Source organism: Balaenoptera musculus, chromosome 10 (genome assembly GCF_009873245.2).
Source record: "Balaenoptera musculus isolate JJ_BM4_2016_0621 chromosome 10, mBalMus1.pri.v3, whole genome shotgun sequence".
NCBI lineage: Eukaryota > Metazoa > Chordata > Mammalia > Artiodactyla > Balaenopteridae > Balaenoptera > Balaenoptera musculus.
In genome coordinates this window covers 6,759,340-6,810,985 of record NC_045794.1, presented here as the reverse complement: position 1 = coordinate 6,810,985, position 51,646 = coordinate 6,759,340, and the positions used below count along the sequence as shown (strand labels likewise).

The 51,646-nt window shown below is 42.7% G+C and overlaps 1 protein-coding gene across 7 annotated transcripts; it reads right to left on the bottom strand.

Annotated features, from left to right (window-relative positions):
* Positions 1 to 19,950: 19,950 nt before the first annotated feature.
* On the bottom strand, positions 19,951 to 38,638 carry PEX5 (peroxisomal biogenesis factor 5). 7 transcript variants are annotated; one of them, XM_036864865.1, is made up of 16 exons: positions 38,623 to 38,638; positions 36,956 to 37,118; positions 36,604 to 36,639; positions 36,200 to 36,332; positions 35,848 to 35,979; positions 29,875 to 29,980; positions 29,271 to 29,361; positions 28,759 to 28,869; positions 28,404 to 28,496; positions 27,915 to 28,034; positions 23,403 to 23,546; positions 23,128 to 23,198; positions 22,514 to 22,726; positions 22,104 to 22,269; positions 21,608 to 21,765; positions 19,951 to 21,411 (listed from the first exon to the last, which is right to left on the bottom strand). In XM_036864865.1, exons 2-16 carry the CDS (start codon positions 37,100 to 37,102, stop codon positions 21,210 to 21,212), a joined length of 1,923 nt encoding a protein of 640 aa, XP_036720760.1. In that variant the 5' UTR covers positions 37,103 to 37,118; positions 38,623 to 38,638; the 3' UTR covers positions 19,951 to 21,209. The 7 variants fall into 7 exon arrangements, with proteins under 7 accessions (XP_036720760.1, XP_036720758.1, XP_036720762.1 ...); XM_036864863.1 differs by lacking the exon at positions 38,623 to 38,638 and adding an exon at positions 37,734 to 37,886; XM_036864867.1 differs by lacking the exon at positions 38,623 to 38,638 and adding an exon at positions 37,734 to 37,886 and having other exon boundaries at positions 27,915 to 28,010.
* Between the last annotated feature and the right edge of the window lie 13,008 nt (positions 38,639 to 51,646).

Genomic DNA, 51,646 nt, shown 5'->3' with positions numbered 1-51,646 from the left:
TTTTAAGATCTACTCTCTTAGCAACTTTCCAAATACACAATACACAATACAGTATCATTAACTATAGTCACCATCCAAATCCATGGGGTCCTCAGCCCTCCTGAGCAGCCTGACTTAGCCCTGCGAAGCCTCAATACCCAGGCTCTCCATACCCAGAAGCTTCTGCCCCTCCCAATATAACATTTCCCCATCCTAAAACAAAACAGGAACTCTTTTTTTCCAGCTTTTTAGACATATAATTGACATATTTGTAAGTTTAAGGTATAAAATATGATAACTTGATACGTGTAAATATTGCAAAACGATTAGTACAATAACTACCATTTTTCATTTTGTGGTTATAACTTTCAAGATCTACTCTATTAGAGCAGCTTTCAAGTGTATAATACAGTATTGTTACTATAGTCACCATACTGTCCATTAGATTCCCAGAACTTATTCATCTTATAAATGGAAGTTTCTATCCTTTTACCAACATCTCCACATTTCCCCCAACCCCAGCTCCTGTCAGCTAATATTCTACTCTGTTTCTACAAGTTTGGCTTTTTTAGATTCCACATATAAGTGAGATCATACAGTATTTGTCTTTCTCTGACTTATTGCATTAGCATAATGCCCTCAAAGTCCCACCATGTTGTCTCAAATAACAGGATTTCCTTTTTCATGGCTGAGTAATATTCCACTCTGTGTGTGTATACACATATACATATACATATATATACACATATATGTATATATAGTCCTTACAGTTCTGCCAATGATGGACATTCAGGTTGTTTCCATGTCTTGGCTATTATGAATTATGCTGCAATGAACATGGAGTTGCAGATGTTGCTGCAAAATAATAATTTCGTTTCCTTTGAACGTATACCCAGAAGTGAGATTGCTGGATATGATAATTCTATTTTTATTTTTTTGAGGAACCCCCATACTGTTTTCCACAGTGACTGCAACAGATTACTTTCCCACCAAAAGTGGTCAAGGGTTCCCTTGTCTCCAAATCCTCACCAATACTTATCTTTTATCTTTTTTTTTCTGTCTTTTTGATGATAGCTAGTCTAACAATGTGAGATGATATCTCATTGTGATTTAATTTACATTTCCCTGATGATTAGTGATGTTGAGCATCTTTTCATGTACCTGTTGGTTATTTGTACGTCTTTTTCTGGAAAAATGTCTATTCAGGTCCTCTGACTCAGTTTTGTTTTTTGTTTTTTGTTTTTTGTTTTTTTTTTTTGGCTATGTTGGGTCTTCATTGCTGCGCACAGGCTTTCTCTAGTTGTGGTGAACGGGAGCTACTCTTCGTTGCGGTGCACGGGCTTCCCATTGTGGTGGCTTCTCTTGTTGTGGAGCACAGGCTCTAGGTGCACAGGGTTCAGTAGTTGTGGCTCGCGGGTTCTAGAGTGCAGGCTCAGTAGTTGCAGTGCACGGGCTTAGTTGCTCCATGGCATGTGGGATCTTCCAGGACCAGGGCTCGAACCCGTGTCCCCTGCATTGGCAGGCGGATTCCCAACCACTGTGCCACTAGGGAAGCCCTTTGCCTGGTTTTTAATCAGGTTATTTGTTTTTGTTTTTGCCATTCAGTTGTATTAGCTCCTTATATATTTTGGATATTAACCTGTTGTCAGATATATGGTCTGAAAATATACTCCTCCATCCCAGAAGTTGCCTTTTCATTTTGTTAATAGCTGTTCTGTTGTGCAGAAGCTTTTTAGTTGGATGCAGTCCCACTTGATTTATGCTTTTGTGCTTCTGCTTTTGTATCATTTCCAGAAAATCATTGCCAAGACCAATGTTATGGAGTTTTCCCCTATGTTTACTTTTAGGATTTTACAGTTCCAGGTCTTACATTTAAGTCTTTAATACATTTCAAGCCAATGTGTGTGGACTGAGTAAGATAGGGGTGCAATTTCATTCTTTTACATGTGATTATCCAGTTTTCCCAACGACATTTGTTGAAGAGACTATCCTTTCCCCATTGACTATTCTTGGCCTCCTGATTATAGTGTAATCTATTTCTCCCTTTAGAGATGCGAGTACTTGCTTTTATATTTAGGTGCTCTGATGTTGGTTGCATATATATTGATTATTGTTACATCCTCTTGATAAACTGAACCCTTTATCATTATATAATGACCATCTCTGTCTCTTTTTACAGCTTTTGAATTAAAGCCTATTTTGTCTGATATAAATATAAGACCCCTGCTCTCTTTTGGTTTCTATTTCCACGAATATCATTTTCCATCTATTTAATGAGCCTATATGTATCCTTAAAGCTGAAGTGAATCTCTTGTAGCCAACATATAGCTGGGTTTTATTTTTTTTATTCATTCAGCCACTCTGCTTTTTTTGTTGAAGAATTGAATCCATTCACATTTAAAATAATTATTGATAGGTAAGGAATTACTAATGCCATCCTATTGGTTTCTTGCCTTTTTCTTTTTTTCTAGTTCCCTTGTTTCTTTCTTCCTCTCTTGTGATCTTCCTCTGTGAATTGGTGATTTTGGATAATGGTGTGCTTTGATTTCCTTCTCATTACCTTTTGTGTATCTACTGTAGGTTGTTACTTTTTGGTTATCATGAGGCTTACAAAAGACATCTTATAACTAACAGTCAATTTTATTCTGATAACAACTTAATTTCAATCCTATACAAAAGCTTAACCTTTTGCTCTCCCTCCTAAATATTATGCTTTTGATGTCACAGCAGTACTTCTTTTTATATTATGTATTCACTAACAAATAACACTTTGAAAGATTATTATGTACAAGAAACTATGGCCTGTGATTACATGTAAGAATTCATGTAATCTTCACAACAATCCTGTGAGATAGAGTTTTTATTAACATCCTTATTCTACAAAGAGGAAAACCAAGTTCAAAACTCATTAAGGGTCACCCAGCGAGCAAATGCAGTATTGTGAAGACAGGCAGTCTGACTCTGGAGTCTGTGCTCTTAACCTCCACTCCTTAGCAACCCTGGGTGAATGGTGCGGGACGCAGAAGGCAATCTTGGAGCTGGTAGCAGAGCTGTTACTAAGGTTCTTTGGCGCCATCTGCTGTTGATCCAGGGTTGGCAGTAGCAAATGGTCTGGATTCTCTCTAGCTGTTTTTTATTCCTCTTACTGGATCATCTGCATATGATGTTTTCTTCTTCTGTTGGATCATTTATTCAAACAAAGAGACTGAGATTATTTGGTTCTCACGTAAACTATCATCCTTTGAACTGGTTGATTAAACTGGGAAGAATTAAAAGGCAGAGGATGATGACTCCAAAGTGAGTTCACCTTTCTTTGAGGTTTGGAGCTGGTCTGACTTGTGCTTACCTTTAACCTGATCCAAAAAACTTGAAATTACTTTGGCTTTGAGAACCATCAGCAAATCAGAGAACTTCAAATATATAACAGTGCTGGTAGTCACAGTTTTTTCTGCACAGTGGCGGTTCCCAGATGTTGTCAGTGGCATCAGCACATAAATTTTTTGAACCGATGAAGACTGGGTAGTCAAATTTAGAGGAAAAGTGATCTAAGCTCTGTCGTCTTCAAATTTTTCAAAATTATTTGAAAATTTTATCAAGTTAGATACACATTAATTCAACGTGAAACAAACAGTTTCTTTCTTTGTGACATCTGAGATTAAGCCAGCCAGCAGGCATCAGGCGTAGGTGTTCCCAAACTGCTAGGAAACTTTTACTAGAATAGAACTTAGAGGAGAACAAAAGATACAGCCCTAGGTGGCAGCCTTTCCTCAAGACAAGGGGCCCACTGCCTTAAAGTGTAGGATAAATGTGTGATTTGCTAGAAATCCTAGGACAAGCTGTTTAAGTGTTTTATCCTGAGATTGCGGGTGGGGATTTTTCCCCTGATGGAACTATTTCTTTTCTTTTCTTTGAAACACAAGGCTGCCTGTAATGGCTAATGTGACCAAACTTTAATTATTTTCATCTATTGTTTGAACAACTGGAATTTTGTTTCCCTATATGAGGGCCCAAGAACATTGAAAGACAGTGAGTAGAGAATCTATGATTTCAGGACCCCAAGGGAACTCCAGCCTTTGGATTCAGAAGCAGCATCTGCAGCGACTATATATTTCTGGAGAAAAGAAATGGGTAAATTGAAAATAGAAACTGAATCACAGGTATCAAAAACAAGATAAGGGTACCAGAGTAAGAGATAAAACTACTAGGTATAAAATAGATAAGCAACAAGGATATATTGTACACCACAGGGAAATATAGCTATTATTTTGTAATAACTTTAAATGGAGTAAAATTTATAAAAATATTGAATCACTATGTTGTACACCTGAAACTAATATAATATTGTAAAGCAACTACACTTCAATTTAAATTTTGTTTCTAATTTTAAAAAAAGAAATGATAAATTGAACAAAACCCATTTGTGCATTTACCACTAGAGGAAACTTTGATCTAGATTAGTTTGCCTGTCTCTAGAATATTCTTAAATTTAAAGGCCAGAAAGTGTCTCAATTGCTATGGATTCCTATTTAAGTTGATGTAAGAAAGACCATTAAGCAGTCTACATAAATCCTGGAAGAAATCTCAAAGGCTACTGTGGTAGATCACTGTAATACTGTCCTCAAAGAAATCATACTTCCTATATCCACATCTCTGTAATGTGTCACTTCTTCTCTTCTCATCAAGAGACAAAGTCTATTTCTTCACACGCTTGAATCTGCATTTCACTTATAAGTTTGTAAAATAAATGATTTGCCTTGACCAATAAAATGTGGCAGAAGTGAGATTGTGTGAGCCCCAGAGACTTGGTCATAAAAGGTCCTATAACTCCTGTTGGTTCTCTTTTGACACCCTGACACCACCAAGCTGTGAAGAAGCCCAGTCTAGTCTACTGGAGAACACGAGACCACCTGGAGGAGAATTGAGGACGTGTAGCCAACAGCCAGACATGTTATGGAGACATCTGGGACACCGCAGTCCTAGATGGACCATCAGATGACAGCTGGCAGTCCCATGAGGGGGCCCAGGTAAGTACAGCAGAATCACTCAGACTGCCAACTCACAGAATCATGAGGAATAATCAAGCATTGTTGTTGGGCTTCCCTGATGGCGCAGTGGTTTAGAATCTGCCTGGTAATGCAGGGGACACGGGTTCGAGCCCTGGTCTGGGAAGATCCCACATGCCGCGGAGCAACTAGGCCCGTGAGCCACAACTACTGAGCCTGCGCGTCTGGAGCCTGTGCTCCGCAACAAGAGAGGCCGCGATAGTGAAGAGGCCCGCGCACCGCGATGAAGAGTGGCCCCCGCTCGCCGCAACTAGAGGAAGCCCTCGCACAGAAACGAAGACCCAACACAACCAAAAATAAATATAATAAATAAATAAATAAAAGATTACTATTAAAAAAAAAAATACTGTGCAGCCATTAAAGTTATTTAAAAAAAAAAAAAAAAAAGCATTGTTGTTGTTTTAAGCCACTGAGTTTTGGGGTGTTTTTTTTGCAGCAAGAGAAAATTAATATATCTCCCAAGAAAATCCAAATATCCGACCAAACTCTGAATGCTTTAAGTACACTAGCTCTTTAAGAAAATCTTTCCTATTTGGAAAATGAAAGTATAATCTTCATTGTCACCACTCTAATTTGCCCAAATATATTAAATATATTAATATCTCCTATGAACTAACAGTTCATAGGACTAAATCTTAAAATGATTAGATTTTCTACTTGGAAAAGGATTTTTCAAATGAAACATTGAATTGCTTTGAATTACAAATCCCTTGGTTAAAAGTAAATGCCGGGGGCTTCCCTGGCGGCGCAGTGGTTGAAAGTCTACCTGCCAATGCAGGGGACACGGGTTCGAGCCCTGGTCTGGGAAGATCCCACATGCCCCGAAGCAGCTGGGCCCGTGAGCCACAACTGCTGAGCCTGCGCGTCTGGAGCCTGTGCTCCGCAACAAGAGAGGCCGCGATAGTGAGAGGCCCACGCGCTGCGATGAAGAGTGGCCCCCACTTGCCGCAACTGGAGAAAGCCCTCGCACAGAAACGAAGACCCAACACAGCCAAAAATAAATAAATTAATTAATTAATTAAAAAATAAAAAATAAATGGAAACTTGGTATAAAAAAAAAAAAAGTAAATGCCACACGTAGACATATATACACTACTAAATGTAAAATAGATAGCTAGTGGGAAGCAGTCGCAAGTCGCATAGCACAGGGAGATCAGCTCCGTGCTTTGTGACCACCTAGAGGGGTGGGATAGGGAGGGTGGGAGGGAGGGAGACGCAAGAGGGAAGAGATATGGGAACATATGTATATGTATAATTGATTCACTTTGTTATAAAGCAGAAACTAACGCACCATTGTAAAGCAATTATACTCCAATAAAGATGTTAAAAAAAAAAAAAAAAAGTAAATGCCACACGGACAAAAAGGAAAAAAAAATTAAATACATATGGATGAGTGTGTATAAAATAATAAATTCTTAATAAAAAATTAAACATTCTTATTCTCTAAAAAAAATTTATCTACTTTAAAGTGTTTTTGGATGAGAATAAAAGAAATATTACTTTGGTTTAATAACCTCAGGGTCCCTGCACTGTTATCAGAAAAACTACAAAAGAAATACAAATGGGCAATGAGCTAATGATTAGGGATCATGAAAAGGTTGAAGAGAAACTAAAAAATAAATACAAAAGATTCCAGGTCTAAATTCCTTTCAAATATATTGTTGCAAATTGAAAGATATTTTAAAACCTTCTGTCTTAAAATTTTAAAACCAAAAAAATAGAAGTTATGATGGTAAAAATAAATATGAGAATTAAATTTTAATCCAAGTTCACTCTAATCAAAGTAAATTGATATGTGAATTTTAGACATACAGGATTTCTATATATTTTCTTTCTGATTTTTCCCACGTTGTAAAATAAAAATGCAAATGTGGCATTATAGCCTATGCAAGACTTTGGACTTTTCTTTCTAAAAGCCTAGATTAGGGACTTCCCTGGCAGTCCAGTGGTTAAGACTCCATGCTTCCAAATCAGGGGGTACAGGTGTGATCCCTGGTCGGGGAACTAAGATCGCACATGTGGCGCAGCATGACCAAAAATAATAATAATAATAAAATAAAATAAACGCCTAGGGACTTGCACTCGTGGTCCAATGCAGGGGGCCCAGGTTCCATCCCTGGTCAGTGAACTAGATCCCGCATGCCGCAACTAAAGATCGCGCGTGCTGCAACTAAGACCCGGTGCAGCCAGATAAATAAATAAATAATATTTTTTAAACATTTTTTTAAAAGCCTAGATTAAATGAAACCTCCTAAATTACTTATAGTTGCCTTAGAGATAAAATAAGTTATTACCTTTGCTATTATTAAGAGCATATAAATGTATGTAGGTGTGCACATGGGTGTTTAAAATTTTTTATGTAATTAATATTTAAATTTAATAATTTAAATAATTAATGTCTTTATAAAATGGTTTTCTTAATCTTAGTCATCAGTACAAATTACGTAGACTACAAAGTTAGCCCATTTACACAGTCCGAGTAAAACCTTAAGATGTCACGTTTCTCTGATAAGTTTGGAAAATCAACAGTAATTGCATGGACTTCCCTGGTCACGTAGTGGTTGGGAATCTGCCTGCCAGTGCAGGGGATATGGGTTCAATCCCTGGTCCGGGAAGATCCCACATGCCGTAGAGCAACTAAGCCTGTGAGCCACAACTACTGAGCCTATGCTCTAGAGCCCACAAGCCGCAACTACTCAGCCCGCGTGCCACAACTACTGAAGCACTTGCGCCTAGAGCCTGTGCTCCGCAACAAGAGAAGACACCGCAGTGAGAAGCACGCCCACTGCAACAAAGAGTAGCCCCCACTCGCCACAACTAGAGAAAGCCTGCGCACAGCAACAAAGACACAATGCAGCCAAAAATAAATAAATAAAAAATAAATAAATTTAGGGGCTTCCCTGGTGGCACAGCGGTTAAGAATCTGTCTGCCAATGCAGGGGACACAGGTTCGAGCCCTGCTCCAGGAAGATCCCACATGCCGCGGAGCAACTAAGCCTGAGCGCCACAACTACTGAGCCTGTGCTCTAGAGCCCACGAGCCACAACCACTGAAGCCCACGTGCCTAGAGCCCATGTTCCGCAACAAGAGAAGCCACCGCAATGAGAAACCCGCGCACCACAATAAGGAGTAGCCCCCGCTCACCGCCACTAGAGAAAGCCCGCGTGCAGCAACAAAGACCCAAGGCAGCAAAAAATAAATAAATAAATAAATTTATTTTTTTAAAAAAAACAGTAATTGTATTGTTCATTAATGTTAGCTTCAATATAATTTCTAAATTTTCAAAATGACTTTAGAGAGACTTCCCTGGTGGTCCAGTGGTTAAGAATCCGCCTTTTAATGCAGGTGACACAGGTTCAATCCCTGGTTGGGGAACTAAGATCCCACATGCAGTGGGGCAACTAAGCCCGCATGCCACAACTACTGAGCCCATGCACTACCAGAGAGCCTGCACGTTGCAACGAAAGATCCCGTGTGTGGCAACTAAAACCCGACGCAGCCAAATATATAAATAAATAAATAAATATTCTTTTTAAAAATGACTTTAGAACTTTTGAATAATACAATATTATAATAATTAGTTACTAGTTTGTATTTATCTGAAGATTTCTAAAGAAATTAAATTAAACACATACTCATGTTTTTAACGTAATATTCACAATTTTCTGAAAAGAAAACTCTTAACAAATAGGAAAAACAAAAGCCTTTGTAAAGTGATAAATTGCTTTTTTCAAAAAATTAGAGTAAGACATTCTAATTGGTGAAAAGTTAGAAGTATTGTATGTACAAGCAAGAACAAACTCTTTTATTCAATATAGGTTCTAGATAGTACAGTATAATAAGAAAAAGATACAATAAAAGTTATAAGTACTGGAGAGAAAGAAATAAAAAGATAATTGATTTTGTATGGTATAATTAACTATGATTGTAGAAAATCTGAAAGAATCTATTTCCAGGTTAACTAAACCTACTGAATTTGTGAGAGAAATTGGCAGTTGGATATAAAATCATTATACAAAAAAAAAATCGGCGTTTTCATATATAAGAAATAAAATGTTAACATATAATTTAATAAATACATATATTATAATAGCAAGTAAGCACCTAGAAGTGAATCTAACAATTATACAACTTTACATTAAAACAATAACAAAGATCGAAATAAATTGAAAGATACTTATACAAGTTTCAATGAAGACAATAATCATTGTAAAGGTGTTACCTCTCTCCAAATTGATCTACAGATTAAATGCAACCCCAATTAATATCTCAATAGGCTTTCTCATGGAATTTTTTTTAACATCTTTATTGGAGTATAACTGCTTTACAATGGTGAGTTAGTTTCTGTTTTATAACAAAGTGAATCAGCTATACATATACATAAATCCCCATATCTCTTCCCTCTTGTGTCTCCCTCCCTCCCACCCTCCCTATCCCACCCCTCTAGGTGGTCACAAAGCACCGAGCTGATCTCCCTGTGCTATGCGGCTGCTTCCCACTAGCTATCTATTTTACAGTTGGTAGTGTATATATGTCCATGCCACTCTCTGACTTTGTCCCAGCTTACCCTTCCCCCTCCCCGTGTCCTCAAGTCCATTCTCTAGTAGGTCTGCGTGGTTATTCCTGTCCTGCCCCTAGGTTCTTCATGCCTTTTTTTTTTTTTTTTTTAGATTCCATATATATGTGTTACCATACATTATTTGTTTTTCTCATTCTGACTTACTTCACTCTGTATGACAGACTCTAGGTCCATCCACCTCACTACAAATAACTCAATTTCGTTTCTTTTTATGGCTGAGTAATATTCCATGGTAAGGGGTGAGATGTGACAGGGTGAGAGAGTGTCATGGACATATATACACTACCAAATGTAAAATAGATAGCTAGTGGGAAGCAGCCGCATAGCACAGGGAGATCAGCTCGGTGCTTTGTGACCACCTAGAGGGGTGGGATGGGGAGGGTGGGAGGGAGGGAGATGCAAGAGGGAAGAGATATGGGAACATATGTATATGTACAACTGATTCACTTTGTTATAAAGCAGAAACTAACACACCATTGTAAAGCAATTATACTTCAATAAAGATGTTTAAGAAAAAAATACCATTGTATATATATGCCACATCTTCTTTATGCATTCATCTGTCGATGGACACTTAGGTTGCCTGAACTTAGGTTTCTCGTGGGAGAAATTGTTTGTAATACATATAGATTAGCCTCAGAATATATAAAGATCTTCTGAAAAATCAGTAATAAAAAGACAACCCAATGGAAAAATATGAAGTAGACATAAATTAGGCAATTCACAGGAGGGGAAATATGAATGGGAATAAGCATGGAAGGATGCTCAGTCTCTTTATTAAGGAAATGCAAATGAAAATCACAAAGAAGGAATTCCCTGGAGGTCCAGTGGTTAGGACTCGGCACTTTCACTGTGGCCGGGGTTCAGTCCCTGGTCGGGGAACTAGGATCCCACAAGCCGCGTGGCATGGCCAATAAATAAATAAATAAATAAAATCACAGTGAGATACCATTTTAAAGTCACTGGAATGTAAAAATCAGTAAGTCGAACAATACCAAGTTAGAGAACAGGTTGGAATCCAACAATACTGAGTATGGGAGTGATACAGATCAGTGGGGAATTCTTATACACTGCTGGTGGTAATGGAAATTGGCACACTCAATTTTGAAACAATTAAGCATTATCTTATAAATTAAACATTCACAATTCTACTCCTTGTTATATACCCAACCAATGGGTATATATCCTACACCCAGCAATTCTACTCCTTGGTATATACCCAAAAATCTCTTGCTCATGTGCACCAGGAGACGGCAACAAGAATATTTATGGTAATGATTCATTCATTATAGCCCAAAGTGGAAACAACCTAAATATTAATCAACAGAAGAATGAACAAATAACTTGTGTAATATTTGTGAACTGCAGCTGTGCACTGAAACATGAATGTTTTCAAAATATAATGTTAAATGAATACAAGCAAATCTCAGAAAACTACAACAGAACAATACCATTTTTAGAAAATTTGAAAATAAACACGCTATTGTTTAGAGAAGCATAAATGTGTGATAAAAGTATTTTGTAAAAAGCAGGATAATGGTTACTTCTGAGGAAAAGACAGGGAGATAAAACAGAGGGAAGCACAGAGTTTCAATGTCATTGATGACATTCTTGTGAAGTTGAAAGGAATTTCATGATTGTGCTTCATAAATTACGTGTTAAGTTAAATGGAGTCTTTGTAGCAAGTGTTACATAATTAATCATTTTAAACAATGAATAAGAAAGGCTCAGTTACAATTTAGCAACTGATGGTATGTGAAAGTGAGGGAGAGTTGGGAAGGAAGGTTTCCAGTCTGAGAAACTAAAGGGGATGATGGTTTTAGTAATGATAATGAATTGCATTAGTCAGGAAAAGCTAAATGATAAAAGAGACATCACGTTAGGCCCACTTTGAGAAGGACTTGGGCCAGGACTCCATATACTCCTGGCTTCCATTCACTCCCCAGTATATCAAGCAAGGTCATGATGGCATTTTAGGTCCCTTAAAAATCTGGGTATTCTCGTTTCCCTTAGTATACGAGTACTCTGATATATAGCCATACGTCTCTTTAGAGAAGATTTGGAGAATATTCATTGAATATATTTGTGGTAGCATTGCAGGATTCCTTTTCAAGAGGACCTAGCCTCCCTTTCAATCAATAACTGACAAAGACCTTGAACCTGGGCACGGGATCATGATTTTCCTCCGTAGCAACTAACATCAGCCTGTTACATTACTTTCATTGGCTACCTACCAATGGCTCTTAGGAACACCATGGTCTATTAGCCTTCACCCTAATTTCCTATGGGTCCCCTGGTTTCCACTCCAATCTTACCATCTATTACAGTAATTATGGCCACCTTGCTCCTGTGGCTAAGTGTTTCCACACAGCCTCTGCTCTTCCAGAATCCTGTCATCCCAATTGACACTAGGGACAACAGTTTTTTAATTAATCTTATATGGGGCTCAGTATATCTTTTTAATTGAGCCTTGAGCCCCAGGACAATTTCCATTATTCGTTTAATTTACTTATTCATTTGTTCTTCTTTTGTAATTTCTAAGTTTGATACGTTAGGTTTCCTAGATCTGTCCCCCTAAGTCCTTTGGCTTTCCCCTCATTATTATGACTATGCTCTTATAACTTTCTATTGTTTTTGCTTGCTTTTCAGAGCATCAATTTGGTTCTCAGCAGTGATCATCCTTCTTTTGTTTCTCGATTGCATTTTTACTTAGAAAATCATGTTTATTAATCTTACAGTTACCAGGGGGAAAGGGAGGGAGGGATAAATTGGGAGATTGGGATTGACATATACACACTACTTTATATAAAATATATAACCAATAAGGACCTACTGTATAGCACAGGGAACTCTACTCAATACTCTGTAATGATCTATATGCGAAAAGAATCTAATAAAGAGTGGATATATGTATATGTATAACTGATTCACTTTGCTGTACAGCAGAAACTAACACAACATTGTAAATTAACTACACCCCAATAAAAATTAAAAAAAAAAAAAAGAAAATCATGTTTATTAGTCCAAAGAAGTCCTTTTGTGCTCTATTGGCATTTTCTTGAGAATCCATATGTGTGTGTGTGTGTGTGTGTGTGTGTGTTTTGCGGAGTTCTCTTCTGATTCTCTTATCAATTGGCCATGGTTGAGTTCTGCTCCAATACTCTCCTCCTTCCTCCTGCCCGTGTAAATGAAAGCAGGACCAACAAAGGTGCAGCCCCCCAGGCACCAGAAAGCAGTTCGTCAGCTGTCAGTCGCCTCTGCAGTGTCACTGGTGGTCAAGGCAATCACTGCTCCATCATACTCAGTGTGGTCCCCTGCCACTGTTGCTGTCTCTGTCACGCTGCTCTCTGATTCCTGGCACCGGGGTCCCTCACAAATCACTCATAAGCTCTGTAGCCAAGCTGCAGTCCCCAAAGCCACAGCCTCAGAGAGCTCCTTCCCACACCACATGACCGCTGACACGTGAGCCCTGGGCCCCCAGGAGCCTCTGTGCAGGACGGCTGCCCCACCCCCGCAGAGCTCCCTCTCCAGGAGCTGTGTTCTCCCTTCCGTGGTACCAAAAGTAGTTAAAGAAGGTCTTTGGCTCGTCCCATGGCTTTGTTCTGAAGGAGAGTGTACCCTGTGTGTCTGTCCTTTAGCAGACCCTTCCAGAAAAGTACCCATCCTATAGTTTTGTCTCAGAGCACTTTCTTTTGGAGAGGAAGGCACAGTGACAAAGGATTTCAGTCCATCTTTTCCAAATAGGGAAGGATCAAAACATTATCTCCACATGCGAATCAGCTCTTTGGGCATTTCTGGATTCTCTGCCCACATTTCTAGTACATACATTAAGTCCCCTACATATGAACTTTCAAGATGCGAACTTTCAAAGATGCGAACTGCGTTCACGTGTCCAATCACGTAAGTTAGTTCACATGCCTGGTGTACATTGTCACATGCACACATCCTCCACAAGTAGTTGTGCTTTTGTGTACTTTACCGTACAGTACTGTATAGAGTACAGTAGTACGGTATATTTATTTCAAGCCCAGGATGTCCAGAAGCAAGAGGTTAGCTAGAATTGAATCCAGCAAGGAACCAGAACCTGTGCCATCAACGTCAGGCGTGAGTAAAACTGCAGCTTGCCCTCCGTCTCCTACTGCTGACGATCCTTCAGCTCTACCACCTCCCACCTCCTCTCCCTCCTCCAGTCGGTAACTCTTCTTGCCTGTTCACTCAACGCCAGCCCCTGGATGCCAGCTGTTGTGCTGTACTACTGTACTTTTCAAGGTATTGTACTGTAAGATTAAAAATGCTTATTTTTTGTGTTTGTTTTTTATGTATTATTTGTGTGAAAACTATTAAAACCTATTACAGTACAGTACTATATAGCCGACTGTGTTAGCTGGGTACCTAGGCTAACTTTGTTGGACTTAACCAACAAATTGGACTTACGAACACGCTCTCAGAATGGAACTCGTTCATATGTAGGGGACTTACTGTATTTGGTTCATTCAACAGGCATTGATTGAACTTTCATCTGTTGTGCAAGCTGTGAGAAGTCAGAGGGAAGAGACAGCATGTCATGTCTAAGGAAGCATATCAGTTTCATGATGAAGAGTTGGGGGTAAATGAAATGAGAAAAAAACAGGAAGCTATCACAGTAATTCACGAGAGAGGATGAACCCCTAAACAGAATAGCAAAAGTACAAAAAACAGAAGACACTTGTGGGCTTTACTGAGGGGGTAGACCCTGAAGAACTGGGTGACTAAGGAGTGTTACAGGAAAATAAGGAGGAGGAACCCAGACCCACTCACAGTTCCCTCCTAACAAGTCTCCAGGAGTGTACAAAATGAGGAGCCATGTTGGGGATGAAATTCCTGTTTTGAATTTGTTGAATTTAGGGTAGCAGGGAAACATCCAAGCAGAGGAGAAAGAAGATAAGTGTGCGATGTATCCAAAGCTGGGGCAGAGATCTAGGCTGGTCTGTTATCACCATTTAAATGGCAGTTACAGCCACAGGTGTGGATCAGGTCGTCAAAGAACCCTGCAAAGCAAGGAAAGGCCGAGAACAGAGCCCTGGGGAACATCAGCACTTAAGGAGCAGGTAAACAAAGAGACACTTAAAGGAGACTGAGAAGAAGCAGCTTAGGAGAGAAAAAATAACAGAAGCAGGGGAGAGGATTTAAAGAAGAGAGTGGGGGACTTCCCTGGTGACGCAGTGGTTAAGAATCCGCCTGCCAATGCAGGGGACATGGGTTCGAGCCCTGCTCCGGGAAGATCCCACATGCCGTGGAGCAACTAAGCCCGTGAGCCACAACTACTGAGCCTGCGCTCTAGAGCCCGCGAGCCACAACTACTGAGCCTGCGCTCTAGAGCCCATGAGCCACAACTACTGAACCCACATGCCGCAACCACTGAAGCCCATGTGCCTAGAGCCCGTGCTCTGCAACAGGAGAACCCACTGCACCACAATGAAGAGAAGCCTCCGCTGACCACAACTAGAGAAAGCCCGCGTGCAGCCAAAATAAATACAGCAAAATTTATTTTAAAAAATAAATTAATTAATTACAATAAAGGAGAGACTGGTCATCAGTGCAAGGCCGCTGAGCGCAGCCACACAGTTGTGATGCGCAACACTGGGGAGCATCATTCACCTGGACCGTGTTAATGGTGCCCCCCCCCGCCAGAATTGTGCAGTGCACCATCTGCACAACCAGGTGTGGCAGACCTGCCTCAGGATCAAACACCACATTTATGGAAGGGAAGATCAGAAATAAGTGTGCCCACCAGCTTTGGCAATATATGGAAGTCAGTGGTGACCTCAGCAAAGCAGATTCAGTGTTTGGTGAGGGCAGGAAACAGCACAGTGGGTGCTGTGGACAGAATGGACTTGAGTGGAGGCAGCAAGCATGGCCCACTTCCCTGAAGGAGCTTGGCTTCCTGAGACAGGGGCCAGGCTGGGGGTGGGGCATTCACAGCTGAGGAACAGTTATTTCGTTTGGTTGACTGATGAGGGGACCAGTTCGATTTTTGTTTGGTTTGCATGGGAAATAGTTGAGCATGCTTATTTAATGAAGGGAAAGAGCCAGTCAGGAGGGAGAAATTAAAGATGAAGTCTAGTTAAGTGAAGTCCTGGGAAGACAGAAAGTTGAGAAGCAGAATACAGGGATTATCCTTGCAGAGGAGGAATACTTGTTCCTCTGAGACACAGGGAAGGAAGAAAAAGGCAATAGATGCATGTAGAGGTAAATTTATAGGGGGCAGTTCTTTCCTGATGACCCTGATTCTCAGCAAGTTCAGATGCAGGACCATCTGCTGAGACAAAGAGAGGGAGTTGCCAAGTAGAGACAAGCCAAGTAGGGCCTCTAAGTACAAAGAGGAACTTAATAGCTCCTGGGAAAAAAACATAACCTAAAACCAGGTTTAATGTTTTAAAGAAAGTGTCTAAAGAAAGGATATGAGCATTAAGAAGGGACTTGGTCATCAAGAAAGCATAGAGCAGACCTCACCAAAGAAGATGCACAGATGGCAAATAAGCATATGAAGACATACTCCACATCTCATGCCATCAGGGAAATGCATAGTAAAAGGAGATACCACCACACAGCTATTCAAGAGGCCAAATTCCAAAACTCTGACAACACCAAATGCTGACGAGGATGTAGAGCAATAGGAACTCTCATTCACTGCTGTAGGGAATGCAAAATGGTACAACCACTTTGGAAGACAGTCTGGAAGTTCCTTACAAAACTAATAAACATACTCTTACCATCCGATCCAGCAACCACAGTCCTTGGAATTTACTCAAAGGAGATGAAAACTTATGTCCACACAAAAACTTCCATGAGCATGTTTATAGTAGTTTTATTCATAATTGCCAAAACTTGGAAGCAACCAAGATGTTCTTCAGTAGGTAAATAAACTGTGACATCCGGACAATGGGATATTATTCAGCGTTAAAAAGAAATGAGCTATCAAGCCATGAAAAGACATGGAGGAACCTTAAATGCATATTACTAAGTGAAACAGGCACTCTGAAAAGGCTACATACTGTATGATTCCAACTATATGACGTCCTGCAAAAGGCAAAACTATGGAGAGAGTAAAAAGATCACTGACTGGTTCAGGGAAGGGGGAATAGACAAAGCAGAGGATTTTTAAAGCAATTAAAATATAATAATGGATACATATCATTATACATTTGTCCAAACCCACAGAATGTGTAACACCAAATGTGAACCCTAAAGTAAAGTACGGACTTCGGGGGACTATGACGTGTCAATGTAGGTTCATCCTTGGTAAACGATGTACCACTTTGGTAAGTGATGTTGATAATGGGGGAGGCATGCATGTCTGCAGACAGAAGGTAAATATATAGGAAATCTCTGTACCTCCCTCTCAATTTTGTTGTAAACCTAAAACTGCTCTAAAATTTTTTCAATTTAAAATTTTTTAAATATTTTTTTAAAAAGAAAATAAGTATAGAGGAGCCTCAAGGAGACAATGCCCAGGAAGCACTACTTGGAGAAGAAGATGCCCCGGGATGCCTACGTGCTGGTCGGCTTGACAGCATCGTGGAGATGGCCCATCAGCAACCAGAGTTTGCGGGCATTAGGATGTCCTTATCAAGCTAATTGCCCTCATTCACAAAGCAGCCTTTTAATTATTTCACCTCTTATCAGTTTACCTAGAAAAGGAGAATGCTCTGGCCATACTCAAGTAAGCACAGACCATCTGCCAGTTACATTTCTTCCTATAAACAGAAAAACCTGACTTAAAAGTTGCTTGTTTCTTTTTTGTCAGAAGACCTACAACTCAGAAAAAAAAAAGTCGTTCTTTATAGATTCGTATCTTTCAGGAACAAACAACTGCCTCAATAGATCCTGTATGCCTGGTAATCAGTGTGTTTTACAGCCTTACACCCTCTTCATTTCCATTGTCTCTTTAGGCAAACATATCCAGTCTTGTGGCTTTAAACACCATCTATATAAACAAGACTCTCAAGTTTATATACCAAGCCCTGACTCCTCCCCCGAGACTTATATATCCAATTCATCTACTTGATATCTATACTTGGAGAGATCTCTACCTCTGATCTAATGTGTTCGGTATAGAACTTTGTATTTTCCTTCCCAAACCTGCTCCGTCCAGTTTCCGCTTTCTCGGTTGAGGGCAACACCATTCTTGCAGTTGTTCAGGCCAAAAGCCTAGGAGTCAGCCTTCATTTCCTTCCCTCACCCTCTACATCCAATCCAGCAGCAAGTTCTAACAGTTGTACCTACAAACTCTGTCCGGCTTCCTCCATCTCTGTGCTACCATCCCCGTCCTCACTCCATCTCCAACTTAGACCAACCAAGCACTACCGTCTCTCTCCTGGCTTGCTTACTTGCTAACTGGTCCACCCGCTTCAGCTCCAATCACTCCCGCTCCCCACTCCCCATTCTTTACACTGCAGCCAGAGTGATCTTTGAAAACTAAATCACACCATGTCACTTTCCTACTTAAAACTCTCTAGTGATTTCCTGTGGAACTTAGAATAGAATGGAAACTCTCCACCATAATCAAAATGAGTCCAGTGGTAAAGAATCCGCTTTCCAATGCAGTGGACGTGGGTTCGATCCCTGGTTGGGGAACTAAGATCCCACATGTTGCCGGGCAACTAAGCCCGCGCGCCACAACTACCGAGAGAGCCCACATGCCGCAAACTACAGAGCCCATGCGTTCCGGAGCCCACGTACCACAACTAGAGAGAGAAAACCCGCATGCCACAACGAAAGATCCCACATGCCTCAACGAAGACTCCGCGTGCTGCAACTAAGACCCAACGCAGCCAAAAAAATAAAGAAAATTTTTAAAAAACAGAGCCCAGCTGCCACGCTCCTGACCACCTCCACCCTGTCTCCTGTTGCTCCTTCTCTCCCTGCGCTCCGGGCCCCTTCCCGTTGGACTGCACAGGGCTCTTCTAAGCTTGGATCAGAGCGTTTGCTTTCCCCGCTGGGACCCAGACCAGGCTCCCACCAGAACAGCCCACCCCCATGCCCCGCTGGCTCCTCCCACCCAGACCAGCTCACGACAAAGGCCTTTCCTGACCACACTAACTGAAGTTTCTTATTTACTTATTTATTCCGTTGCTCCTTCAACTAGTACATCAGCCGTGAGAGCAGGGACCTTGTCTGCCTTGTGAACTGCATCCCTGGTACCCGACAGCACCTGGCACGTGAGAGGGGCTCGATAAATATTGGCTGAATTTGATTTGGATTCAAGGGGCGCTCGGACCTGACCATGCAAGGAAAGCATCCTCTTGGACACCTTCACGCCACCAAACACAGACAAAGCAGATCAACCTGGAGATTTTGCTTAAACCAGAAGTTAGCTCAACTCCTAAGCCATTTACCCAGCCAGACTTTTTTCCTTCTTGTATCTCCACTCCAGAAACCGCTGCATCAGCCTGCCCAGCCCACTCCCAGGCCCGTGGGCCCTGCACCACTGGCCTTCAGAGCCCCAGGTGGCGGCAACAGATGCCCTCCTCCCCGTGATGTTTTCTTTTCTTTTCTATGAAAGTATTACACACAAAGAAAATTTGTAAATTACAGAGAAGTATGACAAAGAAGAGGGAAAATCGCTCATAATCCTGATACATTTAACATACTGGGAATTTCCTTACTCTCTTTTCAAGGCACTTTCTTCTTGAGATAAAAACTGTAAAAAGTTTGCTAAACTTTTCTTCTCATTATATTGTTAGCATTTATTGTCACTGGAAATTGTTCCATAAATATAATTAAATAACTTAATAACATTTCACTGTCTGGATAATTACTGAACCAGCTCTCCTTTAGACATTTTAAATTCTAACATGGCCATGGACATTTATCTCCAAACATAAATATTCATATTTTTAAAATTTTCCCCAGGGTAGAGACCCATCTTGATACGTCTCTTGAGAGCTCCTGATAAAACCAGGTAGAGCCAGCATTGAAATGCTGGCATCTCAATGCCCTAAGCATTGAAGAAACTACAAAAGTCCTCCCATGTAATAATTCATAATAAAAAATACCAATTACATCACACCCCATATTTTCCTGTATAGAAGTAACACAAATGTAAAAAATGTATGACTGTCAAACATCCGTCTCCTGCTAACCCATCAGCCCCATGAACACAGGGACCTTGACCACCTTATTCATGTACCTCGCATAGAGTAGGTGCTGAGTAATTCCTTGGTAGACAGATGGGTAATCAATGTATCAATGAGAATTTGAAAGATAAATCGAGAAAAACTGTTGAACACCAACCTCCAAACAGCAACTCCCCTCCCACCATCCCAACTGCACACCCAGTAGCAGGACTCAAAGCCATGTCTGTTCCATTTATTCCTCATACAAATATTTTACAGTTTTATTTTTTAAATCATTTACACATATTCATACAAAGAAAAATAAATTTTAGGATGGAACCTCGGGACCACGGTAGTTTTAAAAAAAATCTCTCTGACCATTAGCTACTGAAGACAAGGCAAGAGGCTTCGCGGCCACTTCAGTCATTTCTGGGCTTGGTGCATCTCCCCAGCAGAATGCAAGCTGCGCACTCACTTTCCCTCAGCCTTCACCTTGTGGAGGTGATATGGGGGAAGGGGATTTTTCGACCCTCCCCCCCAGAAACATCTCAAGGACAGCAAAGGCTCAGGGTAACACTGAACCCTCTCTTTGTCAGGAATTTGGCAAGACTGCAATTTCTGAACCAACTTTTCCAGAAGAGCTAGCTCAATTCCTACTCGCAGGTCTTTCTAAGAGGAGGGGGATGGCTGCACTCGGGACACTCCTCGTCCCACCTGCTCTGTCCTCCCTCCGCAGGCCCCCAAGCCAGAGCCCTTGCCCTGAGCCCATGCGGTCCCTTCAAGGCTCATTCCACAACGAGGCTTCCTCTCCCCACACCCAAACGCTCGGCAGCAACGTAACCCCGGCAGCCCCTGAGGACCGCTACGGTGACGATGCCAATTACTGCGTGCGGCGCTATCCAGGGACGCTGAGCTACAGCCAGGAGAGGTCCCAGGATGACAGAACTACGAACACCCCTAAAAGCTCAGCTCTGCTGAGCCACATCAACACTTAAATCAAACAGGCCAACTCCTAACACACCCCACCCTAGACACAGTCATCACAGAGGTGCTTGCTAGAACCTGCCACACACCACTGCCCGAGGAGGCTGTACTATTATCAAGGCCCAGTGAAAGGAGAAAGGGGCGGGGGGGAGGAGGACAGGCGCTACAAATGTGGTAGGCCCGATCAGAAATGGCAGCAGATGACAACCTGTATCTTTGGGTCCTACCCAAAAAGCAGCACCAAGAAAGGGCGTGATGAGCAGAGACCTGGAGCTGGATGGACAGCCCTTGAATTACCAAGCGACTCCGACAACACAGCTCACTTTCCTACAACTATGCAGGAACTAGAACCCAGACTGCCCACCCCTACACTGAGGCAGCTCCTGAGAGGCAGTACCGCGTGTGGTCATCAGCCCGCCCCCTGGGTAGGCCCATTTGGGGAGAGGGGATCACATCCAGAGCAGGCACCCCTCCAGGCAAACACTCGCAGGGCAGCCCATCCCACTGTCACTGGGGCAGGCCGAACAGCGCTAGGAGGGTGGACAGATCCCGGGCATCAGCCGCCCCATAGGCGTCGCTCTGGCCTAACATAGACAAGGCTAAACGGAGGGTGCTCCAGATGTTCTCCGACATGGCACCCCCTTCGCCCCGAGGACCCCGGCTTTTCCTCTGCATGTTCAGGGCCTCCAAAAAGTGTTCCACAGCCTCACTGCAAGGAAGCAGAATGAGAGCTGGTGAGCAGAACACCAGTGGAAGGAGGTAGGTCAGCTGGCATGGGGAAAAAGAAAGCTGGAGCTCGTAGTCAAACAACAGGATCGGAGACTGAGGAGCCAGGGCCAAAGGCAGGGAGAAGGAGTTCATTCATTCATTCATTCATTCATTCATTCCTCAATAGATACTCTCACCGGTGGGCCCCAAGGTTGATGCAGCTGATGCCCAGGTTGTAGCGGGACCGTATATAGCCAGGCTGGAGCTCGAGGGCCCGACGGTATGCAGCTACTGCTTCTTCACTCTGGTTTCCATTGGCCAGGGTGGCCCCTAGCTTATTCCACAGCAAATAGTCCTAAGATAGGGAGGGACAAGGGTTAGAAACATGAGCCAGGCTCCGATCAAATTCTGCCCACTCTCCCCCTGGCTCCCCACTCTGATTCTCTAACGTATGTTACGATTCCATTCCTGTCTCCACGGGTCACTGTATGGCCACGACGTAAGCACTCACCCCCCGCAGACTCCCCTAAGTCCAGATGACCCTAGACTCCCGCTCTTCTTTTCCCAATTCTCCCAAGGCAACCAGTACATGGAACACTGGAATGAAATATCCCATGACTCCGAAGGTCCCAACAAACGATTCCTCCATAAGGTACAGAGTCCCGTCCTCTCCCTTCCTCCCCTGAGGCTCACATTGGGACGAACGCTGAGGGCGGCTGTGAAGCAGTCGACCGCCTTGTCATACTCCCCACTCAGGTTGAAGAGGACCCCCAAGCCACACTGCACATCGGGGTCAATGGATGTCGGGTCCAGGCGCACAGCCGCCAGGAAGAGCTCTTTCACTTCGAGAAACAGAGAGCTGGACAAGGAAGAAAAAAAATGCAAAAAAGCAGGTGGATGGATACGTCTATATTCCTACCCCTCCCAAATAATCCTTTCACTAACCAATCATACCCCCAAGATGCGTCCATCTCTCCTCCTTCCAATCCTGAGTCTTCCATCCCACTCTTAGACCCTGAGCCTCAATCTATCCAACACTGCACGAGCCAGGTCCCCCTTCTACTCGGGTTGCCACTCGCCATCCCGGGAGCTCCCCCACTCACTCGGACAACAGAGAGCCCAGGGTGCGCTTGCTGGGGCCCAGTCCCGCCCCGCTGGCCCCCTCTCCCCCGGCTGCCACCAGGTGGGCATAGGCCGGTGTGCAGCGCAGCCAGTCTCGCAGGGTCTCACAGGCCTGCCGCTGCAGGGACTCGTTGGTGAAGCTTACAGCCAGCGCCATCAGTGCCGTCCGGTTGTCTGGCTTTAGCTCTAGGCACCTGTTCGGACAGAGATGGACAGAGCTGGGCTCTGCAGTGGACACTGCGCCTATCAGCACCCCGGGAGCAGAGCCAAGCTTCAGAACGCAGAGTCACCTGCCAACTCCCTCAGTTAGGGTGTAGAGGGATCCTCTACGGGTGGGTTATTAATAAAGTTACAGACCTGAGAAAGGGAACATTTCAGCAGCCAAGGAACCAGCCAGGGAGGGTCCCACAAATAAAACCAAAAGCTGAGGAACGAATGGAGCCAGTTATCTCCAGACTCACCCCAAACCTTAGAGTTTCATCATGAGAAAACACTCGTGTTAGTAGCCAGAAAGAAGAGAAGGATCTGTCATTCTAAAGGTTATTTGTAGAGCCCTGGGACCACCTCGCCCCCCCTACCCTTTCAGTGTACTCACTTCCGCAGCGCGCTGATGGCTAAGAGTTCTTGCTCATTCTCTGCCTGGGTGGTCCCCAGATACTGCCAAGCCTAGAGAGAAGTTGCCAGATTTCATCACCCCGGTATTCACCTTCCCACCATTGCTTCCTCTGCCCCCCCCACTCACCATCGCACTCTCAGAACCCGACCCCAGGCTGTCACCCAGGCCCTAATCCATCTGCACTACCCTTAGGGGCCCCCCTCAAAACTGGAGGGAGAGTCTCTAATCTGAAGTCAGAAGAACGAGCTGCTCACTTCCATGTGCTTGGGGTCTTGCTGCACAGCCGCCTCGAAGAGCAGGACGGCGTTCGGCAGGTCCCCCTCCTCAAGTCGCCGCAGCCCTTCCTCAAAAGGCTGGGGGTGGTCACGCAGGGGGTTCTCCTCCTCAAAGTGGTACCCCTACAAGGAAGGGAAGCCAAGTGAGACCCCATCTCAGAGGGAACCATCACAGAGCAGCAGGAATGGGAGCTGACAACCAAGACTGAGGCGGAGAAGAAGCTGAAGGCCTCCAAAAAGGTATCCGGATAAATGCCGGCAAATTCTCCGTATCATAAAGGAGATCACCTAGGACCACAGTGAAGAAATTCCGTGTCATGCCCACAGCAACTGGAAAGCCAGGCAAACTCGGATCCACGCTGGGATTAAGCTTATTTTAGGAAGTTTTTATCAGCCAGTGTTTCCACATCCTTGATTTCTCATTACTGGACAGAGCACATTTCTTAACAGGATCTGCTTACAGTAATAAGTTCTCTTTAGCTATTCAAAGGGCATTTCTTGTTATCCTGCAAGAGTGTGATAATGTATAAAGGAAATGCAATTTGGAGTCAGAGGTCCTGCTATTCAAATGCAACTCTTACCCAGCTCACGGAGTCCTGTGCACACTGACTGGATAGCATGTGTTCAAGCACTTTGAAAATTTTAATTTATTCCCCAATTTCATTCTTAAAAGTTATTAATATTAATCTGTACCTGATAGTAAATGAAAGCTAGATTCCAAAATCCTGAGGGCAGAAAACGCTTCAGAAAGACAAGTCCTCTTCTAGCTGAGGCTTTCTCGTTTGAGGGAAGTTATGATGCTCTGTGCAGAGTTCTGTCCCCAGGTCTTCCACGTAGGCAGAGAGGTGTTAAGATAAAATGGGTCCCTAGTAAGCGTGTGACTTGGGACAAGGGAATAAAATGCTCCTTTTTGGATAGTAGTGGTTACCATCACAAAACAATACCCCAGAATGAAAACAAGATGCAAAATACAGGGCAGGGCCCTTTCTAAATGTAGTTAAGGACAAATCAGAATGAAACTGTACGAAATAAAGACATGAGTGAGGTCCTTCTTCACTATCATTGTGAAACTGCTCAAGAACCAGAAATGCTTAAATCTTGCCAGCAAAGTTCGAAACCATTATTAAGTAATCTGCAAATTATTTGTGACAAATAAAAATTAAATAATTACAATGGGGATTTAAGAAGCGAGACATACAGGAGACGGATTTGGGATAAATGTATAAAAAGTATATTCACGTTGAGAATAGGTAATGTTCCTGGGACACCTCTGTGCAACAGGAAAACTCAGAAGATAGAAAAGGACCCTAGAACAAGGATCAGCAAGGGGCAGAGGATAAATATTTTGTCACAACTACTCATCTCCACCAGAGCAGTGAGAACGTAGCCACAGATGATATGTAAACAAGCATGGCTGTGTTCCAATAAAACTCTATTTATGGACACTGAAGTTTGAATTTTATCAATATATAATTTTCACATTTCACAAATTATTACTTTTCATTTTTTTTAAACCATTTAAAAATGTTAAAACCATTCTCAGCTCACGGGCCATTAAAAAAAAAAAAAGGTGGAAGGATAGATTTCCCGTGGGCCATAGTTTGCCAGCCCCACCTAGACTATTAGAGTCCCACGAGATAAAGCCTTCTGCATTCACCCTCGACTATTGCCCATCCTCAATCCATGTTTTAAGCCACCCCGTAGGAAACAGATCATTGTCACCTATAACACAATTTCCTAATGAAAGTAATTCCTGCCTCTCAGAGCTACTGAGAGCATCAAATGAGAATATCTGCCACAGCCTTAACAAAAAGCTTAAAATACTATGCGTTAATAGGTATTATCCTCAGCAGACAATGCAACAAATCAATTCCATCATGTTGCAACCACAGGGTTCTCTAAGTATGCTCTTGTCCGTGTTATCTATCCTCCTTGAGGTTTTATCAATTGCTGATCAGAGAGGAATTTTTCAAAAGTAGAATATTTGTATAGATGAAAAAAAAAGAGTCCTCTGGAGGAACCTTTAACAACCCACAGGATGCAGGATAAGCTTGGGATCACTGTTGCATCTTAAAAAGTCTAATCCAAGCCAATCATTAGTCTAATCCAAGCCAATCATGATCCTATGATTTCATAGTATCATACTGCAAAAACAGGATCACTACTAAGTAGAGTGTGTCCCATCACAGAAATTTCTCCTTCACGCTAACAGTATACAGTATCATATCTGCTCCAGCTGTAGGTGTAGCCTTGAAAATTTAAGGATCATGAATAAAAAATACGACATTCAGATACCCATGAATTTACCTGATAGAGTCAGATCCACATTTGAAAAAAAAAACAAGTACTATTGACATATAATTTATTAACAGTTTAACAAAAGGCAGACAAAATCTGGGACATTAATGCAAATGTTTCTAATCCTAATTTTGCAATATCCCAAGGTATCAATGATATCAAAATAGGGTTCAAAGATCTAAAAACATAATTATGTTTTTAAGTTTTGAATTAAAGAATTTATTCCAACTATCATGTCATTGATACAGAAGTAAAAAATGCTAAGAGGGGCTTCCCTGGTGGCGCAGTGGTTGAGAATCCGCCCGCCAATGCAGGGGACACGGGTTCGAGCCCTGCTCTGGGAAGATCCCACGTGTCGCGGAGCAACTAGGCCCGTGAGCCACAACTACCGAGCCTGCGCGTCTGGAGCCTGTGCTCCGCAACAAGAGAGGCTGCGACAGTGAAAGGCCTGCGCACCGCGATGAAGAGTGGCCCCCGCTTGCCGCAACTAGAGAAAGCCCTCGCACAGAAACGAAGACCCAATACAGCAAAAATAAACAAATAAACTTGAAAAAAGGCCACAAGCAAAATTAAAAAAAAAAAAAAAAAATTTAAAAAAAAAAAAAAAATGCTAAGAGGAGAGCTATGTCTATATTTATCAAAAACCAGGAAATTTGTTTAAAAATTTATTTTATTTTTATTTATTTTTTGGCTGTGTTGCATCTTCATTGCTGTGCACGGGCCTTCTCTATTTGTAGCGAGCGGGGCTACTGCTCATTGCAATGCACGGGCTTCTCATTGCGATGGCTTCTCTTTTCGCGGAGCACGGGCTCCAGGTGCATGGGCTTCAGTAGTTGTGGCACGTGGGCCCTAGAGCACGCAGGCTTCAGTAGTTGTGGCACATAGGTCAGTAGTTATGGCTCACAGGCTCAGTAGTTGTGGTGCACGGGCATAGTTGCTCCGTGGCATGTGGGATCTTCCCGGACCAGGGATCGAACCCGTGGCCCCTGCATTGGCAGGCAGAGTCTTAACCACTGTGCCACCAGGCAAGTCCCAGGAAATTTTTATCTAAACTTTATACCTTGCCATTTATAAGTCGACAGGGCCTGTGCAACTTATCAAGTGTCTATTAGAAATTAATAAAAGTACTATCTCCAGGTATTTCCTTCAGTTCTTCCTCATCACAAGTCTATAGAAGAAACTCTTACTATGGAAAAAACAGAGGACGGGGTCCCAAAAGGTAAGCTCCCTTTTCTATTATATCACAGAACAATTCTCAGAAAGTCAGGCTGGGATAATAAACAAAATCATCCTTTTCCTAGTACTAAGATTTTCATTGGCTTTTAAATCCTAGCCTTTTCTAACTTATCTTGAACTCTGTTCTTCTCTATCTTTGCAAGATCTACCTCCAGAATCCTGGCCCTCTAGTTCTAGCCCCAACCAGGTCTGAGCTGAGAAAAAGACACCACTGATCACCTCCCCAGTTCCTGTTTTGCCATTTTCAAAACCAAGCAATTCTCTCCCTCCCCAATCATGCTTCAACTCACAGCTCAATTATTACCCACATGTCCAAATACCCCACAACCCACAAGCAGATTTTTTTCACAGTGATACCCCGATATAACATATGCTTCTAAGGCAACAGTTCATACTACATGCAAAATTCAATCATTCTTCACCACCAGCTTCTGGGAAATTTTCCTAGCATTTGAATTATTTAATATAATTCTTTGAAAATACCCTAAATTGGGGGCAAGTGGTTAGTACCTACAGGAAGAGATCAGAATTTAAAATAAACTTGTGAGTTAAAAAGTTAATAGATACTAAGGTGGAGGGCAGAGAGATGGCCTACCACCTACCACTCTCTACCAAAGGAGCTATCAGTCTTCTTAAAATGTTTTCAACCAACCTCCAAAGCAGAGCTCCTTCCTCCGTGCTCTTATTGCATCGTGTGCAAACCTCTACTCTAGGTATTCTGTCGCTTATTGTTGTTATTTGACAAGGGTGGTCTATTATCATTAACTTTTATATCCCAAGAATAAAGCATACTCTCAATAACTGGAGGAGAGCAGGGGCAAGGGAATAATTCAGGCTGCCTTTCACGGAAAGGGGCTCAAGAAAATAATTACTTAAAAGTGGGTACCCTTCAGATTCAGGATTAAAGGAGAGACAATAAAACAAGGAAATCCTGCAGTCTGAAAAACTAGTTCTCACCTTATCATAGGAAGCAGACGTGAGGTCGTCATAGTCAGAAAGCCAGGGGTGGGCCTCAGCATCCCGTTTTGCCATCTCCTCCAACTCCGCCTGCAACTTGTCCCAGAAATCGACATCAGACTGTAAGGAAGGGAAGGCAGGTAGAAAAAGAAGATTCATCGTGACCACCCCGCCCCACCCTTAGTTCCACTAAGATGGAGTCCCTGTGGCAGTAGTTCTTTAACTTCAATGTGTTTAAGATCATCTGAAGAGCTTTTTTTTTTTCACGCAGGTTCCTAGGTCCTACCCCCAGATTCTGACTCAGTAGTCTGTGATGCCCAGGAATTTGCATTTTTGATAGGCAACCACCCCATCCCAAGCAATTCTGCCAAAGATAACCCAAGAACATTATGAAATACAATGTTCACCCATCTTTGATGTTAAGACACCCACTCTCTCCAAAGAAGTGTTTTCTCTTGGACTGGTTATACCTGTACTAGCTGCTCTCACCTCTATAGCTGACTTGGCTCGTTCAAACTCCGTATCAAGAGTAGATGTGTTTACTGGTCGTGTGAACTGGTCAACCCAGGCCTCTGAAGTACCCTGTGACAAAGAAGGATGGTCATAGCACCACCACCAACTTTCTACCCACTAAATATCAACTAAATACCCATTAGACACCACCAACCTGGGCACTTCTGAGAAGAACATTCTCAGAATCTCTTTCCCACCCACTCAGGACCTGGATGCTACCAAACGAGCTGGCAATAAGATCCCTTCCCCATCTGGGACCACTGAATACTGAACCCACGGCCGGGGGCACCAGCTGGCTCTGAGGTAGGACTGGGAGGTGACAGTGTCCTACCTGCTGCTGAATAAACTCTGCTGCCCACTGCTCTGCCTGAGCTCGGCCCAACCCTGCGCCGGACTCCAGGGACACCTGCCCCTCGCCAATCTGCCGCACGAATTTCAGGAACTGGGGCACAGAGACACACACAGGCCACTTGGGAGAGGACTTCCGGGTGTGCCCTCTCAACCATGCCCAGAGAAGCCTGCACTTACCCCTCCCCTTGACCATCTCTAGCTACAGACAAGACAGGCTAAAGACCCTGGAAAAAGCAGAGAGCAAAAAGAAAGGGATTTCTGGCTCGAGAGATCTGAGAAGACACAGAAAAGACAAAGGGTTAGTAGGCAAGGAAATGAGGGCAAGAATACTGGAAGAAGAGGCAGGGTCGTAAGTCTCTGTTCTCCAGACAGGAAGGAGTGGACCTCGGATCTCATCTCTTTCGCCTTAAACTAAACTGGGGTAAGAGAAGCAGGACTCCTGGCTTCTCAGACCAGCTCTGCTGGGCAAAGCAGCAGCAGCACGTGGCTCACCTCAGAGTTAGCCAACTTGGGGTCGTCCACCTTGGCCACAAAGTCGCTGGCCATGTGCTGCAGGTCCTCCTCGGGCTGGTATTCATCACACCTGGGACAGGCGAGGACTCGCTCATTTTACACATTAGTCTGCCACATCCTTCCCCACTCCCAGCCCATGGCAATTACAGTTCTCATCGGGGAACAGAGAGGGTGACACTACTCCTCTCTCTGGTTGAGGACCTACTAATTCCAATTTACATTAAAGAAGGACATTTGGGCAGGAGTGGCAAAGCACTAGCTACATGCTTTCACCTCTCTCTTTCCCAAACGCGTCTTTCCAGAGAGAAGGAATAGACAGTTGCAGGCTCCAAATTAAAAGGGGAACAGGGTGCATAAGATAAAGTTACAAACTTTTGGTAGGACAGTTAGGATTCTCGACTCGATTATATTTGAGACATAAATGAATCGGGGTAATAATACAAGTGGAAACGTTAGAGTAGAAAATGAAGGGATTGCAACTTGGTTTAAGAATGTGGATAGAGGAGCTTGGTGGAGGGGAGCAGGAAAACCGCCCAACACTCCTTCCACAGGGATCCATCCCGAGAGAAGGGGCTGGACTCACCAGCGATCAGTGGCAGCTGTTCCCTCTGGCTCTCCCAGCCACAGCTTCTCCTCCGACTGCTCCAGATATTCCTCAGCCCAGCGGGCCGGGGACACAGACAAAGGGTCTGCAAGGAGCAGAGAGGTGGGGAAATCAGTGAAGGATCAGGAAAGGGAGAATATTAACTTAACCAAGTCAAAGCAGAATCCCTCAGAGACCACTGGTCAAAAGAAAATACTACTAAATTTTCAACACCCAACCTGCTCCCCAGGGGCCTAGGGCAGAAGTTTACTGAACTGGGGACAGGAGACCAAATAAGGAGGCTCAGGAGAGAAGTGGGGACCAAACCCTTTTGTTTGAAGTGCAAGAGCCCTCACTAAGAGATAGCGGGCCCTGGGCTCCACCTTCCTCAAAGGTACTGCAGGGACCTGGCAGGGAACCAGGGGAGAACACAGGAGCTCCCATTACTTAACCAAACCTTGGTCTGTCCTCCATCTACAGAGTTCACACCCTCCCAACAAAAGGAGCCTCATAACTGGGAGATTGGGATGGACATATATACACTATTGATACTATGTATAAAATAGATAACTAATGAGAACCTACTGTATTGCACAGGGAACTCTACTCAGTGCTCTGTGGTGACCTAAATGGGAAGGAAATCCAAAAAAGAGGGGATATATGTATAGGTATTGCTGGTTCACTTTGCTGTACAGTAGAAACTAACACAATATTGTAAAGCAACTATACTCCAATAAAAATTAAAAAAAAAAAAAAAAAGGAACCTCATATTTCATCCTAATATACCTACCAAGAGAATCTGAGAAGCAGAATGCTGGGCTAGAACTAAAGATACATTGGTCCACTCTTCCCACTGGATTTTTTTTCATTTTTTGAGATGTAACATACAAACATGAAGGTACGTAAAGTGTACCAAACTTAGGTGTGCTGCTTCATTAATTTCTACCCGTGAACACACTCAAGCCACCACCACCCGGATCACGACATGGACCGTCTACAGTTCCCTCACAGGCTCCCGCAGGCCCGCACCCCCCGGGATAAACATTATTCTGAACTCTGTCACTTTTGACTGCTTTTGAGAGCTATGTTTTTAAGTCTAATTCCAGAAATCACCTTAGCAACTCTCATGAAAAAGGGCACTGCTGCAAGATCAGAATAAACATATCACATGAGGGCGCTGAACTTTTCTCAACCTCCAGGACTTCGCTCTTTACTATTCTAGGGCCAGGAAAACAAAAAAGTAATGACACAGATTAGATAAAGGATTTAAAGGGCCCCTAAAGAGTGAGTGCACGTAGAGAAGGATGGGCCGGCGTGTTCCTTCCTTCTGCTCTGCACCCATATCCTTACAAATGGCCATCCTGTCTTTGTCCCTAATTTGAAGATCTGTTACTGCTTTTAACACCAAGAAGGCAGGTTTACCTCCTCGGGATTCATATACAACAGAACTTTCTATTCCATTTAGCTGAGACTCTGCCTGAATAATTTCAACAAACTAATCTCAACATCTGAGAAAATAATGTCAAAATCTGAAAAAGAAAGAAAAGAAAAAGATCAAGACTCACAGATTTCACCTAATCATAAATAATAAGTGATTTATTACTAATAAAATAAAAGATACAGTTGACAATTTTTTTGATCACAGACTTGGTCTCTTAATTTCGAGAACTCTTAACATTTATATCAAGATTTCCCTCACTAGCTTTTACAGGCAACATTTCTCTTTCCTTTGCCCCGACTAGACTGCTAGCTCAAGTCTGGAGACCTAATAAGGAAATGCTTAATACCCCGTCCCATTCTGCTGAAAAATAACCAGTCCTTCCTCCTCACTCTCCAGCCACTCCCTCTCAACTAGAGTGTTTCACAAAAGCATATTCTGGCCAAAAGTACTCCTCAAATTACACAGAACGCCATTTCTATGAAATGCTGTTCTAAAGGACGAGCACCAACAGAAAAAGTACAAAGCACCTGGACTTTAAAACAGACAAGAGGTAGTTTAGAAAAAAGAATCCCAGAGATGAGACAACCTCAAATAGCTGTAATTTGGTATTTAGCCATATTGGCCACAAGACTCAGGATTTTCTGGCATTGGGAACCTGCTCCAACAAAGAAGTCAAAATAAAATAACCAAAAGAATACTACCTGGCCTTCATAATATTTTTTGAGAAATTCTTACAGAAAATCAGATTCATCTGGATACCTGTGAGATGGAAGCAACTAAGTCCTGCTGAGTGGGAGGGACTATCCTAGGTCACAGAAATCATAGAGTGACAACCAACAACCTAGGTACCAAACCTCTGATTCAGGGCGTTCACCTGGCCTAGCTTCTCACTGTGTGTTCATTTCATCTAGGCACATCTACCCCAAGCTCAACAGTCAAAAACTCAGAACTTCCCACCTTTACCCATGAAAGTTTCCACATCCACTAAGTAACACAGTGATCAAGAATGCAGGTTCTAAAAAAAAAAAAAAAAAAAAAAAAAAAAGAATGCAGGTTCTAGGGTCAGGCTACCTGCACTCACATCCCAACTCCACCACTTATTCACTGTGAGTCTCCAGACAAGTTATCAACCCTCTAAGTTTCCAATTCCTTATCTACGAAGTAGATATAATAATAGCTACCTCACAGGGATTCTTGTGAAGACCAGATGAGATAATGCCTATGCAAAGCACAGAGTAACAAATATTAGCTATTATTATCACTACTGTCTGCTCAAGGCAAATCCCTACAAAAGTGGAAAACACCACAATGAGATTATTATTCCTTTTATTCCATAGCCTCTTCCTCTGCCATCCAGGGGAGAGCTACTGCCAATCATCATCCTTTTATTCCACAGCCTCTTCCTCTGCCATCCAGGGGAGAGCTACTGCCAATCATCATCCTTTTATTCCACAGCCTCTTCCTCTGCCATCCAGGGGAGAGCTACTGCCAATCATCATCTGCTACTGCTGGCCACCGCCTTTCCTATGAAAGTGCAGGTTTATCTCTCATAATTGTCATATGAACCTCACACACCATTTTAGCTGAGGCTGTCTAAACTCAAAACCCCTTAAAGATGCATTTCTTCCCTAGAGCTGAGCAATCACAAGATGGACGATTATTTGGCCCAGAAGGTTGGGGTGAGAGGGAGGAGTGGAATTCCATCAAGAACCATTTCAGACTAAAAAATGAGCTTCATGTGGTAATGGAATAATTCCATATCTTGATTGCAGTAATGGTTATGCAAATCTACATATGTGATAAAACTATAAACATACAAATAAAGGCATGTAAAACTGGTGAAATCTAATAAGATCTGTGGATTGTACCAGTGGCAATTTTCTGTTGATATTGTACATAACTAACAAATGCAAAATGTCACCACCGGCAAAAACAGAGGGAAAGACACACAGAACCTTTCTGTACATTTTTTTGCAACTTCCAGTGAAACTATATTTCCAAATACAACATTCAAACAAGAAAAAAACTAAGCTTCAAGGTTTCTTTTAAACTAGATTCTAGAATCCTAACAATGGGGAGTTAAGAATAATAAAGATTTAAAGAATATAACCTTCTCTCAACTTGCAGTCTACTTATCCACAAAGAAATAGGTAACCTATATCATTACTGTAATAATATCAGCCATAAATGTTATGAGGCTAGTATCCACGGGTTCCACATCCACGGATTCAACCAACTGTGGATGGAAAATATTCAGAGGGAGAGGGGCAGGGGATTTCTAGAAAATTCCAAAAAGCAAAACTTTCAATTTGCCCCATGCTGGCGACTATTTACAAAGCATTTACATTGTATTAGATATTATAATAATCTAGAGATTTAAAGCATACGGGAGGGTAGGTTATATGCAAATACTATGCAATTTTATATAAAGGACTTGAGCAATTTTATATATAAAATAGCAATTTTATATAAAGGACTTGAGCATCCAGGATTTTGGTAACCACAGGGGTCCTGGAACCAATCCCCTGCAGATACCAAGGGATAACTGTACTAGAAAATCAATCCCCGTTAGCTCTTTCTCCAGATCTCAATTCTCTCATTCAATAAATTCTGAAGGGCCACTACATACAAAGCAATATACTACTGCAATAGGACATTTATATGAAGGCAGATCCCACATAGCTCAATATCCCTTTCCAGCTTTCCATATCCCTGCCTCTGTGAAGCAGGCACAGTTCCAAAAAAAATGTACAAAACAGAGGAAGAGAGAGATCTCCCAAAGACAATTTAACAGGTAAGACAGGTCCAACATGTTTTTCTAAAGTAGTTTTTCATTTAAGAAAGGAAGATTTCAGGTTAAGGAAGATTTCAATGGCTCCAAGTATTCAACTAATTTTAACAAAAATCTCATCAATCTCAATGCTCATAGTAGTGATGATTTTTTTCCTGAATTATCAGAAATGACTGATGCCCATACATTTTAACAGAAGTCTCTCTGCGATAAGAAACAGCACTTAAATCTAAGGTTTGTACAAAAAGCTGAGTTTCAGTCTGGTGGCGGGTCTTTATTACAGCTCAGATTTTCCAGTTGGGGCAATTCCACACAGAAGATTCTCAATGACAGTGTAATGATTCTAAGTATGGAGCCTGGAGTCAGACAGACATGAGTTTGCATATAATCTTTGTTACTGAATGATTTCAGACAAAAGTATTAACCCTTCCAAATCTCAGTTTCCTTGTCTATAAAATGGGGGAGGAATACCTACCTTGTATTTCTGTGAAGCTCAACTAGCTCTGAGAATATAAAGTGCATAGAAACCAAGAATACCCATTGTTCTTCCTTAAACTCTAACTTAAAGGAGGGAAAGGGAGTCATGATAAAAGAGACCAACAGCTTTTACTAAAGGTGAGTTTTAGTTGTTAGATTTGGGGGTTTTTCTCTTGTGTGTGGAGGAAGCCCTGTCTTTAGGAGAATAAAAATGATTGGGGGCAGGGGGTACCAATTAGGTCCCATCAATCATGTCATGAAAATTCAGGAACTATGATGTGAGCACCCTGAGAGGCCAGAATCTTTGCAACTTTCTCCCTTTATCTCTTTTGTGATTCTTGATTTCTTAAATTGGAAACAGGCTAACAGTGCTCTCTTCGAGAGCAATCAGGAAGAGCAAAGAGAAGGAGAATGCCCTTGCCCAGGCCTGTAATCAGAAAGGCTTGGGGGAGAAGAATCAGTCCCCCAGGATGCAGTGAGCACAGACAACTCAAAGAGGGAAAATTAGGCTGGGACCCTGAAGAGCTTAAGTTGCAGGCCTGGCAGTATAGCATAATGAATGGGTAAGCCCACAGACTCTGGAATCATTCAAACCCAGAATCAAATCCCATTTCCACCACTTACAAAGCTGTGACTCCTTGGGCAAATTATTTAAGCTCTCAGCCTCAGTTTTCTTATCTATATACTAGGAATAATAACTACCTCAAGGGTTCTCAGGGGGATTAAACGGACAGTGAATTTAAAGCACTAAAACAAAGCCTAGAACATGGTTAAGTAAACATTAGCTCTTGTTATTAATTTTTATTATTATCATCAAGACCATATACTTCAGGCCTTTGAACTCCACAATTCCACTTTCCAAGGCTCTAACCCTGTTCAAGATGACTTAATGCCAGAATCCCAAGGGATGTGTTAAACATTTCTCTCTTCCTGGGCAACACTGCCATCCATCCAATCTGCGGATCCTCTCCACCAAACTACAGTACTAAAGTTCCAGATAACAAAGAAGAAAACCTAACTCCTCGTGTTCTCTCTCTCCTCAAAATCTCTTATCCAGTTCAAACTCACGCCTCTGTTTAATATAAGTTTCAATTCCCTGTTACCACCTAAGAGAAATCAGGTTCAGTGCCCTATAGGAAAGAGTCAAGAGTCCAGAAAGGTCATAAGCAGCTAAAATCACTCTATACCCTAAAATGAATGAGGGTAACAGTGTAGAACTTTGCATCACAGGAACCATTGTAGATCTTCCCATAAGAAGCCTCACCTGTAACTTCAGAGATGAACTCTTGGGACCAGTCAGTCTCATTGTAATCCTGAGTTACATCCACAGCGTCTCCAGCTGCAAGAAACTCCTGGGCCCAGTTCTCCGACAAGGCCAAGTCTGCCACACCAGGGGCTTAAGAGAGAGATAGAGAGAGAACTAAGGAAAATACCTATCATTCTATCATGCCTAAGGAACCCTGAGTGCACATGAAAACACTCTGTTCCTTTTGTCTCCTTTTGCATCTCAGTTCCTCAATACCAGCAACATCTAAATACGGAATCCCCTTGTCCCTACCTGCACAGAAAATAGTGACCCCCGCCCCCTCACACCCAGAACCAGACGCTGGACCCACCTCTCTGGGGTGCCTGGCGGAAGTTTGACTGTTCAATCTCCTGCATCTCTGCCAGGAGGTCATCCATCTTGAACGTCTGAGGGGCACGGGATACAAGTGGTGCATTCTGGTCCTGGAGGAATTCGGCCACCAACTGTCAGAAGAGAGATGGTGAAATGAACCCAGCAAGAGACAGGGGCCCATTGGATGTGGGATACTAACATCAAACACAAGGAAAGCGAAACACAGAAACTATAGATTTGGAAACACTCGAAGAATACTTAAAACAAAAACAAGCAGGCGAGCTGAGGCAAATCTCATTTGATCAGGGAAGTCCACAGATTGAAATATGGACGAGCCAAGTTTAAAGTAAAAGATACAATGGGCGAACGAAAAATGCGACAGAAAAGACTGGCATTATTTACCTCGTCTTCAGAGGCTACCCCCAAAGGCTTAGAGACCTAAGACAAAAGAAAGGGAGACAATATGGTACAGTGGTGAAGACCACAGCCACACAACTCAGTTAACCCTGGGTTAAAATTCCAGCTCTTCCATTCATAAGGCAAGTCACAAAAGTTCTCAAAGCCTCAGTTTCCTCATCTATAACATGGTTGCCTTCGTCTATATAAAGACGTTCAATGTTTAATATAGTAAACACCCATTGCCTGGCAACTATTATTATTTGCAACACAATAGAGACAGCAGTTATCCCAAAGTGTGCATCCGGACCCTCCATCCCAGGTCACAACTCGGGCTTTCCGCCTGAAGAACACTCACCGCCTCCGAGGCTGGGGCTCCTGGGGGCCAGGGGCCAGGCCTCAATCCCTCCTGCCGAAAGGCCTTGTCCTGGGTGAAGTGCCCGGCCAGCTTCATGAGCGGGTTCGCACCCCCGCATTCCGCCTCCACCAGCTCCCGCATCGCCATGGTGACCGCCGGCTCTCTGATGGGCAGAGGTTTGGAACTGAGGTTCCCGGAGCCAAACCCTTCCCCAACCCACAACTCAGCCCGTATCTGGGGGAGGCGGTTGTTGGCCGCTGGCCACTCTCCACCCCTGCGCCTTCTGCTACGGCCCCCACCTCTGCCAGGAGTCGGGGGGTCGGTGCCCTCCTGCCGCCCCCCTCAAAGGCCACCGCTCTCCGCCTGGGCCTCTCCAGCGGCCTCCACGACTGCGGTCTCAGGCGGCGGGACAGGCGGCAGCCGCCCCCCACAGACTGGCCTGAACCCCAGGGGACCGGGAGGACAATTTCGCAACTGAGCTGTACGGGGGCATTGGCCGGGCAAGGGAGAGGGGACACGCCGCGGGACCGTAAGCCCAGTCCCCTACACCCGCAGTCACCGGGCGAGCACTGCTGGGGGCCATTCCCTCTCCGTAAGTCACCTGAGCCCCTCCCGCTGCTCGGCCGGTCCCGGCCCACCCCTCCCGCGCTCAGAGCACCCAGTCTCCCCCACCCGGGTCGCTGCTCAAGCTCCGCCCCCCGCGACCCGCGAGGACACCGCGAGGGCTGCGGGAAGACCAGGAAGGTGTCCTCGCGCCCCCTCGGGGCCCCGCACTCACCACTGCGCGCGAAGCCGCACGACCAGCCGGGGTACCTGGTGCGGGCTGGAGGGGGAGGGGAGAGAAGGGGTTGGGGAGCCGGGGGGGCACTCGGGCATAAAGGGGCCGTGACCGCCGCGCGACGGTCGCGGACCTGCGGAAGCTGTTTGGAGGGGCGGGGCCTTAAGTCTGCGACGCAGCGTGATGGGAGGAGCCATGGGTCTTAAAGGAGAAGTCTTGGAGCCTCGACTCTGCGAGTACTCGAAAGCATCGCGGACGCTAGGACTTGTTTGATGGAAAGCTCAAAGAAGAATGGAGCTAGCAGGGGCTTCCTGACCTTTGGGGGAAAGCCGAGCACGCAGATCCTGGGCTCAGATCATTCTGCCTCTTCCCGGGGGCGTATGGTGACCCAAGGGTATTCCCTCCCTTTCTGGGCCTCGGTTTTAGAGAAAGGCCCTAATGCGGGAGTGGTGGGGGTCAAATCCGGGGCCTTCCCCAGCCTTCTAGGCCTAACCCCTCCCAAACTGCCCCTAGCAGGACAGCGTCACAGTCTCCATGGTGACAGAGGCCTGCCCCCAATCCCTCTGCCACATCTGCGTATTGGGGGAAATAGCACTGGATGACGACAAATTCCGGTGACTAAAGTAGGGTCAACGCATCCTGAGACCTCAAGCCGATAACCTACTGGGAAGGTGCACAGTGAGTCACTCCTCTCCCCTCCTTCCTCCCTCACCGCTGGTCAAGGTCACCGTGGTGGCCTTATTCCCACTGCCCCAGACAGGGAATGCACAAATATGATGCAAGAAGTGATCTTTAATCACGAAATAAGCCTCAGGCCCCACCATCTGCCACAGAATTGGCTCTGGTGTCAAACCTCAAGGACACTGGGAAGCAAACCCTGAAATCTCACCTGCCTCCAAGTCCAAGTGTGTCCCGATGTCATGAAGAAGGAAGGGCAAGAGGTGCTCAGGGCTGCTGGTAGATGGGCAAGGACAGGTCTGTGCCAAAAGGGCAAAAGTACCGTCCCAGCCTAGGGTACAGGAGAGGAGGCAGGTAATCAGCAGGTGGCATCCAGGGCCAGGCTGGCTTCCTGGCTGTCCTGCAGATTTCACAGGTGGAGGCCCCAGGGGACCAGAGGGGCATGGCTGTGTAAACTCGTCCCTGAGATGGTAGAGAAGCTGTTCTGACACCTCAGGGGAGCAGAACAGCAGGGAAAACCTGAGACTGTGCAAAATTTCTCTTTTTCCTTACCTTTTCACCATGGATCCCAGCCCTTGCTTGTTTTCTGGTCTCAGGCTGACATTGTAAAGCAAATACCTAGTACCTAATAAACTAAACCATGCCAGTGAGGAAGGGACGCCCTCTGGAAAGTGCATACTTTAGAAAAGAGGATCCCTGGAGAAAGCAATGTTTAACTGAAAGCATATGATACAGTAGAATGTCAGAAAATCAAGGCAACCAGATCCCAGTACCATTCAAACCATAACACACACATAACTTTCAGCTCTGCTAGGCGTTTAGTAACCGATTAACAATAACTCACTATGTATGCCGCTTGTAGGAGAATCCTAACAATGATAATAACAGATGTTTATTGAATGCTTACTTAAATCCAGGCATTGTACTAAACCTTTTATGTGCATTAACACTTTTAATCTTCATAATACCCCTGTGAAATAGGTATTACTAATCCCACTTCACAATTAAGACTTAGCCAAAAGTCACACAGCTAGGAAGTCAAAGTTCAATCCAGACATAACTCCAAATACCTATCCATTATACAACACTGCCTCGCAGTCGTGCTTGTAAGTCCCGGAGAGCTTTGGTCTCCTAGGCCATAGCTCTTCCCAGAACCTGGCTCACCAGCCCAAGAGGGACTCTGGCACTGGGAAAGGACTACCAGATTTACTTGGGTATTTAATATTTATTGAAGTTCCAGATTTAAAACCTTAGATTTTGTTATTCCAGATTCAACTTTAAAGTCTTAATTCTATTCATAACAAATATTTTTATTAAATGGATATAATTATTTTTTACCTATTCTTTAATTAATATTTTATTTTATTTATTCTTTAATTAATGTTTGATAAATTCAAGTTTAGTAAGTTAAATTCCTCCAATTTTTAAACACTTCTACTGTATTTACTATGTGCCAGGCATTGTTCTAAAGCATTTTTCAAATGCTGATTAATTCTCACAATAACTTGATAACAACTATTATCATCCCCATTTTATGGATGGGGAAACTGAGGCACAGAGAGATTTAAGTGACTTGCCCAAGCTTATACTAGTAAGTTGCAAAGCTGTGACTTGAACCTACACCAGGGGCATCAAATTTTATCTGTAAAGGGCCAAGCAGAAAATAGTTTTGTCTTTGCAGGCATACGTCTCTGTCACAACTACTCAACTCTGCCATTGTAGCATGAAAGCAACCATGGATGGTACGTAAAGGAATGACTGTGCCTGTGATTCAATAAAACTTTTTATGGACACTGAAGTTTGAATTTTATATCTTTTTTTCATGTCACAAAATATTTTACTTCTTTTGATTTTTTTCAACCATTTAAAAAGGTCAAAACCATTCTCAGCTTACGGACTGTACAAAAACAGGCAGCTGGACGTAGTTTGATGATGCCTAACCTACACAACCTGCTCCCAGAGTCCCTGCTCTTAAGCATTATGCTAGACTTACCCTTTTGAAAAATAAAATTTAAAGATCTCCTGAAATATTTTAAACTACATGGCATTTAATATACATATTTTTAAATACTTTAAATGCCTGACAGGGCACACCACCCAATCAGGCAAAATCTTTCTAAACCCTTATTCAACCCTATAGGTCTAATAAATCAAACTTATAAACATTTATGAAATTATCTTAGTCCTCTTAAAATCTCAAGTCTAAAACTTTACTTCCCAAATTGAAGGCTCATACATTAGATTCTCTTAAAGATAAAACGTTTTAATTCATAATGTCACTTACACACATCTGGATAGCAAATTTACGGGCTCAGGTAGGTCAAAATTACTGGGTTAAATTTTTAACCACAGTACAGGTACTTAAAGGTCAGAGATTTGAGACCAAGACACAACACCTAGGACCTACATACTCCCAAGACAATGCTGTCTGAATCACAAGTGAACACTCTCAACCCATTTTTAGAGATGAGTTCTGTCTCCTGTGTCATGAATCCCCAAGGCCATCTCCTTCAACTGATAATGATACACAACTCACAGGTTACAATCTTATCTAGTTTTTATTGTCTCATTTAGGTGCAACTAATTTCTTTCACAGCTTCACTTGGGTAAATGAATGTCTTTACTTCCTAAGTGTTAAGTTACTTTGTAGCTTTTTGTTGGAAGAAAAGTTGGAAATGAGGAATCGCCTCATCTGATTTGATTCTTTAGGGTTTTTTGATGACGTCAAGATGCAGTGTAATGGAAATATCCATGCTCTGGAAATTGCAAATCAAGGTACAGTCTTCACACATGTACACTTAGAGGGGCTTGTTGGTTATGACTGCCCATCCTCCTTTCAGCCTCAGTTGACATCATTGGCAGAGACAGCTTGACAGGGGAGGAAAGCTGTACGTGAAGTGAGACGCAGCAAATCCCAAAGCTAGGCTCATCTAAATACACATGGACAAAACTCACTTTGCTTTAAAAGTGTTCAGAGTAGTGAAATCTAGATTTACCCAGGTGTATCCAGAGCTACCAACGTAGGTTTGGGTAAAACCCAACATAGGTTTGGGTACCTAACTCCATCCCCTGTACACATAGCAGGGAATTCCCCCCAGATAGCAACAAGGACCATCATGCATATTCCCTTTATCCCTGCTTGGAGCGGAATCTTACCACTTATAGCAATACAGGGAAGATTCAGTCTATGTCACCTTTACCAAAATCCAACCGGGAAACCTTTGATCCTTTCTCCCCCCAAAGGATGGACGGAAGGAAGGAAAAAAGAAATCAAGTTTTTTGACTTGGGAGTATTTCCCCCAATGAATGGGTTTGCTCCCTTTTCAGGATTTTTCACAAAACATCTATAGCATACACAGATATACAATGTGTTTGTATGTTGATTTGTTTGTTGCGGGAAGACTTCTGCTTTGGGAAAGATGGCGTAGACTTGCTTTTCTCTGTTGCTCCCATTAAATACAACTGAAAACCCTGGACATTATATGTAAAACAAACATAAGATTCTGAAAGGTGGAAAAAAGAAAGCGGACTGACTAGGACCTTAGGACCCAGGACACAACATGGTAGTGAGTTCTGTGGGTTTCTTTTTCCCTCATACATCCCAGACTGGATGCTAGAGAGGTCAGCAACCTGGAAATACCAGCATGCACAGACCAAAAGAAAGCTCCAATAAAAGTCGGCTCTCTAGGGACTTCCCTGATGGTGCAGTGGTTAAAAATCCACCGGCCAATGCAGGGGACACGGGTTCGAGCCCTGGTCTGGGAAGATCCCACATGCCACAGAACAACTAAGCCCGTACACCACAACTACTGAGCCTGTGCTCTAGAGCCCATGAGCCACAACTACTGAGCCTGCGTGCCACAACTACTGAAGCCCATGCGCCTAGAGCCCGTGCTCCACAGCAAGAGAAGCCACCGCAATGAGAAGCTCGTGCACTGCAAAGAAGAGTAGCCCCCGCTCACCGCAACTAGAGAAAGCCCGCGTGCAGCAACGAAGACCCAACACAACCAAAAATAAATAATAAATAAATAAATTTATTTTTTTAAAAAGTCTGCTCTCTAGCCAAAAGACCAGGATAGGGGTAGCCTACTAAAACAGAAACTTCCAGACAATAACCACTCTTCTCCAGCCAAACACCAACCCCCCCAACCAGCAAAGGCCAAGAAGGGAGCCTAGACTACCAACCTCATGAAGCTGTAATGAGACACCCCACCCTGGGGTGGTGTCAGAGAAGGCCAGGTAAGGAGCCCATCCCCACAGACCAGTAATGAGGCTCTCCCCCATTCCTGGCAGTGTTAGTGGAGACCACGTGGGATGCTGAAACTAACCCCCCTGCCCAGCCCAGCAGTAAGGAGAAGTCCCAGCCCCTCAAGTGTCAGTGGAGGCCAAATGGGGAACCTGGACTTCTACCTCCACATGGTGGTAATGAGGTAGTGCCCCTTCTTTCTCTGCAGGACTGGTATACAAAATAAGCCATTCAAAATGGAAGGCTTAAATAAGAGCCAGAGTCTATAACAAAATGCAAAAATGTCCAGGTTTCAATAGGAAATCACTCATCATACCCAGAACCAGGAAGATCTCAAACTGAATTAAAAAATGTCAACCAATAATCTCCAAAATTTACAAACAGTTCATGCAGCTCAAAATCAAAAAAACAAACAACCCAATCAAAGAATGGGCAGAAGACCTAAATAGACATCTCTCCAAAGAAGACATACAGATGGCCAAGAGGCACATGAAAAGATGCTCAACACTGCTAATTATTAGAGAAATGCAAATCAAAACTACAGTGAGGTATCACCTCACACAGTCAGAATGACCATCATCAAAAAATCCACAAACAATAAATGCCGGAGAGGGTGTGTAGAAAAGGGAATCCTCCTTCACTGTTGGTGGGAATGTAAATTGGTACAGTCACTAGGGAGAACAGTATGGAGGTTCCTCAAAAAAACTAAAAATGGAGCTACCATATTATCCAGCAATCCCACTCCTGGGCATATATCAGGAGAAAACCTTGGTTCGAAAGGATACATGTTCATTGCAGCACTGTTTACAATAACCAATAAATGGAAGCAACCTAAATGTCCATCGACAGATGAATGGATAAAGAAGATGTGGTACATATATACAATGGAATATTACTCAGCCATTAAAAAGAATGAAATAATGCCATTTGCAGCAACAGGGATGGACCTGGAGATTATCATACTAAGTGAAGTAAGTCAGACAGAGAAGGACAAATATCAAATGATATTGCTTATATGTGGAAGTTTTTTAAAAATGATACCCATGAACTTATTTACAAAACAAACTCAAAGACTGTGGGAGGCATGCAGTCTTAGCCGGAGGTAACTCCTGGAGGAGACAGTATGTCTCTCACAAAAAGCAAAGCCCTTGGGCTTCCCTGGTGGCGCAGTGGTTGAGAATCCGCCTGCCAATGCAGGGGACACAGGTTCGAGCCCTGGTCTGGGAAGATCCCACATGCCGCGGAGCAGCTGGGCCCGTGAGCCACAATTGCTGAGCCTGCGCGTCTGGAGCCTGTGCTCCGCAACAAGAGAGGCCGCGACAGCGAGAGGCCCGCGCACCGCGATGAAGAGTGGCCCCCGCTTGCCACAACTGGAGAAAGCCCTCGCACAGAAACGAAGACCCAACACAGCCATAAATAAAATAAATTAAAAAAAAAAAAAAAAAAGCAAAGCCCTTACCCTTGACTTGGAATGCACTCTTTTTCCCAGGCCTGAGGAATGTAAAAGAGATTAGCAAAGCTATCTCAAGCCAGGAGACCTCAGGGAACTGAGAGTCCTGGTTGTTCCTTATGGCTGGGGGCTGTGTGTGTGCCTGGTTAAGGGAAGATAATGTTCTAGGATGGTCTTTGTAAACTTGTTGACATCCATGGTGGTGACTGAACTGAGATGATAAGCAATTCTATGGGTTCATTGTCTAATAATGAGTTCCTCTTCTGTCTGTATAAGATTCAGTAGATTCTAAATAAAGCACCTTGCAACCATCAGTTGTCTTGGTCCTTCTGATCCCATATTCCCGGTGCTATTCAGTCCCTTACCCTTCTCCGTTGGGACCTGGAAGACACCCTGCAGTGGCTGGACCGTTGCAAAAGACTTAGAAAAAACGTTATGGTTACCAAAGGGAAAAGGTGGTGGGGGGGGATAAACTAGGAGTTTGGGATTGACACGTACACACGGCTATATTTAAAATAGAGAACCCACAAGGACCTACTGTATAGAACAGGGAACTCTGCTCAATATTCTGTAATAACCCAAACGGGAAAAGAATTTTAAAAAGAATAGATACATGTATATGTGTAACTGAATCACTTTGCTGTACACCTGAAACTAACACAACATTTTTAATCAACTATACTCCAATATAAAATAAAAATATTTTTAAAATGTCAACCAATAGATGCCAACACCAAGATGATAGAGATATTAGAATTATTTTCAGGTAGCTGTGATAAATATGCTTCAAGAAGCAATTACAAACCCACTGAAACAAATGACATAGAGAACCTCAGCAAACAGATAGAAGCTATCAAGAAGAACCAAATGAAAACTCTAGAACTGAAAAATGCAATAACCAAATTAAAAGCTCAGTGGATGAGCTCAAAGGTAGAATGGATAGGACAGAGGGAAAAAAAATCTGTGAACTGGAAGATAGGACAATAGAAATTACCCAATCTGAACAATGGAGAAAAACTAGACCAAAAAAAAAAAGAAGAAGAAGAAGAAGAAGACAGAAGGAAAAAACAAAAAACAAAAACAAAAAAACCCAGAGGCTCAGGGATCTGTGGGCCTGTAACAAAAGATGTAACATTTGTATCATAACAGTCCCAGAAGGAGAGGATAAAGAGGGCAGGGCTGAAAAAATAGTCAAAGCAACAATGGCTGAAAACTTCTCAGATTTGGCAAGATACAGTACATAATCCTACAGACTCAAGAAACTGAGCAAAGCCCACACAGGATTAACCCAAAGAAATATATAACAAGATATATCATAATTAAACTTCTGAAAACCAAAGACAAAGAAAAATTCTTGAAAGCAACCAGAGGAAAAGGACACCTTGCCTATAGGGCAAAAACCAGTTCAAACAGCAGCAGATTTCTCATCAGAAACCATGGAGAGAGGCTTCCCTGGTGGCGCAGTGATTAAGAATCTGCCTGCCAATGCAGGGGACGCAGGTTCAAGCCCTGCTCCAGGAAGATCCCACATGGCGAGGAGCAACTAAGCCCGTGTGCCACAACTACTGAGCCTGTGCTCTAGAGCCCGTGAGCCACAACTACCGAGCCCGCATGCCACAACTACTGAAGCCACCGCAATGAGAAGCTCAGGCACCGCAACGAAGAGTATCCACTGCTCGCCTCAACTAGAGAAAGCCCACGCACAGCAACAAAGACCCAATGCAGCCAAAAATAAATAAATAAATTTATTTTTTTTAAAAAAAGAGAAAGAAAAAGAAACCATGGAGACCAGAAAGAAGTGGCACAGTGTTTATCAAGTGTTCAAAGAAAAGAACCATTAACCCAGAATCCTATGTTATTAGGATACATTAACCCTGTAATACTAGTTTTCTATTGCTGCTGTAACAAATTAACACAAATTTAGGCTTAAAACAACACAGATTTATTAGCTACAATCCTGGAGTTCAGAAGTCTGAAATGGGTCTCTCTAAGCTAAAATTAAGGTGATCAGCAGAGCTATATTCCTTCTGGAGTTTCTAGGGGAAAATCTATTTCCTTGTCTTTCGAGATTCTGGAGGCTACCCATATTCTTTGGCTCATGGCCTCCTCCTTCCATCCTCCCTCCATTCAGTCAGCAAGGTCGGGCCAAGTTCTTCTCACACTACCATCCCTCTGGTTCTCTCCTTTCTGCCTCCTTCTTCTCATTATAAAGACCTTTGTTATTACACTGGGCCCACTTGAATAATCCAGGATAATCTCCCCATATTAGGGTCGGCTGATTAGCAACCTTAATTCATCTGCAAACTTAATTCCCCTTTGCCTAAAATATTCACAGGTTCTAGGGATTATGATATGGACCTCTTTCAGGGGACATTATTCTGCACCACACTTAATGAAAATATCCTTCAGAATTGAAGGGAAAATCAAGACAATCTCAATAAAGGAAAACTAAAGAGAATCTGTCACCAGCAGACTGAACTTAAATGAATTGCTAAAGGGAGTTCTTTTAGAAAAACTCTTGGAACATCATAAAAGAAGAAAGAATACAGTAAGCAAAATTATGGATCAGTACAATAGGCTTGAGTTTTCTGAAATACGTTTGCCAGTTGAAACAAAATTATACCCACTGTTGTTTGGAATAAACAGTAGCTAAAGGCATGAAACCTGGATTTGAATCACAGTTCTCCCACTGGTTAGTTATATTCACTGTCTATGAGTTGCAGTAACTTTGGCCTGACACCTCATTTTCTCGTTTACAACCTGGGGGACAGAACTCAGTAGATCTCTAAAAGGCCTCCATTTATAAAATCCGTGATGTTAGGCTGTGACTGCCATGCAGAGAATAATGTCAAATGCCCTGTATAAAAGCCAGTGTGATAATCCATTTTAATTCAGTAATTCAGCAAGTATGTATTGAACACAAACCTCTATGCTAACTCCCTAGTTCCTTATTATTTACACTGGTAATAGGCACTTACCCCATACTAACATAACCTTTAAATCCCCCTCCCAGGGCTTAACCTCATATCCCTCCACCAGCACCACACACATACACTTCCTGCCCTTAGAAGCATTCTAAAAAAGGCTGCTCCCACCCACCTTCCCAATCTGACTTCCATTGACACCCCTACTGCATTCACTGATTCTAAAAAGTATTGCTTCAAGAAAATGAGAAGACAAGCCACAGACTGGAACAAAAAATTTGCAAAACACATGTCTCTCAAAGGACTGGTATCCAAAATATAAGAGAACAGTTAAAACTCAATGAGAAAAAAACCCCAATTTTAAAACGGGCAAAAGATCTGAACAGACACCTAGCCAAAGACCATATACAGATTGCAAATAAGCATGTGAAAAGATGCTCGAGGTCGTATGTCATTAGGGAAATGCAAATTGAAACAACAATGATACACTACTACACATCGATTAGAATGGCCAAAATCTAAAATTATGAGAACACCAAATGCTGGTGAGGATTTTTTGCTGGTGAGCAAAAAGAACTCTCATTCACTGCTGGTGGGAATGCAAAATGGTACAGCCACTTTGGAAGACAAAACTAAGCATACTCTAACCATACGATTCAGTAATCATGCTCCTTAGTATTTACCCAAAGGATTTGAAAAATTTGTCCACACGCAACCCTGCACATAAATGTTTACAGCAGCCTCATTCATAATTGCCAAAACTTGGAAGCAACCAAGATGTCTTTCATTAGGTGAATGGATAAACAAATTGTGATACATTCATACAATGGAATATTGTTTAGTAATAAAAAGAAATGATGAGAAAGAAAGAAAGGGAAAGAAAGAAAGGGAGAGAGAGAGAGGGAGGGAGGTAGGAAAGAAGGAAGGAAGGAAGGAAGAAAGAGAAAGAAAGAAAGAAAAAGAGAAGAAAGAAAGAAAGAGAAAGAAAGAGAAAGAAAAAGAAAGAAAAAGAAAGAAAGAAAGAAAGAAAGAAAGAAAGAAAGAAAGAAAGAAAGAAAGAAAGAAAGAAAGAAAGAAAGAAAGAGGGAGGGAGGAAAGAAAGAAGGAAAGAAAAGCTATCAAGCTATGAAAAGAAATGGAAGAACCTCAAAATGAATATTGCTAAGAGAAAGCCAGTCTGAAAAGGTGACAAACTCTATGATTCCAACCATGTGACATTCTGGAAAAGGCAAAACTATGGAGACAGTAAAAAGATCAGTGGTTGGGAGGAGGGGGAGGGGGATGAAGAGGTGGAGCACAGGGGATTTTTAGGGCAGTTAAACTATTCTATACGATACTGTAATGATGGATACATGTCATTATACATTTTTCAAAACCTATAGAATGGACAACATCAAGAGTGAACCCTAATGTAAGCTATGGACTTTTGTTAATAATAATGTATCAGTATTGATTAACAACTGCGCCAAATGTACCACACTAAAACAAGATGTAGATAATAGGGGAAATGGGGAGAGGGGAGGGGTATATGAAAACTCTGTAGTTTCTGCTTATTTTTCTGTAAACCCCAAACTACTCTTTTTTAAAAAGTCTTTTAATTTTAAAAAATTAGTAAATAGCAAAACAAACAAATATATCAAAAATGTTGTTCTTTGAAAACTTAAGAAAATAAATAAACTACTATCAAACCTAGTCAAGGGGGAAAATATGAACACAAAAAATAAGAAATAACAAGGAAGAAATAATCATAAAAACAGAACTTTTGTGAAAAAAATTGTGAGACTACTTCACATAACTCTTTTGTCACAGGTTGGGTTCCCTGGGAAGCAGACACTGATATGGAAATTTACATGCACGTTTATCAGGGAGTGCCTTCAGGATCCACAACTGGGGAGAACAAAGAAAGCAAGATTAGGCAAAGAAAGAATTTGAACTCAAGAATTAAACTTCACAGGGACTTCCCTGGGGGTCCAATGGTTAAGACTCTGCGGTCCCAATGCAGGGGGCACGGGTTCAGTCCCTGGTCGGGGAACTAATATCCCGCATGCCACATGGTACGGCCAAAAAAAAAAAATTAAACTTCACAAAAATTCAAAAAGAAAAAACTCATATTCGTGGATGAGTTATTGTCTATGTGCCCCTATGCCCCTTTTCACCTCCTCAAAGAATATATAGGTAAATTAGGAGAAATAACAAGAGTTTAACGAGTTTGGGGGGAAAAAAATCAATAAATAAAAATCAGTTGTATTTCTATACACCAGCAAAAATCAAAAGCTATAGTTTAAAAAAAAAGGAACAGTTATAATAGCAACCAAAACATATAAAATGCTAAAATTAATCCCAACAGAAGATTGGCAAGACTTTTATAGAGAAAATTAAAACTTTATTAGAAGGCATTAAAGAAAATCTAGTAAATATAGAAAAAATATTCGTGGATTGGAAATTCCCCAGATTGATTGTTGATCCTTAGTAAGAACTTGTAATTTATTAAACAAGTTGATTCTAAAATTCACTTGCTAGAGCAAGGAGCCAATAATAAAGACACACATGAGGAAGAACAAGGTGAGAGCATTTGCTTTACCGGATACCAAGACTTAGAAACAATATGGCATTTGGTACAAGAATAGATAAATTGATGCATTGACAAATAGATAAATTGATTTATTGAGCAGAAATCAGTTTGTCATTACATAGTAAAGGTGTACATGACCAAACCTCTATCATTCTTACCTAGGAAAACTCATAAGTGTCTGCTGGTGCACAGGTACAAGAATGTCCACAGCAGCATTGCCTATAATATTCCCAAACTGGAAACCTAAAAAAAAAAGTTGAACTCCAATGTAGTCATAGCAGAGGTTGTGGGGAGGAGGCAATGTTCAGATAACTTGTGTCTTTAGCTCATAGGTCACCAGATGATGAGGAGTCATGTAGGGAAGACTATACACCACCCGGAAGTCCTGGATGGGACTTGGATGTGTCTCTCAGGAAGATGGCAGGGAGGGTATTCTCTGTGTGGGAAGAAGGGTGAAATGGATATTGCACCAAAAATACCAGAAGGACGGACTGTTGCAGAGACTGCCAGCTGATTACTAAACCTCATCTGAGGCACACAGCTAAACTACATTTCCCAGCCTCCCCAGCTGTTAAGGTGGCCAGATGACTGGATATTAGCTAATGGAACTTGAGCAGAATGATAATCACTCCTTCCAGGTCTGGCCTGTGAAATCCCCCCATGTGCCATCTTCTGATTCTTGCTCTTTCCAGCTTGGTACAGCCAGCCATACACAGTGACCCTGGGAATTCTGTGTTGAAAATGGCAGAGGCACTAGATGGACAGAGCCTGGGTCTCTAATTCAAAAGTGATTGTCCCAAGCAAACTAGTGTTCCCAGAATCTGGAACAATGCATTATACAATCCAAACCCATATTTGCTCAGGTCCGTATTCCCTCATCTTAAACTTTTGGGACCAGTTATGTTTCAGTATCCAGAACTCTGGGGGTTTTACTGAGGTAAATATAGTATATGCATTACAGCAGTGTATATGGATTACATACCTTCCCCAGCCAGGTCTGGGGCAGCCCCCTAGAATCAAGCACATTAATACTTCTTCTGAAAAAATATGAATATTTACTTTGAGATAAAGTCTATAAACAGTTTCACCTGTTCAGGGCAGGATGAATTTTGGCATCAGACTAATTAAAAACACTTTTGGTTTTCAAAATTTTGTGGACTTCAGGATGGCTGGTGAGAGATTGTGTGACTATGCAGCCAAAGCCCATAGTAAAGACTTAGAAGTAACTAGAGAAAATGAATAATAGGAGAAATATTGGTTTCAGGGTCAGGCTATGCCAGTGACTATGAAATTAAACTCTGTTGAAGGGATTCTCCAATCAGGGGGCTGATGTGGTGTAATGCTCACGTTCCATTGGCTGAGCCTTTCGGCCACCTTAATAGAGAAGGAACCTGAGAAATGTAGTTTAGACTAATGCCCAGAATGGGCTGGACTAAGGTTTGGTGAGCCGCTGACGATCTCTACAACAGTCCACCCTTCTGGTCACCAGTGTCAGGCTATACCAGAGACTATGATATTAAACTCCATAGAAAGGATTTTCCAACACAGAAGTTGGTGTAGCTGTTTCAATCTTCCAGTTTTTAGTTGTTCCCTCATGGACTCTACTGCAGCTGACTCCAGGCTCCATACTTAGAATCATTACACTATCATTGAGAATCCTCTCTGTGGAATTGCCCCAGTTGGAAAAATCTGAGCTGTAATGAAGACCCGCCACCAGACTGAAACTCAGCTTTTTGTACAAACCTTAGATTTAAGTGCTATCTCTTATCACAGAGAGACTTCTGTTATAATGTATGGGTGTTGCCAAATCTGGCTCCCTATGCATCGATGCCGAATAAAAATACGGAGACAGAGAACTGGAAGATAAGAAATAGAGAGGCTTTTTATTTTCTTTGCCAGGCAAAGGGAAGGCACAGTAGGCTAATGCCTCAAGAACTGTGCCACCCTCCTAGGGGGATCAGGGAAGAATTTGTACGTGGGGCTCTCAGTCCGGGGTATGTAATAAGGATCAAAAGTGGTGAAGGCCTTGCATTTCTTTTCTCC

Excerpts from the sequence above, each read along its gene's own strand:
- PEX5 (XM_036864865.1), bottom strand. The coding sequence starts at position 37,102 with ATGGCGATGCGGGAGCTGGTGGAGGCGGAATGCGGGGGTGCGAACCCG. Across the intron at positions 23,199-23,402 it reads AAGACCCCAAGCACATGGAA|GCTTGGCAGTATCTGGGGAC; the intron begins GTGAGCAGCTCG and ends ACTTCTCTCTAG. Across the intron at positions 21,766-22,103 it reads CCCTCAGCGTTCGTCCCAAT|GACTATTTGCTGTGGAATAA; the intron begins GTGAGCCTCAGG and ends TCCCTATCTTAG.